Genomic DNA, 60,948 nt, shown 5'->3' with positions numbered 1-60,948 from the left:
GATCAATCCTGTAGAAGGAGTAGCGATTTTTGTAAATTGTGGACAGACGGTGATGAACGGATGACGTGCGATCACATAAGCTCATCTGGCCGTAGGCCAGGATACAGGTAAATCTCTGACAGGATTTCGGGGTAAAATGTAAAAATATGGTTTACTAGCAACATTGTTGTGCCTAACATTTATTTAATAGCGTGACCAAGATTTTATAAAATCAGTGTAATATTAATGAAGTTTTGCCCACAATAAAAGAAAAGCAAGATGCATTTTATTTTTAAATATTGGTCAAGTATTTGTTATAAAACACTGTAAAAATTTAATAATGATAGTCACAAGAAACCCACCACCTTGTCCATCTGGTTCTTTATAAAAACCATAGACCAAATCTTTTTTGTGATTATAACTTTTACAACCTACAACTGCAGACTTTGGATGGGTGCAAATGCATATAAAGGTAAAATAAATACCATGAGTATAAAACATGGACAATTGTCCATCATTTAGTCGGTCATATATAGTTTTGATATTTGAGGGAGCACAGCTCCACAGCACGTCCCAGTTCTTCCAAACTCAAATCAGATCCAGTCTCTGGACGTGCACGGTAGAGAAAAGTTGTCGTCACAGTTGTCATCGTGTTAAAAATTTCCATTATTCCAGTAACAAGGCAGTTTCTTCCTCTTCATGGCTGCTTGTCATCCCACGTCATAGTTGTAAATCTGGGCTTGGCAGACTACATGATGTGCAGGATTATGGATCCACAGGCAGGCAGTGACCTGACACCAACCTAGTATGAGTAACATTACATCTGTTTCTGCTCAAATTTAGACTGTCATCATATCTTTTTTAATCGGGTAGATGTCCCACGCCAGCCCGTCACCATAAGGACTGTGTCCAGAAGGCAGTAAAACCCGGGTTAGCCAGTGACTGTTAAGAAATTAAAACACAATATTACACCACTGAAAGAGCAAAGCTGTTTTATCTGTACTACAGTATTTAACCAAATGAAGAACGGTACAGTACAGTTATGCATTATGACCAAGTTAGCTACAGCGGTCATCAAATCACATTGAGTACATCACATATAATAATAATAATAATAATAATAATAATCTGTTTATAATAAATTCATATATTGACTATTTTTCTGTGAAATTGACCTTGAAAAGCAAACAGTAAATTCCCACAAACAGCATATTATTTTTAGCTCGTCAGAATTACAGGTTTTACTTTGAATTTTGTCTTTACCATGTCTTTACCATGGCCTTTATTTTTAACAGATGTAAGAGAGGAAGGACAAATACACATGTACACATGGCATCTAAAACAAATGAATATCTCTGTTAAGCAGAGTTCAGTATAGAAAGTTGTGGACTTTTCTTCAGGATAAGAAGGATTTTTATACGTTTGTCATAGCCATGCACTGATAGTCTACACACACGCGCGCGCGCGCGCACACACACACACACAGGTGGGCTAACTGTAAATACAGGGCAAACTGTAAATACAAAAAGATGTAAGTGCTAAACTTTTCATATTTAATCCAACACATGACTGAAAAGTGTCAGTAACTGAGGATAAAGTTCCATCATCATGATCATTTATGAGTTTTGAAGCAACTGAAATTCATTAAAAAAAAATTCAACATTTTACACCATTTCTCTAATTCTAGTCATAACCAATGCATAGCTGCTAGCTCACCTGCCACGTGCTTGTACATGTTTATCATCACATCCTCAAACATAATTAACTAAATAATTAACATAATTTTGCCATTTTGTCCAAAATGTATTAAAAAAAAAAAAAGTCCAAACACTTTTCAATTTAGGTAAAAAATATTGTCTGCTTATTGTTGCAGCTCTTATTACAACAGTGATTTGTAAAGTACCCTACCTCCTCTTCTCTATGACAAAAAACACCTTCCAGTTGTTTAGTTTCCCATAGTTGAATGGATTCCTATAAACCTTTCATAAAGAAAAATAATGAAGTTCAGAATACATATGAGATAAATGTAATTTATCATCAAGTTCTCCTCAATACACTCTTAGCAGTATGTAAATACTGTATACAGCGGGGTGTGCATGTCTGAGACCACGTTAAAAATCTGGAATTTTCTTGTTTTAATTTAAAACTGGAAATAAACAGAAGGTTTGAGAATTTTGAAATATTGCAAACAAAGAAAGTAAAATGTTGTTAATATAAATGTATTTAATATTCAGGATTCTGCACTATTTCTAGGTCACTATTTAAGAGTAAACAAAATGTGTGATATTGAGCATGTCAACTGCTTTGTACAAAAGGTCAGATTTTCCTCATGTCTAATCTCTTCTATTGAAGCCTGTGTTCAGACGAATGTACTTTTGGACCCCAATCTGTGTGTGTACACGCACACACACACACACACACAACCATACAGCGGTACTAAGTATTGCTATTAAGTATTTATGCATATTTAATGACTCAAAGAGAATGCTTTCGGTTACTGAGCATTAATGAGTGAATTGCATGGGCTTTTTAAAGTGTGTGTGTGTGTGTGTGTGTGTGTGTGTGTGTGTGTGTGTGTGTGTGTGTGTGGTCTTCGTACTTTTCCCTGCTTGGCCATGCGTCTGGCCTCTTTACTGTTGATGTGTCTCTCAATACTGGTCTCTCCACAGGAGATGAGGACAGCATGCCACAAAGTCAGAGCTCCTAAAGCAACTGCGACTGTGCTAAAGGCCATAAGACACATGCAATTATACTCAAACAATTTCACTTTTCAACAGGAAAAAAAAAAAAAAAAAATCACTGAATAAACAAACATGCTGAAGAAAGAGACTGATCAAACAGCTTACCTAGTAAGCACCCACATGTAGATAACACTCTTATGAAACATCCGGTCCTTAAAGGTTATTGGTACTGAGGTTTGACTCTAATTAACAAGAAAACATGTTAGATTGTATGAAGCAATAATGAACACACTTATAGTACTGGACTTCTACATTATGTGCAGAAAATTATTAGTTTTGTTCACTGAATTAACAACTCAACACCAAAAAAAAAAACTGAAGAGAAGTGTGTATACAATTCTTCTCAAATCACTAAAATCACTTTTTGGACACTGAAAGCTGTATCTCGGGAAAGAAAAAAATCTTAGGAAAGCCGATGTTTTTCATGTGAAATTGTTAGAAAAGCAAATACAAGGTCATTAAGCCTACATCAAGATATTTCAAGTTTATATTGTTCTACTGGCAGATAATTTTGCTTTTTTCCAAAAAGAAATGCTTAAAACAAAACTATCTGGTGAAGAGAACGAGCTTGAAATGAGTAAAAATTTAGAAATTGTTTCATCATAAGCTCACAATGAGAAATGTTACATAAATTCACTCACAATCAACATTTATATTTATTTGTTAACATATGATTTAACTTGGTATAAATTCTAGCTTCGTTTCTATTTACAAAATACAATTAAGTTGGTCAGTATTACGATTGAAAATCTTTTCTTTGTACTTTTGTCAGTTAAATAAAGGTTCACGGGAATTAACAAATCACAGATTTTTGTTTATACTGCATTTTGGAAAATATCCCAAATTTTCTGGAATTGGAGTTAGTGTAATACAGACGTATAAAACACACACACACACACACACACACACACACACACACACAAAATGTACATATGTATATATGAATATGAGCGAGAGAGAGAGGATATTACATGGTTGTGTGAAGATATGAAGTTTATCTTTGAGTGGTGAACGGATATGTGACTGAAGTGAATGAGTGAAAATATTTTCAACACGAGAAGATAAACTTCACATCATTCCGCCACCATGTAATGTTCTTTATATTATATGGACACACCCACAAAAAAAAAAGCCTGCAAATTAATCAAAATTTTAATTTTGAACCAGTCTGCCATTTTGCCAACATACGCCTAGTCAGCGGGAAAACACTGGGAGTGACATCATCAGAGTAAACTCTTGGGAAATGTGTCACTCAGATCCGCGATGTATTTCGTATGAAAAATGCGAGTTCTATTTCGTTTCTACTGACCGCCAGAGGCGGTGCTTTCAGCACATGGATATCCATCACACGAACGTGCAGGTCGAGTAATAGTAACAACAAAGTCACGTGTGACCTGGGTGACGTCACCCCGTGACCCCGGCATAAAAGACCGGTAAACCCAGGAAGTGACCTCTTACATCTTCTCGCGTTTGCAGGTTGCGAGTTGGATTGAAAATTGGACAAAGCGCTGTGGTAGTTTCGTTACCCGTAGGGTTGGGGCTGTGCTTATGCACCCTCCAAGAAACTGCGCTAAGTCCACCAACTCTTTTCTTCTTGTCATTATATTCGTATTGATTTATTACTCCCTAAGCTGAGCGCTCTCGCTCGGTGGAGTTAGCTGATTAGCCCTCCGGGGCGGTGTCCTCACCGCTGGCGGCCGGCTTGTTTTCGCTTCAGGTAAGCGGGTTTCATTTATTTAAATTAAGCGGCGTTCCTCTCGCCGCTGTTTATCAGTTCTGCGGCGCTCGGCGCCTACCCTTGTTAATATTATTAACCACCTTGTTTTGTGTAGCCTCGCCGCCGGCCTGTTCACAGGCCGGCTGTCTTGTGTGTTGTATTCGTATTGATTTATTACTCCGTTAAGCTGAGCACTCTCGCTCGGTGGAGTTAGCTGATTAGCCCTCCGGGGCGGTGTCCTCACCGCTGGAGGCCGGCTTGTCTTCATTCAGGTAAGCGGTTTTCATTTATTTAATTTAAAGCGGTGTTCCTCGCCGCTGTTTATCAGTTCTGTGGCGCACTGCGCCTATCTTTGTTAATATTATTAACCGCCTTATTTTGTGTAGCCTTGTCTCCGGCCTGCTCACAGGCCGGCGGTCTTGTGGGTTGTATTCGTATTGTTACTCCGTTAAGCTGAGCGCTCTCGCTCGGTGGAGTTAGCTGACTAGCCCTCCGGGGCGGTGTCCTCGCCGCTGGAGGCTGGCTTGTTGTCGCCCAGGTAAGCGGTTTTCATTCATCTAAATTAAAACGGTATTTCTCGCCGCTGCTTATCAGTGCTGTGGCGCACGGCGCCTATCCTTGTTAATATTCCCGACCACGGGTGTGTTCGCCCGGTCGTTTTTCATTACCGCCTGATTGTTTATTTTGGGCTGCTTACTTGGGGTATTCTCGCCCTATTTTTTAAGTTCCCTTCTGCCAGCCAGGCGTCATGGACCTCTTCTCTCGCTGCGCCAACTGCCGGTCCCCCTCGAACCGGAGGACGGCCACCGCGAGTGCCCCTCATGCCTGGGTATTGATCACCTGCGGCAGGGGCTGACGGACATGGCCTGCGCAGACTGCATGTGCCTGAGCGTGGCTGCGCGGACCGCCAGGCTGGCTCGGCTGGATTCTCCGTCTGACATCCCCCGGGCCTCGGGGGGACAGGACACGGTGTCGGCTGCAGCAGCGGGGCCCTAGTGACTGCAGGGCCCTGGCGGCAATGCAGGACACCCCTACCTATGGCCTCCTGCAGATGCCCAACATTGAGAAGCAGCTTTCATTCATTTAAATTAAAGCGGTGTTTCTCACCGCTGTTTATCAGTTCTGTGGCGCACAGTGCCTATCCTTGTTAATATTATCAACCGCTTGTTTTGTGTAGCCTTGTCTCCGGCCTGCTCACGGGCCGGCTGTCTTGTGTGTTATATTCGTATTGGTTGTTACTCCGTTAAGCTGAGCGCTCTCGCTCGGTGGAGTTAGCTGACTAGCCCTCCGAGGCGTGTCCTCGCTGCTGGAGGCCGGTCTGTTGTCGCTCAGGTAAGCGGTCTTCATTCATTTAAATTAAAGCGGTGTTTCTCGCCGCTGTTTATCAGTTCTGTAGCGCACGGCACCATCCTTGTTAATATTCCCGACCACGGGTGTGTTCGCCCGGTCGTTTATTTTTTATTTCCGCCTGATAGTTTATTTTGGGCTACTTACTTGGAGCGTTCTCGCCCTATTTAAGTTCCCTTCTGCCAGCCAGGTGTCATGGACCCCCAGACGCTGGAGGGGATGAGCGCGGCATCACGGGAGCTGTGTGACGCGGCTCCAGGCCTTTGCCTACTCGTCGCGGGAACTGGGCCGGCTGATGTCGTATCTCACCCTCGGCCGCCAGCAGATATGGCGGGCACAGTCCCCTCTGGCCGAGCCCGACCGGCGTGTGCTGCACTCTCTCCCTGTTGTCCCCGGGGAGCTGTTTGGCGAAGCCACTCAGCAAGCCCTGGATCGGAGTGCCCAGGTCATCTAGGCGTAACAGCAGTTCGCTGGCCCCCGCCAGGCCCACCACCATGGCAATGCTGCCCAGTCCTTCAGGGGGCCCACACCGACTCTGTCTCGGCCACGCACCCGCCAGGAGACCAGACGGGTTGATGACTTTCGCCGCCCCACCACCTCCCGGACCCGCGGTGCCGCCCCCTACACCCAGTCCACTCCTCGTCGCCCCCATGGTGACCGACGGGGGCGCTCTGGACGGCGCTGACATCAGCGCGCCGGCGGTCGGCCGCTTTTCCAGTGAACAGCTCCAAAGCTGGAGAGCGTTGACCCCTGGGTGCTGGTGACCCTCACCGAGGGTTACCGCATCCAGTTCTGCCGCCGTCCACCACGTTTCATGGGGTCAAACACACCACCGTGAGCCATCCGGGGAAGTCCCTCGTCCCCCGGCAGGAAATCGCCACCCTCCTGGAGAAAGGAGCAGTCTCTCCCGTCGACAGGCAGAGACAGCAAGGTGGGTTCTACTCCAGGTATTTTCTGGTTCCGAAGGACGGCGGTATCCGCCCGATCCTCGACCTGAGGTCCCTCAATTCCCACTTGAGGACCATGAGATTCCGCATGCTGCGTACAGTGGATGTCTTACACCACATCCAGGCGGGCGACTGGTTTGTCACCTTCGACCTGAAAGACGCCTACTTCCATGCTCCCATTGTGCCACACCACAGGCAGTTCCTGCGGTTTGCCTTCGAGGGCCAGGCTTTCGAGTTCAATGTTCTGCCCTTTGGGATATCGCTGGCACCCCGTGTGTTCACCGGGTGTGCGGCATCGGCACTACTTCAGGCAAGGGGTTTGCGTGTCCTGCCTTACCTGGACGACTGGCTTGTCTGTTCACGGTCAGCAGCTCAGGCCCGCACCAACATCGCGACTGTGCTCTCGCATGTCGTAGAGCTGGGGCTCAGGGTGAATTACAAGAAGAGCTCGCTGGTGCCTAGCCAGGAGACGACTTTCTTGGGCATGCACCTGGATTCGAGGTCATTGATGGTAACTCCCTCCCAGACCAGGATCCACAACATCCGCCTACTGCTTGGCCGCTTCGGACGGGGTAGGTCACTCGCCCTGAAGACCTTTCAGCGCCCGCTGGGACTTCTGGACTTACGCCGCTTCAGAGGTGGTTCAACGGTCTCCACCTCCACCCGGTGCTGCACGGGCGCAGCACATCAACGTGCTGGAGCTACGGGCTGTGTTCCTCGGCCTACAGCACTTCCTCCCAGGCCTGACCAGCAGACACGTTCTGGTGCGGACGGACAACGCCACGGTAGTGTACTACATCAACCACCAGGGAGGCACAAAGTCCCTCCAGTGCTTGGAAGTGGCTGGCCAACTTCTGCGGTGGGCCCATCGACATCTCTTGAGCCTGCATGCCATGTACTTGCCAGGCACTGCCAACAGGGCAGCAGATCTGCTGTTCCCGCCAGGACCCCGATCCCGGGGAATGGAGACTCAACCCAGCGGTGGTTCTCGCCATCTGGGAACGTTTTGGCAGGGCAGAGGTGGACCTCTTTGCCTGCCAGGAGTCGACACACTGCCCTCTGTGGTTCAGCCTCCACGGCCCCAGTCCCCTGGGCCAGGATGCGCTGGCGCATGCTTGGCCAAGGCAACTGCTGTATGCCTCCCCCCCTCTGCTGCTGATCGTGCCAACCCTACACAGGGTTGCGATGGACCACCACGGGCTGCTGCTTGTCGCCCCCCCGGTGGCCGGGCCGAGTGTGGTTCCCAAGTTGCTGCAACTTCTGAACAGCAACCCCTGGTGCCTGCCAGTGAGGACTGACCTATCACAGCTGGGAGGGCAGATCTGGCACCCGGATCCAGCCCGTCTGCAGCTCTGGGTATGGCCGCTGAAGGGCCGGACCCCCTGCGAGGTCCTTGTGAGCCGGCAGTGGTCAACACCATTGCAAGCTCTCGGGCACCCCCCACCAATGCCCTCTATGCCAACAGATGGAGGCCTTTCTCCAACTGGTGCTTAACTCGGGGGGAGGAGCCTACATGCTGCCCCCTGCCGACCATTCGACTGTTCCGCCAGTCTCTGCTTTGATAAGGGTCTTACCCCTGCCACCATCAAGGTCTATGCAGCTGCCATCTCTGCTCAGCATGCCAGAGTTGGGGGAAGGACCGTGGGGTCCCACGCCTTGGTGGCACGTTTCTTGAAGGGTGCTCTCCGGTTGAGACCCCCCTGATGGAGCCGGGTACCCACATGGGACCTTCATTGGTGCTGCAGGCTCTCTGCGACGCACCGTTCTGAGCCCCTGCTCACGGCAGACATTTCATGGCTCTCCCTGAAGACTGCTTTTCTTCTGGCCATTACATCGACGAGGCGTCGGGGAACTACACGCGCTGTCAGTCAGTGGGGAGTGCCTGCAGTGGCACTCCGGCGACAGTGGGGTCACCCTGTGGCCTAACCCCTCTTTCCTCCCGAAGACCCTCTCTGCTACCTTCGTCAACCAGCCCCTTAGCCTTGCGGCGTTCGAGGCGGGCCATGGTGAGAGGTCGGAACTTTTGTGCCCAGTTCGCGCCCTCAGGGTGTACGTGTCACGTACAGAGGGCTTCCGTAGGAGTGACGCCCTGTTTTTGTGCCACACAGGACCGACGAGGGGTCTGGCGCTCTCTAAGCAGAGGCTATCCAAGTGGATAGTTGAGGCCATATTACATGCCTACAGGCACAGTGGCTTCCCGATTTCTCCGGCTGTCAGGGCGCACTCTGCACGGGGCGTGGTGGCCTCATGGGCATCACTGAAGGGCGTGCCCCTTTCAGACATATGCAGCGCAGCCTCCTGGGCTTCCAGCTGCACTTTCACCAGGTTTTACCGTCTTAATGTCGTCCCACATAATCCTGTGGCGACGGCTGTCATTCCAGGCCCGTCGCAGCAGCACTGGGTACGGGTAGGCACTCCTCATGACCTGGTTGGTATTAGTCATCCATGTGCTGAAAGCACCGCCTCTGGCGGTCAGTAGAAACGAAATAGAACGAGGGTTATGTATATAACCGCGGTTCTATGAGTTTCGGATGACCGCCAGAGCTTGGCAGTCACTCGGAGTGTACACGAGAAGATTTGCCAAGAGGTCACTTCCTGGGTTTACCGGTCTTTTATGCCGGGGTCACGGGGTGACGTCACCCAGGTCACACGTGACTTTGTTGTTACTATTACTCGACCTGCACGTTCGTGTGATGGATATCCATGTGCTGAAAGCACCGCCTCTGGCGGTCATCCGAAACTCATAGAACCGCGGTTATATACATAACCCTCGTTTTTCAACACGAGAAGATATCTTCAAAAGAACGTGCGATTTTCTTTTTATTATATAGACACATTCACAAACAAAAAGTACCCACTTTCAGCAAAACGTTTCATCAATTTCCCTGCGAGCGACATAGGACATATAGAGATTTGTCACGGGTTTGAATTTCCATGTCCCGGATGTAGCTCGTATGAAAAATACAAGTGGTGTATTTCCCAGTAAAACACTCACGTCTATACATGATGTGTGTACGTATATGTTTCTTCTTTTTGTTCAAGTACTGCAAGGATGTTTCAAGAGGAGAAAATACGAACCGAGAGGAATTATTAGACAGTAATTATTAGACAATAGAATAGTTTGATAAATCATTGTTTGTTTTCACCCTCATTGCAAAGAAGTCAAAAATGAAATACAGCTCTCATAAACATCTTTGCAACTGTCTTAAATGGACCCTTTGATATTCAAGAATTACTTCGATACTTACCTACCTCTTAAGTAAATGGTATTCCAGTTTTAAAAAGTACTACTACAAGTGGGATCGCAGTTGTCAGTAACGTTGAAAGCAAGTGTATGAACGGCATTGAAAAGAAAAAACCCAGAAGAAACAGAGGATACCAGTCAATACTTGAAAGAAATATTTTTTGATGAAAGCTGCACTGTTTTGTAGCTCAGAGTCAGAATTATTCATGACCATTTATCCAGAGAGCATTTACCTTTACTCCAGCAAATGTAATTTAATGAAATTTTTAAGAAGACTTATTGCACTATGCCCTGGGGTTTGTTTTGTAGATATTTTTGTATAAATTAGTACCCTCATGTTACTTCCATTCTTGTGATTCATGAATCCTGCAAGAAAGTCCAGCTGCTGGATTAGGAAGAAATTGAGATGACCTCAAAGCTCAAGTTGACTTCAGAAACACCAAGATGAGCAAAAAAGCCAGAGTGCATAGTCCGATGCAAAACCCTCTACATAATAATACCTTCTCTGTCAGAGATTCTTGAGGAAGGATTCCTATGAGCAGACCTACACCCGTCACCGGAACGCCCTGCTTTTCCATGTCCATGTGCTTGATTTGCTATTGAAGGCATAACAGAGATAGAATTGCCCCCATTTTTTAGTAAAAGAAAGAGAAGAGAAGTGCCAGCAAAGAACCAGCGTCTGATGTACAACCCCGATTCCAAAAAAGTTGGGACAAAGTACAACTTGTAAATAAAAACGGAATGCAATAATTTACAAATCACAAAAACTGATATTGTATTCACAATAGAACATAGACAACATATCAAATGTCGAAAGTGAGATATTTTGAAATTTCATGCCAAATATTGGCTCATTTGAAATTTCATGACAGCAACACATCTCAAAAAAGTTGGGACAGGGGCAATAAGAGGCTGGAAAAGTTAAAGGTACAAAAAAGGAACAGCTGGAGGACCAAATTGCAACTCATTAGGTCAATTAGCAATAGGTCATTAACATGACTGGGTATAAAAAGAGCATCTTGGAGTGGCAGCGGCTCTCAGAAGTAAAGATGGGAAGAGGATCACCAATCCCCCTAATTCTGCGCCGACAAATAGTGGAGCAATATCAGAAAGGAGTTCGACAGTGTAAAATTGCAAAGAGTTTGAACATATCATCATCTACAGTGCACAATATCATCAAAAGATTCAGAGAATCTGGAAGAATCTCTGTGCATAAGGGTCAAGGCCGGAAAACCATACTGGGTGCCAGTGATCTTCGGGCCCTTAGACGGCACTGCATCACATACAGGCATGCTTCTGTATTGGAAATCACAAAATGGGCTCAGGAATATTTCCAGAGAACATTATCTGTGAACACAATTCACCGTGCCATCCGCCGTTGCCAGCTAAAACTCTATAGTTCAAAGAAGAAGCCGTATCTAAACATGATCCAGAAGCGCAGACGTCTTCTCTGGGCCAAGGCTCATTTAAAATGGACTGTGGCAAAGTGGAAAACTGTTCTGTGGTCAGACGGATCAAAATTTGAAGTTCTTTATGGAAATCAGGGACGCCGTGTCATTCGGACTAAAGAGGAGAAGGACGACCCAAGTTGTTATCAGCGCTCAGTTCAGAAGCCTGCATCTCTGATGGTATGGGGTTGCATTAGTGCGTGTGGCATGGGCAGCTTACACATCTGGAAAGACACCATCAGTGCTGAAAGGTATATCCAGGTTCAAGAGCAACATATGCTCCCATCCAGACGACGTCTCTTTCAGGGAAGACCTTGCATTTTCCAACATGACAATGCCAAACCACATACTGCATCAATTACAGCATCATGGCTGCGTAGAAGAAGGGTCCGGGTACTGAACTGGCCAGCCTGCAGTCCAGATCTTTCACCCATAGAAAACATTTGGCGCATCATAATATGGAAGATACGACAAAAAAGACCTAAGACAGTTGAGCAACTAGAATCCTACATTAGACAAGAATGGGTTAACATTCCTATCCCTAAACTTGAGCAACTTGTCTCCTCAGTCCCCAGACGTTTACAGATTGTTGTAAAGAGAAAAGGGGATGTCTCACAGTGGTAAACATGGCCTTGTCCCAACTTTTTTGAGACGTGTTGTTGTCATGAAATGTAAAATCACCTAATTTTTCTCTTTAACCCTTTGGTGACTGACCCCTTGAAAATGGTTCCTCCAGGAACCATGACGTTTCAGTTGTCAAGACAACGGAAAAACTAAAATACAAATAGAAGAGCATTTTGTTTTGTGCACAAGAGCATTGTGACGTATCTTTCTGTTTTTGTATTTTAGTTTTTCCGTTGTCTTGACAACTGAAACGTCATCGTTCCTGGAGGAACCATTTTCAAGGGGTCAGTCACCAAAGGGTTAAATGATACATTTTCTCAGTTTAAACATTTGATATGTCATCTCTGTTCTATTCTGAATAAAATATGGAATTTTGAAACTTCCACATCATTGCATTCCGTTTTTATTTACAATTTGTACTTTGTCCCAACTTTTTTGGAATCGGGGTTGTATAGCACTGTACAAAAGTCTTAGGTACATATAAAGAAACGCTGTAAAAAATGAAAAATGTTTCAACATTTAAAAAAAAAATACTACAAATAGCGTAAGACATAATAAATAAATCAAAGTCAGTATCTGGTGTGAGACGACCCTTTGCTTTAAAAAAAATAAAAAATACGTCTCAGGTACAATTAGTGCAGTTTTATAAGGAAATGAGCTGCAGGTTTTTGTACTGAGCATCTTGCAGAACCAGCCACAGTTCTTCTGGACTGTCAAACTCGCTTCATTATGTTTTCTTTTTTAATCTGAAAAGTACTATGCTGCTCAGATACAAACTTTTTTTTTTCTGTAAAAATTTATTTTTGTGCTGGAAAACGAATGTTTGGACTCTAAGATTTTTTGTACTGACTCGATAATGTAGAAGTCATAAAATACAAATCTATAACAAAGTTATAGTTAGGGTGCCTAATACTTTTGCACAGTACTGTACTTGTGGAATAAAAAGTACAAGCTGTAGGTGTAGCCTTACATCTAAAGCATGATATGCGTCTAGGAAAAGGTTACGGCCGCTGATGCTGCAATATATACAGCCAAGAGTCATATAGAGACAGAAGGAGAAGAAATAACGGTGGTTGAAATGACCGACGCAGTTGTTAAGCCAAGCTAAAAATGGACAGTTAAGGTTCATAGTTGAAAGACAATATCAAAGCAAACGGAAGCTAAATGTCAGGATTTACTTCTATAAAATAGGCAACACTTTCAAGGTGGATAATTTCCTCCCATAATGCAGATCAGCAATTCAGGTCAATATACTTACTGAATGCCACGTGGCTTTGGCTAAAACACTAATATCTAGCTAATGTGACCCTGTCTGATTGTAGTTTACATCATTTTTATTTCAATGCCACAAATTTGTCCTATTTGACATTTTCTTTCTTGCAATATTCTTACTTGTGTATAGCCCTCATTATAACCACGACTTGTAGCTTTCATTTTTACATTCAATTTAAAGTTGAAGTGGCAGTCATGGATATAATAAGCGGCAAAGTTTGTTTGTTTGTCTTAAGCTAACGTCGCCATTTCTCGACAGATTTTCACCAAATTTGGCAAGTAGGTCCGGGGATGACCCGGAATTTTGCAGATATAAGCAAAATTCATTCATATACGGGCCCCAGGGAAGTCCCTGCGGGGGCACAACATCCACCCACCCCTTCCCTCAATGCCTTTCATGTTACATTTATCAACACAAACTCTCGACAGATCTTCACTAAACTTGGCACGTAGGTACAGGAGATGGCCACAAGTTGGCAGAATTCAGAAATTCCATATTTGGGCCCAGGGGGTCCCCGGTGGGCCCTTGGGTGGTGGATGTTTGGATTTTTGTTGGTCTTGGGTTAACATCACCATTTCTCGACAAATCTTCACCAAATTTGACATGGAAGCCTGGGGGCAACCCAGAATTTTGCAAAACCCGGGCAAAGCCGGGTAACCTGCTAGTGTATTAATATGCAAGGTTTAAAACATAAGACCATGCTGTTTTAGCAAAAAAATAATCAAAGACAGAGTGATGCCAATATTACCCCAAGGTTGATTATTTCTCTATATCAGTATGTCTCAAAGTGTTTTATTCGTCTTATAACGCAGTTATTTGCCTTTTTTTTCTTATTAAAAGGACTGCGAGCTGGCCTTGCAGTTAACGTGTCCACCTCTCGACCAGGAGATCGTGAGTTCTACTTGTAGTCAGGCCATACCAAAGACTATCATAAAAATGGCACCTACTACAATCTGGTGAGGCATGCTGCAATCCAGATGTGAGTAGGGAGTCAAATTCTCACAGTTACCAGAGGACCAGCCCCTCACTGTAACCCTAGTTACCTAGTTGTGCGATAGGCAAAAGGCTGAGGGCTATAGAAACAGAGATTGGCGCTGCACCCACGCACCTCAAGAGCTGGTTAGTACCAGGACAGAAGACTGCCTGGGAAGACCAGTTCCTGGTGCCGGAGGGACTTTGAGTTCTGACTTATTAAGGACATACCTTTTTATTCATTTATAGTTACAGGTAATATTATGGAACTGCTGCAAAACAAGTTAGCTCCTGTTATTGTTTACATTCTAGCAGTTCCTTCACTTTCTCTTAATCAGACAAAAAACACAGTTTATATGTTATTGAGAAAGTGCAACATCCACCATCATAAAGCACTGAGACAAGAGATTCCTTCCACAAATAAATATTAAATAATCATCTCATTACCGAAAGCCTCATTGTATTAACAATGATTAGATCCATCCATCCATAACCGCTTATCCTGTGCAGGGTCGCGGTTAAGCTGGAGCCTATACCAGCTGACTATGGGCGAGAGGGGGGGTACACCCTGGACAAGTCGCCAGGTCATCGCAGGGCTGATACATAGAGACGAACAACCATTCACATCCATCCATCCATTATCTGTAGCCACTTATCCTGTCCTACAGGGTCGCAGGCAAGCTGGAGCCTATCCCAGCTGACTATGGGCGAAAGGCGGGGTACACCCTGGACAAGTCGCCAGGTCATCACAGGGCTGACACATAGACACAGGCAACCATTCACACTCACATTCACACCTACGGTCAATTTAGAGTCACCAGTTAACCTAACCTGCATGTCTTTGGACTGTGGGGGAAACCGGAGCAAACCCACACAGACACGGGGAGAACATGCAAACTCCACACAGGAAGGCCCTCGTCGGCCGCTGGGCTCGAACCCAGAACCTTTTTGCTGTGAGGCGACAGTGCTAACCACTACATCACTGTGCCGCCACAATGATTAGATGTTTTTATTAAATTTAAACTTTAAAAAAAATCTGTTTATTAGTAGCCTTGGGTATGTGGATGGTGCACACCTACTACTGTATATTATATTTATATTATATTAACACCTTTTGAGCAATCAGAATTGAGAATTCACCGTGATGTGGTATAATAGTATATATGAAACAAACACAAGGAACCTACAACATGCTGATAAGTTTCAGGTCCAAGTGTAGTTAATATTGAACCATATAGTGATAAATGATTCAGTGAACACGTTTAAAAAAAAAAAAATCAACTAAATGCAAAATCATTAAAGTAGAAAATGCTTTTGCCTTCTAACCCATGTTATTTGGCCCATTTCAGCGAGAAAATTCCCCCAGCCATTTCGTCAAAATGAAGCACATTTCATATCTTGAATACATTCCTATTTCACTTTCGATATACTGTTAGATTAGAGTTTAACCATCTGTATGAACTCTGTACAACATTGCCACTGACTACAGGCTTAAAAACGACAAGTAATGCCTTGTAGGTGCTGATAGAGTAATATTCTCAAACTGATTTGTTACAGGTTAGATTTCTGTCCAGTTTAGCATCACTGCACACCGGATTCAACAGAATAATCCATTCATAAATTAAACCAGGTATGCTGAAGTGTAGAAACACTCAGGGTTCAGTCGCCTGTCAGATTATGCCTGGAGCGGGCTTGATATGGGATTGATACTGATTTTTTTTTTTCCTTAATCTTCCCGAAAAGGATACGACAGTGATGGTCCATTTTCAGTATACACCTGCACAGAAAAGGTACGGTTAATGCCATGCTCCGGATCAAGACCGATTTATTAACATGTAGTTTATGGTGCTTACGTTTTGCAAATGCCACAGTGATGAGTTCTTGCTGGTTTGGGCATTACACACTTTTTGCAGACAGACACGAACGCAATGTCAGCCTTCATCCAAAAATAAATAATAATAATAATAATAATAATAATAATTAAAAAAAGACCAATAGAAAAATAGACAACAGCTGAAATTTCAAGTTAAACTTTAAACATGAACAGGATCATTTCATTAACTTTCTAAAAACAGTACTTGTTTATAAATACTGAACCTTAGGAGGGTATCCAGGAGATGTAGTTGTGGCTTTGTAGTAGTGGAAGACAATCATCACCAAGTTCCAATGTCCGTAGCTTAAGTGCCATACTAACCAGCCAAGAGAATATGTCTTAAGGGCCAAAGGGAGGAGGCTTAAATATGCGACGAGGAGGACGGAGCTGGTGAGAACTATCACTAGAAACACAAAGACCTTGAAGAAGAGGAAAAAGAAAATATTTTACAAATGACAAAAAAAAGTCACATGAACAATTATGAACCAATATGTAATTACCATAAAATAAAAAACCCAAGTGCCGGGCTTACCATCCCGAACCAGCGGGTAATGATATCCACCATCCAGAACACCGGCTCGAAAAGGGAGTCAGTCACGAGATCACAGTTGAGGAGAGAGTTGTAGCAGAGGGAATTCATGATGAGTCTGGTGTAGCTCAGATGCTCCTGCAGTCTCCGAGGCAAGCAGTTGCGACTGTGCCTGGAGCAGCTGCGCAGCCATCGCACCAACAATTTCACGGCACAGGAGCACAGCCGCATTCTGACCTGGGCATACAAAAGGTTTTGTGACTTTCCATGAGCTTCAGGCTCCAAAGCTTGAAGTCTCATGCTACTACCACTGTTAACATCCTTATCCCAGTTATCTCATAGACATAACCGAGAGTCAAGTCTGCCGTAACTCAGTGTCACTAGAATATGGTGAGTGAGAAAAATATCTTAATCTTTTTTTAAAAAAGATCTAACAGCAAACCTGACTGATCACTTACATTTGAGATTGTTTATTTTTTTAATTTCTATAATTAAATGCTATTGTAACTGTGCCAACATTGTCACTCTGTCACATCAACAGATACTAAACACAACATTCTCACAGGAATAGCAAAAATGGACAAAGGTCACTCATTTCAGGACTGCAATGTATGCATTTTTGCCAGGGAAGACCAGTGGTTTGAAAGAGGAGTAAAAGAAACCATCTTTGTCAACCTGGAATGACCATCACTGAACAGAGGAGTTGGTCCGAGACACCACTTATCAGCCACCTACAATGCAGTCCTTAGCACACTTCCGAGAAAACTGAATACACATCCACACCAAGACTCAGCTGATTTTAATGACTCGCATGACGGCAGACAGAGCCAACGACCCACAGACCACCCAAACGACCCTCTAGGCCAGCCTTTCTCAACCGGGGTGCCGTCAAAAAATTATATATTCTAACATTGAAATAAAGAAAATTAATTAAAATTCCAAAAAACGATAGTTACACTAATGCAGATCATCGCCGCCTCATGCATCATCAAAATTTGTCTCACGGCCCCCTTTCCCATGTCACATCGTCACTGCTGGGGTCAGCGTATGGTCAACGTGACTGCGTATATTTTATATGGGGGTGCCTTGAGAATTTGCATACTTCTGAAGGGTGCCGTGACTGAAAAAAGGCTGAGAAACGCTGCTCTAGGCTGCCAACACCGTTCACATCCGGCTTCCGGTGACCCAAACACCTACAGGATGACCGAGAGGGTAAACGACCCATGTGACCTCAACGACTCTCCTTTGGGTTGCTTTTGATCCACCTGGAACTCCTCATTATTTCAGACAGAACTGAAGAGGCCTTTCGGATGAGAGGTGAAACACCTTCAAGAAATTCAAGCAAGTCCAGTTTCATGGTGGAGTTTTCCTTTAAGTTAAAGTTTGCTTTGCTTGTGTTTAGGTGCACAGGTTATTAAAATGAACCTGTTGTTTCTTGTGTTCAGTCGTTCACTATGTGACTGAGAAATACAACTAGCACATTTTTACTTCAAATCAGATTTACCTTATTTCATTTTAAAACTTAGAAAAATTATTTTGTGTAGTACTTGACTCATCATGCTTATCACTCGTCACCAGGTCAGCTCAGGAGCCAGACAGAGTTAAGTGCTGGCACGCGCACGTACGTACACACACACACACACACCAAAGAGACAGATAGGCTAGTCCTGGAATTGGATTTGTTAGTAACAATAATTTTGAACCCTGTAGCCACAATAATCATTTATACAGGAAGGGGCAGAGCAGTAGGGCTGGGCGATATGGAGAAAAAAAAAATCTCGATATACGATATATATCTCGATATCTATGCAGGAAAAACAACCCCCAAAAAACAGACACACCAAATTCAGCAAGGTGTTTTTTTTTTTTTATTGAAGTGCAAACAGGTAGGCAGCCAAGTGCCTAGAGGTAGACAGGTACTAGTAACAAAGTGCTTGTGCACCATTTTTAACATGAATTATCAAACCAAGGAAGTAGTATATTGCCTTATTTTAATTACAAACATAAAACCTGAGGGTAGGCAGTTCTTATAAAGTGCGTCTTAAACGTTTAAGTAACAAAAAAAAAAAAAACTCATTTCATAAATAATAATTTGACTTAGAGAAATAATACATATTGCCTTCCTTTTCCTTAAAAACAAAACTCAAACTCATCTCACCGCATTAACTCTCAGCCTGGCACACTCCTCGTACAAAAGTTTGTGGCGTACCTGTAAATGGTTGAACAGGTTCGTGGTGCTCGATGCTTTGGTTGCCACCAATTTCTTGCATTCCTGGCAGTAAACCTCTTTTTGTTGTTCGTCCGACGGTTTAAAACCAAAATATCTCCATATAATGGAGCCATTTGTCCTTTTTTTTGGTACGAGTTCTGCCGCCTCCGGGCTTTCTGTGGGCGCCGCCATGTTGAATGAGTTAACACGCTGCCTACACGCGAGGGGAGGGGGTACAAACACAAGAAGGAGGCGGGGCGGGCAGTGAAGGAAATTAAGCACAGTGGCGAAATCATATTAATTTAGAGCATTATCTCGACATATACGATATGCCAAAATCTTTTTCGTGTTCATAAAACATATCGATATATCGCAAATCTCGATATATCGCCCACCCCACAGAGCAGGCTATGCTTCCTTAGGAGGCTGTGGTCCTTTAACATCTGCAGGAAACTCCTGTGGATGTTCTATCAGTCTGTGGTCATCAGTGTCCTGTTTTACACCGTGGTGTGCTGGGGGGGGGCAGCACATCCAAGAAGGACACATCCAGGCTGGACAAACTGATCAGGCGGGCCGGCTCTGTGGTCGGCATGAAGCTGGACTCTCTGGTGACGGTGGCAGAGGAGAGGACTATGGACAAACTATTGAACATCATGGACGACGCCAGTCACCTTCTGCACACCGTCATCAGCAACCAGAGGAGCCTGTTCAGTGACAGAATGCTCCTTCCCAAGTGCAGGACGAACAGATTCAAAAACTCCTTTGTCCCTCACGCCATCAGATTGTACAACTCCTCTCTGGGGGGAGGAGGGGTAACAGGAGGACAGAGGACGGGAAGGAGCAGTAGCCTAGCAATAAGCAATACTGGACAATGTGCAATATAACGTGCAATATAATGTGCAATATCTTTCCTGCTGCCTCCTTTTCCTTTTTTCTTTCTTCCCCATATCTTATTCTTTTTATATTTGTAAATGTAAATACTTAATTTATTTTAATTTATCTAGAAGTTTTTCTCTATTTCTTTTCTCTGTTTATCTGTAATGATGCTGCTGGAATCTTAATTTCCCTGAGGGAACCCTCCCAAAGGCATCAATAAAGTTTTATCTAATCTAATAAGACATAAAACAGTAAACACACAAGATGACAGATCACTTGTGCATGCCAAACTGCAACCCTTCACTATTCCATACGTTCAATAAGGTACACTAAAGACGAAACATCCAGCGTAGTAGAAACATCTCATCACAGACAGCAATGAGATCACTGGCCAGAAAATCTTCCTGTGGAACTTGTAAGCCAATTAGTGAGAAGTATTTAGGGATGCAGTGATACTGATGATGGCCTTAAACGCTGAATCAGGATCAAATCGGATTTAAGGTGTTCTGATCAGATCCAGTGACATAATGACGTAAATGTGTATGATGTTAACCAACAACAACCAGCTTCTATTTAAAAAGTGACATAAAATAATTTTAAATGTGCCTCCATCATTGTTGTTTCATATAATTTGACAACAGGAGCTTGCTGAAAGGGGAAAACAACAAAGTGGCTGTGTGACAAGGGACAATTAAATTGAGATGTTCTCAATTTTGTGCAAATTAGGTAAAACGATAAATCCAAACAACTGGTGTGAATGATTTCTCAGATAAATTCTTTGCCACAGGCAGCCCGAAGTTTCTTACTACCTGCATTAACTCCCATTTAAGTGGTTGTTACACCCCACAAGAGGCAAACTAGAAGCAACACAAGCTTGACCTTCTAATGTGAACATGGCATCAGTTTTGATATCAATACTTTTTGAAAAATAAAAAAAAATTAGGATCAATGCAACCCTAGCAATATCTGATTTTAAAATACACACAAAACAAGTTTACCTTGATGACGCTTTGCACACTATTGGCATTATCTTAACCAGCTTCATCAGGTAGTCACCTGGAATGCTTTTCAGTTAACAGGTGTGTCTCGTCAAAAGTTAATTAATAGTAACTACAGTATTAATAGTATAATAATAATAATAATAATAATAATAATATAGTTCATTAAGAGTAACAATATTATTAATAGGCGGCACGGTGGTGTAGTGGTTCGCACTGTTGCCTCACAGCAAGAAGGTTCTGGGTTCGAGCCCAGCGGCCGACAGGGGCGTTTCTGTGTGGAGTTTGCATGTTCTCCCCGTGTCCGTGTGGGTTTCCTCCGGGTGCTCCGGTTTCCCCCACAAATCAAAGACATGCAGGTTAGGCTAATTGGTGGCTCTAAATTGACCGTAGGTGTAAATGTGAGTGTGAATGGTTTTGTCTCTACGTGTCAGCCCTGCGATAACCTGGGGACTTGTCCAGGGTGTACCCTGCCTTTCACCCATAGTCAGCTGGGATAGGCTCCAGCTTGCTCGTGACCTTGCACAGGATAAGCGGTTACGGATAATGGATGGATGGAGTATTATTAATAATAAATAATAGTCCTATTCCATAACTGTAGTCATCCATATTATTATGTCAAGAGCCGCTCAACTAAATAAACAGAAACGACATCCATCATTACTTTAAGACATGAAGTGTCTTTTAATTAACAGAAAATAAAGAAAACACACTGAATTAGAAGGTGAGTCCAAACTTTTGACTGGCACTATATGAAATTAACTAAGTAGATGCTTGTCTAGCAGATCATCAAATCTTATTAATGGTATTTATTTTTAAGAGTAAAATGTGGTTTAGTGTACCCCACTGGTACAGGATAAGTAGTACTGACAGGAGTGCTCACAATCAGAGAAAAATTACATTTCTAGAAGCCTCAAATGCTCTATCCTGCCTCAATTCTAAATCACGCTGGATAAAAGCATCAGCCAGATGAGGTAAATAAATGAAATAAACTTTAATGGTGGCACGATGGTGTAAGTGGATAGCACGGTCACCTCACAGCAAGAAGGTTCTGGGTTCGAGCCCCGTGGCCGGCGAGGGCCTTTCTGTGTGGAGTTTGCATGCTCTCCCCGTGTCTGCGTGGGTTTCCTCCGGGTGCTCCACAGTTCAAAGACATGCAGTTAGGTTAACACGGGGCGGCCTTGGGCTGAGGTGCCCTTAAGCGAGGTACCTAACCCCTGACTGCTCCCCGGGCGCTGTAATATGGCTGCCCACTGCATGTGTGTGTGTGTTCGCTGCTTCAGATGGGTTAAATGCAGAGGATGAATTTAAGTGTGCATGTGACAAATAAAGGTTTCTTCTTCTAATTTTTACTGAACGGGGTATTTTACAAAGCAAATCATATCTGCTCAGGAAAAAAAGGAGGAGGAGGAAAGAAAAGTACTCCCACGGCGTTAATACTTCTTTCTCTGGATTGCCGGGTTTGGACAGATGTTTAATCTGCAAACTGCGCCTCTCCATTCTGTCACGAACTTCAGATTAATACAAAGCCTCATACTGCGCATGCGCTATTCTTATATAGTCTTTCATAAAAGGCAAGTGACGTCATACTGTACTGTGTGCTTTGTGTTGCCTTTACAGTGGTCTTTCTGAGATATTATTATTATTATTATCATCATCATCACACAGCACTCAAATAAAGCCTGACTGGTAAAACGCCAAGTTGTATTTGCACTAAATAACAATATATGGACTAAATAAAAGAAAGCAAATCCTGATATTCTGCATTCCGTACAGGGCGTGAACTGACTTCATTCATTCAGTCCTTCCATAATGAATCCCTAACGTGTTCATCTAACCTGAGCTGTTGGAGTAACTTCTCGTATCAGATATAAAACTGTACACTTCAAGCTCATCTGTTAAAATGAACCAGTGATAATAACAACACATGCACCTGACAACAAACAGCAAGCCCAGGAGCCGGGGTTATTATGATGAAGATGATGTATTTCTCCACTGTCTCACCTGAGTGTGCTCCTCTGGTGAAAGTGTAAAACGCCAAATCAGTTCCTGCTGTTCCTGAGGAAAGGTTTAAGCGCGCGCATGATGAGATGAGAGAGAACGCAGCCAGCTAATCCAGCGCTGCCAGCTTCTTCCCGACTCGGCGAGGCGCGTGCCTGTAGGCTGGAACTGCGGTGCATTGTGGGAATTGTATTGTTGCTCGGGCCATAGGCGTAGAAACATACGTATGTGTCTGTGGTTCGGGCTATGCGCCTGACAGTGTTGGGAGTAACGCGTTACAAAAGTAACGAATTACTGTAATGCATTGCTTTTTGCAGTAACGCGGTAATGTAAGGCATTACAGAAAATCATCTGGTAATATTTTACTCGGTACAAATGTCAGTAACGCGCGTTACAATGCATTTTTAACCTGGAATGAAGTGGTGGGTTTTTTTTTCCTTCATACAAATTCGCCAAAATCACGCGAGATCAGCAGAGGTGAAACTTCCGCGCGAATTGTTTCACTTCCGGCTAGTCAGACACAGTGTTGCCAGATACTGCTGATGTTTTCCAGCCCACAGTGTTGCCAGATTCGGCGTTTTTAGTGCAATTTGGCGGGTTTTGAACATATTTTGGGCTGGAAAACGTCAGCCGTATCTGGCAACACTGCGGCCAAAATGTGTTCAAATGCACTTAAAACCTAGCCTGGCAAGCCAGACTAAATGTGAATATTTAGTCTGGCCTCGATCCGTAGACATTTCTGAAGGGTGTGGGTGGAACAAACCGCTCTCTTTCAAACTGTCTCTGTGCGTATAGGCCAACGCTCTGACCAATCAGCGCAACAGTGACTGTGACGTAGTCAGAGCGACAGAAAGCAGTGGGGGAGGCCTTGAAATAAATAATTTTTCAAAATGCGTATTAATTAATAAACAGGTTCTAGATATTAAGAAGTTTGGAGATAATGACCACAAGTTTGGAGTCTGTACCACATACTTAACATACACTCATTTTTTTTCCAAGTGTTTTTCAAGGGTTTGCTTAAACTGTTTTTGAGAGTTTTTATTTAGTGGTGTTTGGTGAAATAATTTCCCTTAAATTTAAAATAACGGGAAAATAAGAAACAATCAAAAAGTAATGTTTCAAAGCTGTTTATTAATTCTTCGTACTGCACAAACTAGCCCCATCCTTTTGGCTACGAGCGGAGCCAGCTGGTAGATCAGACTTTTGCCATAGCCGGTCAGCAAAACAGCGAAAACGTCCTTCTTGAAAAGGAATGAGCGGAGAGTCTCTTCCTGCTCATGTTTCAACGAAAACTCCAAGTCTAATTCTTCTAAAACTGATTCCAAAGCGGAGTCAAACGCGCGCTGTTCACTAGCCGTAGCCATCTTTCCTGTTGTGCTTTCTCCAGCGTCGCGCAGCTTTGTCGTCACTCCTGCAAAAGCCCGCCCAAAGAATCCAAACAAAAACCTTGTGTTGTGATTGGCGGGCACGATTTGATGCCCGGGGTGTTTTTGTTTATATGGTGCGAGGCTAGACCCATTCGCTAGGCAAAAATATTTTTGGCCGCTAGGCGAGTGGGTCTAGTTTACTAGGCTACTTAAAACCGCCCAATCTGGCAACACTGGAGACAGGAGAGAGAGATGAGTGAACCTGCAGCTGATCGAACGGCGGATTGCACATTCTCCAGATGAACACACGCCCATTACTTTAAGTTTGTGAAAAATAAGGATGTGAAGAACATCGTAGTCAAATGCACTTTGTGTGCTAAACCTAAAGAACTGTCCACTTCCCGAAATAGCACCAGTAATTTAACTAAACATTTCCAGAGGTGCCACAGTAACATGAAGTTAGCAAGGAAGCAAGCGGAGGATGAGAGTGGCGATAAAATCACAAAGCAGCCAAAATGAACGTTCTGCCGCTCTGAGACGCTCCTTCAGCCTCAGGAGGTTCGGGGACTTGTGGCGGAGTATGTTGTTGAAGATATGCTGACAGTTTGTTTACATTTTTGTCCTGTATAACAGTTTTTTTTTTTTTCTGGTCGGCAGTCAGACTAAAGTGATTGAGCTGCCTTTCCTTCGAGGGCTAATATGCCTACCCTAGTAACACAGAACGTTAATGTACCGTTAGCCTATGGTTCTCTAAAGGTTTGTTAGAACGTAACCAACAACTAACATTTAGAGAACGTTTCCTCATGGTTATGCATAAACCTAACGAAACACTTCAATATCATTAAAAGCACTCTGATTTTGTTATTTCTAATTCTGTTTTTCGAAATGTGACTGGGTAGCCTCATATAGCTAATAGTCATTGTCTAGCTGTGATTTAAAAGGCTTGTGGGTTTTTTTCAGGCCAGTTTTATTGTAGGCAACGATTTGCCACAATATGTTCATTTTTGTCAAATTTCTGAAATGGAGTCATATCCCTTAGGGCTAATCTTTTTTTTTATGAAGCATAAACTATGCTTAATGCTGTAAACTTAAACAATAAAGGCATAGAAATGCTAATTTTGTATCGTGTCATATCTTTAGACATTACAATACAATGCAGTTCAATTAATGTTAATATGAATAGGCCTAAAGTTACAGTATTTCTATCACAATTTGCCAGACTTTCACCTTTTGTCTGTTCTTGCGATGATTGTTCCTTGTATTGTGCCATGAGCCATCACTGTGGCTATTATATTCTACTGTTTTTAACCATAAGCCGAGCTCAGTCAGATACCACAGCACCTTCCACTAGATTGCCAAATCCATACTTCCAGTTATTTTGGTGAGAGTAACTTAAAAGTAATGCAATAGTAGTGTAATGCCTTACATTTTAAATACAGTAATATTGTAATGTAACTAATTACTTTAAAATGGCAGTAACAAGTAATAAATAATGCAAAACAGTTTTGAAGTAACTTGCCCAACACTGGTGCCTGATATTGTGACAGGAAAATGTTAGTAACACCGTGATGGTGGTCAAAATAGTATTCACAGTAACGATTACTATGTCATGTGCTGTTTTTTAGACTGTTTTGAAGTGTCTTAGTGTGACATCTTGCGCTAAAATAATTGTAAATAAATAGAAAATAAAAAGGTACCAAAGAGGTAAACGAAAGTAAAAAATTGTTTAACGTGTTTATTAGGGTGTATCAGTCAGGGGCGGATCTAGAAAAATATTTATGGGGTGGCAAGAGGGGGGCAGGAATTTTTGAGGGGTGGCAACGTATTACAGACATATATATACTGAATTTAATCACAGTTATCACAGTTTGATGACAAATAGTATGTACACACTACAAAAGGGCATGGGCTGCCATTGACAAACTCATACAGACAAACTTAATCTCATGCTTTTATTGTTCACGAAGAACACACATTCTCAGATGAGGTCTATACTGTTTCTGGACAGTTTTATACTGTATATGCAAAAGAACAGACACTAAAAAACAACAACAATAACAACACTGCTTCAAGTTCAGCATGATTTAAACCATTTACACCAGTGTCACATTTTATAGTTTTTTTTTTCTCACGCTTTGTAAAGGCTCACCAGTGAGCATAACATGAACTTGTCATGATTCAAAGTAACTTTACAATGTTTTCCTTGACAGACGTTGAATCAATATTAACTTTTGTGGCCGACTTTATACAAAACTAATGTCAGACCTAGCTAACATTACATGTAAAGATAGCTAAATAATGTTCTCCAACCTGATTTTTATCCTCTCAAAATCAGCATCGCAACTATGCTAGCACTGTTCATTCATTATAATTTAATTTCTTGATAGATAGTTAATCAGCTTTTACCTCTTTCCTCCCGTGTCTCCTTTCCTCGCGACTCCTGGCTGCCTCGCTTCGTGCCTCTCAATTTTCCAAAACAACCAATCTCTGGCGTTATCTCGTGCTGCATTCGCCGCAGTTGGACATTAGAAATTTGCGCACGTAAATGTCAAATTGGCTGTAATTTTTCTTTGAATTCGTCGCTGCAAACTGGGGTGGCAGCAGGGGTGGCAAGGCTTTCTTTTAGGGTGGCATTTGCCACCCTATGCCATCCCGGTAGATCTGCCCATGGTATCAGTTGCCCCCTAAAAATGAAAAGTTCCTCCGATCATGATGCATTTTTGTTTTTATGTTCCTTTTGGTAAGAAAACACACTGGGTGAAATATTTTGACAAAATTCAAAAGTTTAATGGTGGCACCAGGAGCTCAAAGTTATGGAAAAAGCTGCTATTTTATGACTTTTATGACAAAATTTCGATCACTTTTCATGAAACATTATGGCACCTTATCGAGTATACCAAATATCTTAGATACACATTTTTAGTACATATTCTAAGTATATTATCAAGCACAGTTTGAGTTTTAGCTGTTCATTGAATCATTGTTCAACTACTTTTAGACAATACAAATGTATTATGAATCACATTAATGCTTCTCAATCCCTTGCGAAGGTTCTTAACATGATCTCTGGGTCGCAAGAAATCAATAAATGGAGTCCAACATTGTGATTCAAACCTTACGCGAAAACATAAAATAAGCGTTTTTTGGCAAAAAAAAAAAAAAATGAACCTCATGGTGCCACCATTAGACTTTTGAATATGGTCAAAACATTTTACAGGATGTCTTTATTGGTGAAAAGGAACACCCAAACAAAAATGCATCAGATTTTATGAAAGTGAGGGCAACTGATGCACCCTAGTGTTTATATTATTATTATTGCTACTACTTCCCTGTCAACTTGTAGGAAAACCGGAAGTTCCGCCGAAAAGCATTATGGTGATTGTAGTTTATTATTACACCGCTACAACGTGTACAAGTAAAACACCCGCTACACGGTTATGGCATTTAGTTTTAATTTCGATATTTCCTCGCAGATGAAACAGTGCTGTAACCAAGACATTCAGAAGGAGAAAGAAGAAAATGGAAATGTAGATACTGCGAAGAACCAGAGTCAGGTGAAGGTAAGTAGCCAGCCAGCTAGCTGCACTTAGAAAAGGGTTGCTTTACAATCAGGGTGCAGATTGTGTCACAGGGGTCCAGAATTCAGATTGATTCATACTGGTTCTTGTACCAGTTTTTAAGTGAAGGACAAGTTAAAGAACAGATTTCAGGTAATTTTTTGACATGTGTGTGTGTGTGGTAGTTTTGTGTAATCTGCTATAAGATAAAGAAGCTTAAGTGTAGCTTTAAGCAGGGCTGGGAGAAACAAATGAAGTGATTCTTGGAGAGGACTTTTTTTTTTTGACAATTCAGAATCCACTGCTTCCATAGTGCTTTTAAATATAAGGCTGTAAGCTTTGTGTTAGTTGTCTCTAATATTTATGTCCCAATATCTTGACCACATTTTAGGATGAAAATAATCATTTTAGATATGTTATTTTATATTGAAAAATTAGCTGTCTCGGAGAGGAGATTTTTTTGACACAATTACATACTAATTTGATCAAAATAGTCTGAAAACTTACTGGCATTCAACATTAAAACTTAACTATGTTTCCAATGATATGGAACCAAATATGTGTTTTATGGTATAAAGAATGATTTAAGTGCATCCCTTTTGGAGCTACCTGTGGTCAAAAAAGCACTTTTTCTAAATGACACGAGTAATTTTGCTAAATATGACATATATTGCCATCTCATCTCATTATCTCTAGCCGCTTTATCCTGTTCTACAGGGTCGCAGGCAAGCTGGAGCCTATCCCAGCTGACTACGGGTGAAAGGCGGGGTACACCCTGGACAAGTCGCCAGGTCATCACAGGGCTGACACATAGACACAGACAACCATTCACACTCACATTCACACCTACGGTCAATTAAGGCTACGTTTACATTAGACCGTATCTGTCTCGTTTTCTTCGCAGATGCACTGTCCGTTTACATTAAACCGCCTGGAAACGCCGGGAAACGGGAATCCGCCAGGGTCCACGTATTCAATCCAGATCGTGTCAGATCCGGTGCTGTGTAAACATTCAGAATACGCGGATACGCTGTGCTGAGCTCTAGCTGGCATCTCATTGGACAATGTCACTGTGACATCCACCTTCCTGATTCGCTGGCGTTGGTCATGTGACGCGACTGCTGAAAAACGGCGCGGAGTTCCGCCTTGTATCACCTTTCATTAAAGAGTATAAAAGTATGAAAATACTGCAAATACTGATGCAAATACTGCCCATTGTGTAGTTATGATTGTCTTTAGGCTTGCCATCCTTCCACTTGCAAGTGGTAAGTGATATGCGCTGGGATCACACACACAGCGGCTCAGTCCCGAAAACACTGCTAGTGTGCTTCACTCGCACGCTCTGTGAGCTGCGCAGGGCCGGAGTGCGCACCCTCCAGAGGGCACTCGCTGTTCAGGGCGGAGTGATTTGGAGCGCAGGATGCCTGCGGAGCCGAGCGTATCCGTGTATTGGTATTGTTGTGTGCATGCAAATCGTGTATTGGTGTTGCTGTGTGCACACTAATCGTTTTAAAAACGTTAATCTGATGATCCGCTGATACGGTCTAATGTAAACATGGGCTTAGAGTCACCAGTTAACCTAACCTGCATGTCTTTGGACTGTGGGGGAAACCGGAGCACCCGGAGGAAACCCACGCGGACACGGGAAGAACATGCAAACTCCGCACAGAAAGGCCCTCGCCGGCCACGGGGCTCTCGCTGGACCTTCTTGCTGTGAGGCAACAGCGCTAACCACTACACCACCGTGCCACCATATATTGCCATACATTCACCAAAAATAACATTATCACCAATTTTTTTTTTGCATGGTAAATAGAGCTATCACAATAAACAACCAAGTTTATTTAGTGAAGCCTTTTGATATTGAAGATAATAAGTGTTAAACGTGATTTTTAGCTTGCGTACCCTGATTGTAAAACAACCCAAAAGCATGTCGCCAGTTACATCCATACTTCGGTGTTGCTTGTTTTCCTTAAGGCGATATAACCCTTGATTTCAACTTTTCTGCACATACAGGAGACCAGTGCACGTAAGAAAGTGAAGGAAGCCCATGAGCATAAACCTGCATCAGATCTTCTCTCCCATATTGAGAACTCAGTCACTGAGACAGTCACTATAGGTACATTATCACCTCTGCTTTTCCTCAATGAGTCTGTATTTGAGCAAACTGCCCCTGAACGAGAGGATGCTGAGAAGGTCCTGTCTCAAACCATCACCCAAAACTCTGATCTTATAACCGGAGTGTACGAAGGAGGTCTTAAAATCTGGGAAGGCACCCATGATCTGCTCGAGTATGTTGATGATGAAGGAGAGATGTTCTCTGGAAAAAGGGTGCTGGACCTGGGCTGTGGAGCTGGGCTTCTTGGCATTCTTGCGTTAAAGAGAGGTGCGAGCAAAGTCCACTTCCAGGATTATAACAGCACTGTGATTGAGCAGCTCACCATTCCAAATGTGTTCCTCAACTGTGAGGAAGAGGGTGGTGATGAGAATAGAGCAAATGAAGACGGCAGCCCGGCAGCTAAACGAAGATCCATGGAGAAAAATCACGCACTCATAGATCGGTGCAGTTTTTTCTCAGGGGATTGGGTTTCATTTCTCTCGCTGATTCAAAGCCAAGACCCCGCACTCAAATATGATCTCGTCTTCACATCAGAAACGATCTACAACACCGATTACTACCCTTCTCTTCACGATGTGTTTCATAAACTGCTTGCTGAGCACGGAGTTGTCTATTTGGCAACCAAGTCTCACTATTTTGGAGTTGGAGGTGGACTGTATTTGTTTGAGAGCTTTGTGGAAGCAAAAAATGTCTTCCAAATTAAATCTCTAAGAGAAATAGATCAGGGACTTAAAAGGCATATTGTTTCTTTGAGATTCAAGAAATCACCCTCATAGTACTGTACTTTCTGTCCTTGTTTGATCACAGTGATGTATGTTTATACAGAGGCTGTCAGTCATTATTACAGCCTTGAAGATTAAACAAAAAGTCCCTTTAAAATGTATTAAATATGTTCATGTTGAAATGCTTGTGATGTGCTTAGCAATTCTGGTGCGAATGTGTTGGCTTGTGTTGTATTTTCACTAGTCCTGTGAGAAATTAACAGTTTTGTGGCACTCTGATGCCAGAGGGAGTTACACTCATGTTTAACAGGAAAGAAAAATAATTCAAACCTAAGGGACAAGTCAGGTTTTGCTGTTCACCCCTAAAACAAAAGGAAAGAACAAGAGCTTTTTCCTTCACTCACCATTTTCAAGCAGACTCCAAAGCAATGCAGCTGTGTGACAGTTGGGACAAGTTGAGAGAGATTTGGCTCAGCTAGTTATAGCTGAAATGACAAGCATGATGGAATTAGGATAAAAGTTGAATCTTTAGAAACTGATCTGTTTAATCAGAATAGACAGGTGAGGTGAGAAATCTGGACAGACTAAAGGACAAAAATGCTGCTGCATCACTTTCTTTAGATAGAGACGCAGCAAGGACCAAGGCTGACTTCAGCTTTCTTTCCAAGTGCTAATTCACATGTTTTAAATACCATTATTTTCAACCCTGGCAAATTTAACATACAGGGGAGGAATATTGATACCTCCATGTTTGTTCAAAACGCGCTAGCCAGCTAACTTTGAGTGCTGTATAAATCATTTAAAGGAACAGTCCACCGTACTTCCATAATGAAATATGCTCTTATCTGAATTGAGACGAGCTGCTCCGTACCTGTCCGAGCTTTGCGCGACCTCCCAGTCAGTCAGACGCGCTGTCACTCCTGTTAGCAATGTAGCTAGGCTCAGTATGGCCAACGGTATTTTTTGGGGCTGTAGTTAGATGCGACCAAACTCTTCCATGTTTTTCCTGTTTACATAGGTTTATATGACCAGTGATATGAAACAAGTTCAGTTACACAAATTGAAACGTAGCGATTTTCTATGCTATGGAAAGTGCGCACTATAATGACAGGCGTACTAACACCTTCTGCGCGCTTCGGCAGCGCATTGATACGGAGCTCAGATATCAATGCGCTGCCGAAGCGTGCAGAAGGTGTTAGTACGCCTGTCATTATAGTGCGGACTTTCCATAGCATAGAAAATCGCTACGTTTCAATTTGTGTAACTGAACTTGTTTCATATCACTGGTCATATAAACCTATGTAAACAGGAAAAACATGGAAGAGTTTGGTCGCATCTAACTACAGCCCCAAAAAATACCATTGGCCATGCTGAGCCTAGCTACATTGCTAACAGGAGTGACAGCGCGTCTGACTGCGTCTGACTGACTGGGAGGTCGCGCAAAGCTCGGAGAGGTACGGAGCAGCTCGTCTCAATTCAGATAAGAGCATATTTCATTATGGAAGTACGGTGGACTGTTCCTTTAAAGGTAAATGCTCGATCCTGATGCTGGGAACAGGCATGTTCTGAAGAAGCCTTTGTCACATGCACACTTAAGCACAGTGAAATTCATCCTCTGCATTTAACCTGTCTGAAGCAGTGAATACACACGCACACACCCAGAGCAGCAGGCAGCCATACTACAGCGCCCAGGGAGCAGTTGGGAGTTAGGTACCTTGCTCAAGGGCACTTCAGCCCAAGGCCGCCCCATGTTAACCTAACCTAACTGCATGTTTTTGAACTGTCGGGGAAACCGGAGCACCCAGAGGATGTTGATTTGACATCAGTCTGTAAACTGTGAAGGAAGGAATTTCATGTTGATGGGCTTTTCCTTTGGCTTTTACTAGTTGAAGGTGGAAAATTACAAGTTTTGACCAAGTTGAAAGCTGCATCATTGCCACTGCTGTCAGTGTCAGCAGGTCATTAAATACATTGGTTAACAGTTTCCTACATTACTGACAAAGTGAAAAGTCAAGTTAGAATTTCATTATAAAATAAATTAGGATAAAAGATTACACACTAATTATGATCAATAGGGCAGCACGGTGGTGTAGTGGTGAGCGCTGTTGCCTCACAGCAAGAAGGTCCGGGTTCGAGCCCCGTGGCCGGCGAGGGCCTTTCTGTGCGGAGTTTGCATGTTCTCCCCGTGTCCGTGTGGGTTTCCTCCGGGTGCTCCGGTTTCCCCCACAGTCCAAAGACATGCAGGTTAGGTTAACTGGTGACTCTAAATTGACCGTAGGTGTGAATGTGAGTGTGAATGGTTGTGTGTCTATGTGTCAGCCCTGTGATGACCTGGCGACTTGTCCAGGGTGTACCCCGCCTTTCGCCCGTAGTCAGCTGGGATAGGCTCCAGCTTGCCTGCGACCCTGTAGAAGGATAAAGCGGCTAGAGATAATGAGATGAGATAATGATCAATATGAAAGTTCTTCATGGTGGATTTTTGCTTCAAACTTTTCTTTGGTTTGAACTTGCCATGTACCTATACTGCAATATTTTACTACATTTTCTCATCTCATTATCTGTAGCCGCTTTATCCTGTTCTACAGGGTCGCAGGCAAGCTGGAGCCTATCCCAGCTGACTACGGGCGAAAGGCGGGGTACACCCTGGACAAGTCGCCAGATCATCACAGGGCTGACACATAGACACAGACAACCATTCACACTCACATTCACACCTACGGTCAATTTAGAGTCACCAGTTAACCTAACCTGCATGTCTTTGGACTGTGGGGGAAACCGGAGCACCCGGAGGAAACCCACGCGGACACGGGGAGAACATGCAAACTCCGCACAGAAAGGCCCTCGCCGGCCACGGGGCTCGAACCCGGACCTTCTTGCTGTGAGGCGACAGCGCTAACCATTACACCACCATGCTGCCCATTTTACTACATTTTTATATTAGAAAACCTCCCCTTGAAGCAAAAGACTTGCCAGACAGCCAGTATTTGTCTAGTATACCTTCCAGGGGCTGACTCACCCTTTCAAGAAACCTCTGCGTCAAGTAGCCATTTTCAAGTCCATGGATATTCCACTGTTTAATAAATAAAAAAAAAAACCACAATCCGATGTCCTGAGCTATAGATCCTAAAGCGCAATGTGAAATTGAAGATATTTTATCAAAGTAATAATATTTAAATTCTTTCGATCACATTTTAAATATCAGAAAAAAAGAATATCAGGTATATTCTATGCAAAACTTCCATATATGATACATAGAAGAAAAAGAAAACGTTCAAGATGGATTTCAACAGGATCACAAACAGGTTTTGCTTCGCAGAAAACTAGCTGTATAGTGGTGACATCATTTCAGAACAAAACCAATGGACTGGATTCTGGGAAGAGTGAGTTGGCCCCTTTAAAAACAAGTTTTCATATATGATGCTGCTTTGAAATGTTACACCAGTGTATATTTAGACAGTTTTACAACAATAGACATGAAACAGACACTCCATCACATTTGATTCACATGTGTATTACACTTTTATTGGTCTACTCCATGTGGTACTGCATAACAATTCACTATACTCGGAAATGGCTGCATTTTTGTCTTTACAATCTGAAACAAGACAAACCTTTGTGAACAAAAGTGCTCAGCATCTGAAGATATCAGACTAATTTAGAAGAACCCATCATGTTAAGTAATGTGGTGGTCCACAATGGTATTTGGTCAATAAATACTTTTCATAAGTAAATCAGTTAGATATATTTAACTACCGATGTGACAACATTAATATGGAAGCTTCCAAACATGCACTGAATCATGGTGTTAAATGAGTTTAGAAGCCATTTCTTTGAATATTTCAGTGCTTTTAAACAACTGGTCTATGGAAGTAAACTACTTTTTGGCTTTGCCCTGTGCTGCCACAGCCTCCATGGCCTTTCGCACAGTCTCCTCATCTCCCAGGAACTGCATTGGCTTGATGGGCTTCAGGTTCTCATCTAGCTCATAAAGTATGGGGATGCCTGTAGGGAGGTTCAGCTCCATAATGGCTTCTTCTGACATACCTGTATGAACAAGGCCCAGTGGATTAGTTCCTACATGTGATCAGTGTACAAGTATATACCTGAATGCTCATTCTAAACAGTTACAAATGGTTTGCAAAAAGCATTTACACAGGTTAGGTATTCATGAAAATGCAATCAAGTTTAAATAGCTCATTTCAATGACGTAGGAATGTAATGTTTGTTGTTCCTTATTAGTGATTTGAAAGAAAACAATCCAAAAGAAATCCATAAATTAAGATATTCAAGTAAACGGGCAGCACGGTGGTGTAGTGGTTAGCGCTGTCGCTTCACAGCAAGAAGGTCTGGGTTCGAGCCCCGTGGCCGACGAGGGCCTTTCTGTGCGGAGTTTGCATGTTCTCCCCGTGTCCGCGTGGGTTTCTTCCGGGTGCTCCGGTTTCCCCCACAGTCCAAAGACATGCAGGTTAGGTTAACTGGTGGCTCTAAATTGACCGTAGGTGTGAATGTGAGTGTGAATGGTTGTCTGTGTCTATGTGTCAGCCCTGTGATGACCTGGCGACTTGTCCAGGGTGTACCCCGCCTTTCGCCTGTAGTCAGCTGGGATAGGCTCCAGCTTGCCTGTGACCCTGTAGAACAGGATAAAGCGGCTAGAGATAATGAGATGAGATTCAAGTAAACAAAGGAACAAGCAAGAAGTAGTAATATGACTGGTAGAGGAAGCACTGCAGTGGCTAAGCTGCATTACTGAAACATTAAGCGCACACCTCTTGGTTGTCATTCTGCCATTTTCAGTTGTCCGAGTTTTGCCTTAATGGAGTTTTCCAACATATATGAAGAATAGAGTATTAAGATTTACTTTTGTAAATTTGGTTTGGCTTACAAAAACATTTATACAAAACTTTGCTAAAAATTTACAATTGAGGCCCCAAATCTATGAGTTTATCAAAGTTGATGTGTTGGAAGCAGGAAAAACGGGCAAACTGCTGAAAATGTTAATGCTGGCACCTTTCTGTTTTAGCCAGCATCAACTTTTTCAGCAGTTTGTGCTACAGTAGCTCTTCTATAGGATTGGGCCATATGGGCTAGCCTTCGTTTCCCATGCGAATCAACAAGCCTTCGACACCCACGACCCTGTCGCCGGTTCACCGGTTGTCCTTCCTTGGACCACTTTTGGTAGGTACTAACTACTGCATACCGGGAACACCCTACAAGATGTGCATTTTGGAGATGCTCAGACCCAGTCATCTAGCCATCACAATTTGGCCCTTGTCAAAGTTGCTCAGATCCTTACGTTTCCTGCTTCCAACACATCAACTTCAAGAACCGACTGTTCTCTTGCTGCCTAATAAATCCCACCTCTTATGGGGTGGATTGCAACAACACAAGCAACGTAATTCACTTTACCCATGAATGGTTTTAACATTATGGCTGATTGGTGTATACATCAAAGGTCACAGTTGAACATAACATTTAATCAGTCTGCAAATATGAATAAAATACAGAAGTCACATTTAATGGTTTGAGGTTACAGAAAGCAAAAGTACCTTCCAGGTGCTTGACTATACCCCTCAGGCTGTTGCCATGGGCAGCAATCAGCACCCTCTTTCCCTGTTGGATTTGAGGGACAATCTCTTCATTCCAGAATGGAAGTGCACGAGCAATAGTGTCCTTCAGGCTCTCACAAGAAGGTAGCTGGTCCTCAGTCAGGTCAGCATAACGCCGGTCCTACAGACAGAGACGGTGTAGAACTTTTTGCCTGCAAGCTCTTAGCTCCAAGTAGTATACTTATAAATTGGCAAGATAGAATTGTACACTTTCCAACGTGCTCAGGTCGGATCTGATCATTATACAATTCAGTACCACAGCACTCACGAACCATACTGCATTGATACACCTGGGCTCACCTTGCTAATAATACTGTAGAAGTCATGATCTGCCTCCATAGGAGGGGGTGGGATATCATACGAGCGCCTCCATATCTTCACCTGCGCCTCTCCATGCTTGGCAGCAGTCTCAGCTTTATTTAAGCCAGTCAGACCACCATAGTGGCGCTCATTAAGACGCCAAGTCCTGTGTACAGGAAGCCACATCTGGTCAATGCCATCCAAAACAAGCCATAAGGTACGGATGGCCCTCTTCAGAACAGAGGTGTAGCAAATGTCAAACTCAAAGCCAGCATCTGAAATGGAAAAGGGAGGTGTTGAATGTACATTGTCTGGTTAATTGTATAAACCAGGCCTTTCACTTACATGAAACCTGCAACGGATAACATCGTAGACGCCCAAATTAAAAAAAGGCGCCCAAAACATGCTACCAAAAGTAAAAAAAAGTTGATTAAATAAACTTGGCTGCATAAATAAAACCTGATGTCTTGACTTTCTTCTTTAAAAACACCGAAATTAGCAAGAGTTAACATGCATTTCTTGTAATTGACGCGAAATCCGCACCATTCCCATGTTGTTCCGGGTTCGTTGAACTAGCTGTGAGCCTCGTGCAGAGCACGAATTCTCCATCAACGGCGATCGGCACACCATGATTTCGTGGAGGAGTGAGACTCGCGTACCAATGACCAGAGTGGGATTTCCACATTAGGTAAATCATCTTCCTTCTTCTTTTATATTGTTTGATGGCGGTTGGCAAACAGCTTTTAGGTGCATTACCACCACCTTCTGGACTGGAGTGCAAACCAGAATGTTTACTACCCTACTGTGCTAAATTCTCCTAATAATTTCTGTATCATTTAAAAACCTAAAAATAGCCCTATATCCCACATTATCTGACCTCAACTGCAATATCTCTCTGATACCTAGTTTCATATGATTTAAACCAGGTAAAAGACAATAAAAAGAGCTATTCGGGACACAACTGTGTGTATTTAAGATACAGCTTGCATCTTAAATACACACAGTTGTGTAAGTGTGGGTGGAATCAGTGACTTGGAGCTTGGTCCTCTTGTTGATGGTCTTAGACGCTGACCTTTCATTTAAACCAAGACCTTTTACCTGACTACATACTGTGAATTGCACTGCCAATTCTTGTGATGTGACTGAAAAACCTTGTCACAGGTCTGCTACAGGTTTGTCTCTTTGATGGCAACAGTGCAGAACTTGCTTTTTCATTCCCAGACTCCTTTCCTCAGGCTCCAACACATCTTTTAAATACTAACTATTCTAATTATTTTTGTCATGTACATCAAGAGGGATTAATGCTGTAGACATTTTACAATAAAAAGGTAAAAATAACATTCATAGATTTCTTTATTTATTCATAACTTTGTAGCTAAAAAAGCAGCAGCAGATTTAAACACCGAGCACTGGGAAAACAGCACTTTGCACGTGCAGAGAAGCCCAAATTACCCTGGATCACGACGGAAAACGCCCAAATTCAGAAATACAGGGTGTAGCCCAAATTATGTAATTGAAAGGCCTGTAAACAGTTTATCATCTGTGATTTGGTATCCTAGATTAATAATATGAGCAGTGTTTTCCTCCCCAAGTTTATTGTTTTGAGTTTTTACATTTTTTATTTTATTATTGGATTTTTATTATTGGATGAGGATGATCACCTGCAGGACCCCTCCCTGTGGCTCTTATTACAGAGCATTTGGTCCTGAACAGTTAAAGGGGTCATATTTAAGTCTTTCGCATTTTAGAACAATTTTTACAATAAAAACTGCACTACTTTTTTTTTTTAACACTTTAAAGTGTGCGCGCGCGCGCGGGGGGGTCCTGTTAGCATACCCGCCAACCCTCCCGATTTCGGTGGAAGGCTCACGATTTTAGCCTCCGTCTCCCGATTGTATTTGTTAAAAACTGGATAATCTCCCGGTTTTGGGAAATCCCTACCGCCAAGTTAAAAATACTCCTGATTATGTCCAACCAGAATCGTATGAGAAACACTGCTGACGTCAACTGATTTTTAACCAATCAACGAACAGAACGACAGTCACTTCCGTAATGTAGGATTCACCCAGCCTGTCCGACATTTTTTTTTTACAAGCAGTCATTCATCATGGCAACTAAACAGCAAAAATATGACTGCAAATACCAGGTTGCATGGGAGAATGAATTTCCATGGAAAAGCAAACGTTCGACCAGCCAGACAAACGCATTTTGCAAGGTAAGCGATTCACTGACTGCATGGGTCAAAGTTTAGAAGTCTGTATGTTTACATCCGGGTCTCGCAAATTTATTTCAGTTGGAAAGTTTTTAACGCTGGGTCGGGTGGCCGTAACTATCGAATTTGTTTGGTGAGTGTATTTGAATAGTGTGGTAGTGTCTTAATGCTATTTTGAATTTATGTTTGAAAGTTTTAAGTGAAAGTTTACAAGTGAATTATCTGGAAAGTGATTGATTTTGATCGAGTTTTGAGGTTTTAAGTGAAAGATTACTAGTGAGTGTATTTTGGTTGTACTAAAATGTTGCATTCGAGTGAATTTCTTTGCGGAGTATATTTTGATAGTATGGTAGTATTTATAGTGCCATTTTTAAATTTTTGTTTGAAAACTTTCAAAGTCTGCAAATGAGCAAATTCCTTTGATGCATTCCGACAGGATTTGGATAGGATTTCTAGTGCTTTTTAAAAATTCTGCTGGAAAGTGTTTAGTGAGAGAGATGCATTTTAGTAGTACTAAGACAGTGTATTTAATTGTTACTATTTTGGTTAAATCTTAATAAAATTTTATTTTAAGGAACAGTCCACCATACTTCCATAATGAAATATGCTCTTATCTGAATTGAGACGAGCTGCTCCGTACCTCTCCGAGCTTTGCGCGACCTCCCAGTCAGTCAGACGCGCTGTCACTCCTGTTAGCAATGTAGCTAGGCTCAGTATGGCCAATGGTATTTTTTGGGGCTGTAGTTAGATGCGACCAAACTCTTCCGCGTTTTTCCTGTTTACATAGGTTTATATGACCAGTGATATGAAACAAGTTCAGTTGCACAAATTGAAACGTGGCGATTTTCTATGCTATGGAAAGTCCGCACTACAATGACAGGCGTACTAACACCTTCTGCGCGCTTCGGCAGCGCATTGATACGGAGCTCAGATATCAATGTGCTGCCGAAGCGCGCAGAAGGTGTTAGTACGCCTGTCAGTATAGTGTGGACTTTCCATAGCATAGAAAATCGCTACGTTTCAATTTGTGTAACTGAACTTGTTTCATATCACTGGTCATATAAACCTATGTAAACAGGAAAAACGCGGAAGAGTTTGGTCGCATCTAACTACAGCCCCAAAAAATACCATTGGCCATGCTGAGCCTAGCTACATTACTAACAGGAGTGACAGCGCGTCTGACTGCGTCTGACTGACTGGGAGGTCGCGCAAAGCTCGGACAGGTACGGAGCAGCTCGTCTCAATTCAGATAAGAGCATATTTCATTATGGAAGTACGGTGGACTGTTCCTTTAATTTATATATGATAGTTCTCTGTATTTTTACATGAGTGTGGCAGCGGGGGCGTGGTCAAGCGCCGGTCTGTGACAGGAGGGTGGAGCCGGGGAAGGTGAGTGGCAGAATCGCGACACCTGAGGATAATTAACCTGTGTTTGTGTGTTTTCCCAGTAACCGCTCCCTATTTAAGGAGGCAGAGAGAGAGGAGAGGGAGCGCAACCCGGGACCAGACAAGTGTGTGCGTGTGAATGAGTGAATGCGATTTTACTGAAAAGTTAAAATAAATCGCCTGCCTGCCTCCAAACGCTGTCCTGCCGTCCTCTGTGCTCCACCCACACTCGATACGCGCTACAGTGGTGCTGAAACCTGGGACAAGGTGGAGCACCAACCCAGCAGCCCCATGGAATCCTCCCCGTCCGCGGACTTGGTCCACGCCCTCGCCACGGCTCAGCAAAGCCAGCACCAGGCACTCGTCACGCTCCGAAAGGAGCAGGAGCGCCGCTTTGAAGCCCTGGTGCTGGCCCAGCAGGAAGATCGAGAGGCGTTCCGGCGTCTCCTCGCGTCGGCGGGGTCCACCAGCGCCCCGGCCGCGGGCCCGTCTCCCCTCACCATGACCAAGATGGGCCCGCAGGACGACCCCGAGGCTTTCATCACATTGTTCGAGCAGGTCGCCGAAGCCTCGGGGTGGCCGATGGAGCAGCGCACCTCCTCCCCCTCCTGACGGGAGAGGCGCAGCTGGCCGCACTACAGCTCCCCGCCGACCGCAGGCTGGCCTACGCCGACCTCCGCCGGGCTGTCCTCCAGCGCGTGGGGCGCACGCCGGAGCAGCAGCGCCAGCGCTTCCGCGCGCTGCGGATGGAGGAAGTCGGCAGCCCGTTCGCGTTCGGCCAGCAGCTCCGGGACGCCTGCTGGCGGTGGCTGAGGGCCGAAGATCGCGACGCCGAGGGAATCATCGACCAGGTGGCGCTGGAACAGTTCATCGCCCGCTTACCAGCTGGAACCGCGGAGTGGGTCCAGTGCCACCGCCCGGCGTCACTGGATCAGGCCGTGGGACTGGCGGAGGATCATCTGGCGGCTGTTCCGGCAGCAGGACAGCGGACGGCAGCATCTTCTTTCTCCTCTCCTCTCTCTCTTTCTGCCCCCCCTCCTCCCGTGTCCCGTCCTCGCCCCATTCCCCCACCGCGGAGGCGGGGGCCGGCTCCACCCCAGCCGGCCTGCCGCACCCGTGGTGCCCTCCCGTTTCTCCCTTCTGTGTCTGTCTCTCCCCCCCTCAGGTGAGTGAGCCCCAGAGCACAGCTGCAGAGGGAAGGCCCGGGCCGGTTTGCTGGCGCTGCGGGGAACCGGGCCACCTGCAGCAACAGTGTGTAGCGATGGAAGTGGGGGCGGTGGTGCGGATCCCCGACGCGCCAGAGGCTGCCCTCGATCGGGCCGGAGCGTATCGCATACCGGTAAGTGTACAAGGGGCTACATATCAGGCGTTGGTGGATTCAGGTTGCAATCAGACCTCAATCCGCCAAAGCCTGGTGCAAGGCGAGGCATTGGGGGGAGCACAAGGGGTGAAGGTGTTGTGTGTGCACGGGGATATTCACAGCTACCCGTTGGTGTCGGTCCACATACATTTCAGAGGGGAGAAATCGATAGTGAAGGCGGTGGTTAATCCTCGCCTTACCCACTCTTTGATTTTGGGGACTGATTGGCCGGGATTTCGGGGTTTAATGCCACGCCTAATAAAGAGTGGGTCCTGCCGGGTAACAGGGGAGGGTCCCGGTGTCGCTTTGGCTGGAGCTGCGGTCGCAGAGCCGTCTACGTCATCTCCGCGACAGAGTGAGGAGCCACCGGCCCCTCCTCTTTCTATTGGGGAATCCCTCGCGGATTTCCCACTGGAACAATCGCGAGACGAGACTCTGCGACACGCATTTGACCAAGTGAGAGTAATCGATGGTCAGACGCTCCCGCCGGGCGCCACCCCGTCCTTCCCCTATTTTTCCATTTTGAAGGATAGGTTATACCGAGTGACACAGGACACTCAGACGAAAGAGCGAGTCACCCAATTGCTAATTCCAAAGAGCCGCCGGGAATTGGTATTTCAGGCGGCTCACTTTAATCCCATGGCTGGACACCTCGGGCAGGATAAGACACTCGCCTGGATAATGGCCCGATTCTATTGGCCGGGGAGTCGCGGCGACGTCCGTAAGTGGTGTACGGCGTGCCGCGAATGCCAGTTAGTAAATCCAGCGGCCATTCCAAAAGCGCCCTTGCGCCCCCTACCATTAATCGAGACCCCGTTCGAAAGAATTGGGATGGATCTCGTCGGGCCATTAGATCGGTCAACACGAGGGTACCGCTTTATATTAGTTCTGGTGGACTATGCAACGCGATACCTGGAAGCGGTGCCTCTTCGCAATATCTCAGCACGCAGTATTGCGGAGGCCCTCTTCCACGTCATCTCCCGGGTTGGAATCCTGAAAGAGATTCTGACTGACCAAGGCACCTCGTTTATGTCACGAACACTGAGCGAACTGTATGGGCTACTGGGTATTAAGCCGATCCGCACCAGCGTTTATCACCCACAGACGGACGGTTTAGTTGAACGGTTCAACCGCACCCTCAAGAATATTATCAAAAAATTCGTAAGTGAGGACGCACATAACTGGGATAATTGGCTCGAACCCTTGTTGTTTGCAGTGCGAGAGGTCCCCCAAGCCTCCACGGGGTTCTCCCCGTTTGAATTATTATATGGGCGTAAGCCGCACGGCATCTTAGATGTACTGCGGGAAAATTGGGAGGAGGGACCTTCACCGAGCAAAAACGAAATTCAGTACGTTATGGATCTGCGTGCAAAACTCCACACGCTCACCCACCTAACTCAGGAGAATTTGCGGCAGGCCCAGGAACGGCAAGCCCGCCTGTACAACAAGGGCACGCGCCTTAGGCTGCTGGGCCATAGAAGGTTCACGCTGCACGCTGCATGCTGCACGCTACACGTTCACGTGAAGAACCGGACCCTGGGCCATTAAACTTCATGCTTGGATGTTCACGTGTTGCGTCTGTTCTACTTTGACCGAGTAATACAACAATAACCAACAATATGGACTCTTCGGATGACGACGATTGCCTCATTCTGCTTTTACTGAGACAGAGGAAGAGAAAAAGGAACAGAATTTGGAGCCGAGAACACTTCCTTCTGAGAGAAACCCGTGGTGAATTTCACCGAACATTCTATAATCTGCTTGACAATCCTGATGAAGAACTATTTTTCAATTATACCATTCAATTATATTTTTTCTGAAGTTTTCCCCTGAAAGCATAGAGTTATCTCCCTAGACCCGTTCTGATTGGCTGGCGCGGCGGTGACCGCATGCATTGACTGGAATTTCCATCTTCACGCCTAGAAAAAAGTGTGCATGTTCATTTCATGCTTCACGCGTGAAGTGTGCAGCGTGCAGCGTGCAACGTGAACGCCGTTCTATGGCCCAGAGCAAGTCATGCTACGTTTGTCCACTTTTCTTTACACGCGTGTAGCGTGTAGTGTGCAGCATGCAGCGTGCAGCGTGAACCTTCTATGGCCCAGCAGCCTTAGAGAGTTCACTCCGGGAGATAAGGTACTCGTCCTGTTGCCCACGTCGAGCTCCAAATTAATCGCCAAGTGGCAAGGACCCTTTGAGGTCACACGGCGAGTCGGGGACGTCGACTATGAGGTTAGGCGAACGGACAGGGAGGGGGCGCTACAGATCTACCACCTCAATCTGCTGAAACTTTGGAACGAGGAGGTCCCCGTGGCGTTGGTGTCGGTAGTTCCGGAGAAGGCGGAGCTGGGGCCGGAGGTCCAAAAAGGGTCATTGGCATCGCGTACCTCTCCGGTCCCCTGTGGAGACCACCTCTCCCCGACCCAACTCACGGAGGTCGCCCAGTTGAAGGCCGAATTTTCGGATGTGTTCTCGCCCCTGCCCGGTCGCACTAACCTCATAGAACACCACATAGAGACGCCCCCGGGGGTGGTAGTGCGGAGCCGTCCTTATAGATTACCCGAACACAAAAAAAAGGTGGTTCGGGAAGAACTTCAGGCCATGCTCGAAATGGGCATCGTCGAGGAGTCCCACAGTGACTGGAGCAGCCCGGTGGTCTTGGTTCCCAAGGCCGACGGCTCGGTCCGGTTCTGTGTGGACTATAGAAAAGTCAACGCGGTGTCTAAATTTGATGCGTACCCAATGCCTCGTATTGATGAGCTGCTCGATCGACTAGGCACGGCTCGCTTTTACTCGACACTGGATTTGACGAAGGGATATTGGCAGATCCCCTTGACTCCATTATCCCGGGAAAAAACGGCCTTTTCCACACCGTTCGGCTTACACCAGTTCGTCACACTTCCTTTTGGGCTGTTTGGGGCGCCCGCTACGTTTCAGCGGCTGATGGACAGGGTCCTCCGGCCCCACGCCACCTATGCCGCCGCTTACCTAGATGATATCATCATTTATAGTAATGATTGGCAGCGGCACCTACAACACCTGAGGGCCGTCCTTAGGTCGCTGAGGCGGGCGGGACTCACTGCCAACCCGAAGAAGTGTGCGATTGGGCGGGTGGAAGTACGGTATCTGGGCTTCCACTTGGGCAACGGGCAGGTGCGTCCCCAAATTAATAAGACGGCAGCGATTGCGGCCTGCCCGAGGCCCAAGACCAAAAAGGGGGTGAGGCAGTTCCTGGGGCTGGCTGGCTACTATCGTAGGTTTATACCTAATTATTCGGACGTCACCAGCCCGCTGACTGACCTCACTAAAAAGGGGGCGCCAGATCCGGTCCAGTGGACGGAGCAGTGCCAGCGGGCTTTCTCTGAGGTAAAGGCTGCACTGTGTGGGGGGCCACTTTTACACTCCCCTGACTTCTCTCTCCCTTTTGTGTTGCAGACCGATGCGTCGGACAGAGGGCTGGGGGCCGTTTTGTCCCAGCAGGTGGAGGGGGAGGACCGCCCGGTCCTGTATATCAGCCGGAAGCTGTCGGTGCGGGAGGGGCGCTACAGCACCATTGAAAAAGAGTGCCTGGCGATTAAGTGGGCGGTCCTCGCCCTCCGTTACTACCTGCTGGGGCGCTCTTTCACTCTCTGTTCGGACCACGCGCCCCTCCAGTGGCTCCACCGCATGAAGGATGCCAACGCGCGGATCACCCGTTGGTATCTGGCACTCCAACCCTTCAACTTCAAGGTGGTCCACAGGCCGGGGGCGCAGATGGTCATGGCGGACTTCCTCTCCCATCAAAGGGGGGGGAGTCGGCTGCGGGCCGGACGAGCGCCCGGCCTGAGTCGGGCGGTGGGGGTATGTGGCAGCGGGGGCGTGGTCAAGCGCCCGTCTGTGACAGGAGGGTGGAGCCGGGGAAGGTGAGTGGCAGAATCGCGACACCTGAGGATAATTAACCTGTGTTTGTGTGTGTGTTTTCCCAGTAACCGCTCCCTATTTAAGGAGGCAGAGAGAGAGGAGAGGGAGCGCAACCCGGGACCAGACAAGTGTGTGCGTGTGAATGAGTGAATGCGATTTTACTGAAAAGTTAAAATAAATCGCCTGCCTGCCTCCAAACGCTGTCCTGTCGTCCTCTGTGCTCCACCCACACTCGATACGCGCTACAATGAGCTTACAGAAGGAAAACACATTTGATGCAATCCAATAATACTTTTCACTGCAACTATTTTAAGAAATTATAAACGTTCTTCTAAAGCATCACTTGTGTTATTTTCTGTGGGTCTCTGTATGTGTACAATATTCAGGCAGGAGATTTTTCAGCTAAAAATCTGATTTAAGACTTCCCTTTCATTGTTATTATATTAAAATTTAAGACAAGAGTATTATTTCAGATTTTTCACTCTGAGCTCTCTCATGCCTGATACATGAATCCCAGAACCCAGGGGCTTTCAAAGTGTGGGAGAGTCAGTGCCCCCCCAGAGAGCAAATAAACAACAGCGCCCCCCACCACAATTTTTGTTGTTGCTACACTTAATGTTCCATTTGTATTTAAAAAAAAATGGTTGTTGTACACATTTTTATTTTTTTCTTTTACACATTTTACACATCTGTGCTTTTTTAAAACATCTTGTTTTACACATTTTAAGCATCTCATAGCATCGTTAGCTAGCACCTCTTGGCAGACAACACACTGTGGCAGTGGAGCATCTTCAGATCCAGTCCATGAAAATCCAAACTTTAAATAATCGTGGTCATACTGCCTTCTTTTTTTGCTTGGCCCAGACTCTGTCTCCTCACTCACTGTAGCTTTACACTACCGTTCAAAAGTTTGGGGTCACCCAGACAATTTTGTGTTTTCCATGAAAAGTCACACTTATTTACCACCATAAGTTGTAAAATGAATAGAAAATATAGTCAAGACATTTTTCTGGCCATTTTGAGCATTTAATCGACCCCACAAATGTGATGCTCCAGAAACTCAATCTGCTCAAAGGAAGGTCAGTTTTATAGCTTCTCTAAAGAACTCAACTGTTTTCAGCTGTGCTAACATGATTGTACAAGGGTTTTCTAATCATCCATTAGCCTTCTGAGGCAATGAGCAAACACATTGTACTATTAGAACACTGGAGTGAGAGTTGCTGGAAATGGGCCTCTATACACCTATGGAGATATCCTCCAGTCACCAGTTCTCGTGCATCATGTGTTCTCGAGCTATCACGTTATTTTCGGAATTTCCGCGAGATTATGACGCGTTTTGACATTAGGGAAGCCCTTTTGTTTTCGTCAGTGGATGAGCTATTTTCTTGCCGAAAATCGCGAAAATGCTACGTATAAAGGTAAATATATACTAACCTAAATAAGTAAAAGCCTTCTGAATCCGATTCTAGCTTAATTCTTTTTACATGGTACAAATAAATTGAAATTAAAGCCTTCAAGTGAGGCCTGTTGTCACGGACGCTGGCTAAAATGTCATTCGTGATCACCTGCTAAAAATAGAACTGAAAGTAAACCGGAAGTGCACTTGATATATTCTGCTACGGTGCCTCTTTGGGACATGCATGTTAAATGTTTATTGATATTTTCATGAAAAATTGCAGTGTATAAAGGTGTGACATGTTTCCTTACTAGAGGTTTTTCTATCTCCATAGCTCTTGAACTCGAGTCATCCTGCCCAGTTAAGATCTTGGCACCATGATGACATGGTCCGAGCTTACCAAAGAGTAAAAGAAGATGGCATCAGCGTTTATAAAGCTGCCAGAATACCGTTGACAATACCGTTGGTTTTTTTTGGCATGTTCTGCATGGGACACCATACGGAATTCCGTGCCCATTTCAGCTGACGTCATATAGCTCGAGAACACGTGACGCGGAATTTCCCACATGTATTTTGAGCAAGGCTTTAGAAGTTTGTTTTTTTTTGCTAGAAAACGTTTTTTCTGGTGAGTTTTTTATGTCATTTATTTCAGAAAAATGTATTAGCGCTAAAATTAACCAACAAAGACTTCATTCAAATGCATATTTGATGCAAGAACTGTCAAAAGCAGCTTAGATTAACGAGAACCGGTGACGCCATGGTATTGCACCAAAAACCAGACATTTGCAGCTAGAAGAGTCATTTACCACATTAGCAATGTATAGAGTGGATTTCTGATTAGTTTAAAGTGATCTTCATTGAAAAGAACAGTGCTTTTCTTTCAAAAATAAGGACATTTCAAAGGGACCCCAAACTTTTGAACGGTAGTGTAGGTACTAAAAATTGATCCATTTTGTCTCTGGTAAAGGCTAGCTGTAGTTCGCTAAATGTCCGCAATAGTAACTTATGGCCCTTTTCCACTACCCTTTTTCAGCTCGCTTCAGCTCACTTCAGCCCGACACGGCTCGCGTTTCGACTACCAAAAACCAGCACGACTCAGCTCGCTTCAGCCCTGCTTAGCCCCTAAAACTCGCACCGTTTTGGAGTGGGGCTGAAGCGAGCCAAAGCGAGCCGAGTGAGGCTGGGGGCGTGAGCAGACACTCCCCTGTGCACTGATTGGTGAGGAGGAGTGTCCTCACATGCCCACACATGCCCCGCGAGCACGCTGGGATCTGTAAACACCGTAAACCCGGAAGGAGAAGAATTACGAGAATTTCTGAAGCCTTATGCGCCTCGCCTCATCTATACGCTCTTGCCAGTATCTGTCCGCGTTGTCGGTGACAACAAGCCACAGCACCAAGACCAGCAACACTAACGACTCCATGTCCTCCATGTTTATTGTTTACTATTCGGGTCGTGAGACTACCGCTTAAAAGCTCACTGATGCCACTGTTTGCGCTGCTTAACGACATCACCTGACGTCCACCCACTTTCGCTAACTCCACCCAATGTGTCCACCCACTTCCAGCCAGCGCGGTTGTAGTCGAAATGCAACTCCAACAGCCCCGCTCAGCCCGACTCAGCCCGGCACGGCTCAGCCCGACTCAGCCGCGTTTGTAGTGGAAAAGCGGCATTATTCTGGTTTATTTTCCCTCACGTTGCGCCCCCCCTGAAGAACTCTGGCGCCCCCTAGGGGAGGCGCGCCCCACACTTTGAAAAGCCCTGCCATAACCTATAGTAATTGACAGAACATCAACAATTCAAAAACTCATTAATTGTATAAATTTCAAATGGTTTGCAATTAATTGGGATCATTTCAACCGCGCATCAGACCCTTGGCCAGCTGAAAATGTCATTCACGCACTTTTCTCCCCCAGGAGAATTTTGAAAAGTTGGCCGGTATGTGTTGGGGGGAGTAGGGGAAACACTGATGAGTATTTAAAGAGAGCGATTCTCTCATTAGGCTTGTGAATGATTGGATTGACAGGACAGGATAAACTATTCGGCACATGAAAGAGAGCGCGTTCAACGGCGCACGTTCACCACCGATCAGATACGCCCCCTTCTCGCTATTGGCTGGCAGTAGACGAGTGGAGGAATCCGATTGGCCCGTACAGAAAGAGACCGTCTGACGAGGTTGAGACGGAAAGACACGAGTCCCGCAATGAATCCGTGACTGATGACTAAAATGTCAAATTTAAAATGAAAAACGTGTTCGCCATTGTCTTGTAATTGCCATCACCTTAACCTGATAGCAAGCGGTCACGAAAACACGAATAATTTACGGAACTAGCGATTACAAACAGCCTACTGAAGGGTGATGTAAGCCATTACACCCTAACCCCATCATTATTAATCACCCCAACATGTTTATTTTAAAAATTAAAAACCCACAAACCTTTTAAGGCCTGTGCGCCTCTTTTTGCCTCCTGAATCCCAGTCTCACTCAGGTCAGCATCGAACCAGCCGCAGAAGCGGTTCTCCTGGTTCCAGCAGCTCTCCCCGTGCCGAATTAGCACTAATTTATGGGAAGCCATTTATATACTTTTCACTCTTTTTAAAGTAATAACCGTAAAGTGTAGGTATTAAAAGCACGCTTCACAGAAGTCCTGCAGGTTGCCGACCTCTGAGTCTGCGAAAGCTCTCTCTGGCTTTGGATTAGATGTTCAGTAAAATTGCGTCACTTTCCGTTCAGGCTTCCACCAATCACAATGAGAAGGCTCCCGGAACTTCCTAGCGTTTCCCCGCCCATCGCTGCAACCCAATTTCTCAACCGCCGAGAAACGAGAAGCCCAAGGTGATGGGCAGTGTAGCAGAGGGAAGTGTTTACAGCACACTGTACTAGAAGCTACTCTATACTATGCTAATCAGAAAAGGCACAAAAAACAATTAACTAAGAATTGTATAATACCGTTATTTTACGGTATAGTAAAATACCATCTTTACACAAATAGCAGGTTACCCGGCATTGCCTGGGTTCTGTAAAATTCTGGGCTGCCCCCAGACTTCCAAGTCAAATTTGGTGAAGATCCGTTGAGAAATGGTGATGTTAACCCAAGACAAACAAAAATCCAAACATCCCCCCCAGGGGCCCACCGGGGACCCCCAGGGGCCCGTATATGAATTTTGTTATCTGCAAAATTCCGAGTCATCCCCAGAGCTACTTGCCGAATTTGGTGAAAATCCGTCAAGAAATGGCGACATTAGCTCAAGACAAACAAACAACCTTTGCTGCTTATTATCTCATCTCATTATCTCTAGCCGCTTTATCCTGTTCTACAGGGTCGCAGGCAAGTTGGAGCCTATCCCAGCTGACTACGGGCGAAAGGCGGGGTACACCCTGGACAAGTCGCCAGGTCATCACAGGGCTGACACATAGACAACCATTCACACTCACATTCACACCTACGGTCAATTTAGAGTCACCAGTTAACCTACTGTAACCTGCATGTCTTTGGACTGTGGGGGAAACCGGAGCACCCGGAGGAAACCCACACGGACACAGAGAGAACATGCAAACTCCGCACAGAAAGGCCCTCGCCGGCCACGGGGCTCGAACCCGGACTTTCTTGCTGTGAGGCGACAGCGCTAACCACTACACCACCGTGCCGCCCGCCGCTTATTATATAGATGAATAAACAAGGGAGAGACTGCATTACCTTACATTCCTGTATAGGTAAAAAAAAAAGGCCCACTGTAATTTATTTTATATTGAAATAAATGCAATTAAGTGTTTTCTTTCCTCTGTTGCCTAATTATTCCTTGCTGGTTTTACTATATCCTAAAAAGTTGGGATATTTTCCAAAATGCAATATAAACAAAAATCTGTCATTATTGAATCTGTCATTCAAGTGAACCTTTATTTAACTGACAAAAGTACAAAGAAAAGATTTTCAATAGTTTTACTGACCAACTTATTTGTATTTTGTAAATTTAACCGAAATTAGAATTTGATGCGGGCAGCACCGTGGTGTAGTGGTTAGCGCTGTCGCCTCACAGCAAGGTCTGGGTTCAAGCCCCTTGGCCGGCGAGGGCCTTTCTGTGCGGAGTTTGCATGTTCTCCCCGTGTCCTCATGGGTTTCCTCCAGGTGCTCCGGTTTCCCCCACAGTCCAAAGACATGCAGGTTAGGTTAACTGGTGACTCTAAATTGACCGTAGGTGTGAATGTGAGTGTGAATGGTTGTCTGTGTCTATGTGTCAGCCCTGTGATGACCTGGCGACTTGTCCAGGGTGTACCCCGCCTTTCACCCATAGTCAGCTGGGATAGGCTCTAGCTTGCCTGCGACCCTGTAGAACAAGATAAAGCAGCTAGAGATAATGAGATGAGATGAGAATTTGATGCCTGCAACACACTCAAAAAATTGTATCAGAGGCATTATTAGCATTGTGTTACATCACCTTTCCTTTTAATAACACTTTTTAATCGTATGGGATCTGAGGATACTAATTGTTGACATTTTGCTATTGGAGTTTTCATCCATTCTTGCTTGATACAAGACTTCAGCTGCTCAACAGTCCGTGTTCGCCGTTGTCCGATTCTCTTCTTCATGATGCACCAAACATTCTCAATAGGAGACAGATGTGGACTGGCAGAAGGCCAGTCAAGCACATGCACTCTGTGTCAACGAAGCCACATTGTTGTAGCCCTTGCAGAATGAGGCCTGGCATTGTCCTGCTGATATAAGCATGGACTTCCCAGGAGGAGATGCTGAGTTGATGAAAATGCCTCTGTAAAATCCCAATATGTACGCCCCAATATATCAATGGTACCTTCACACACATGCAGGTGACACATGCCATTACAGATGCTGGCTTTTGCACTTTTCTCTGAAAATAAACTGGGCGGCCGTGTTCACCTTTGGCACAGAAAATTTGACATTTGGTTTTCCCGAAAACAAGCTGAAATGTGGACTCATCTGACCACAGCACATGTTTCCACTGGCTTTTGGTCTACCTGCGATGAGTTCAGGCCCAGAGAAATCGGCGTAATACAGTTTCAGGTTGCATTTCTGGATGCAGTGGCAGACTCTGTTAAGTGACACCGGTTTTCCAAAGTACTCTCGACCCCCATTATACAAAACACTGCAGCTAAATCTTACCGCTAGAGGTCGCTGTTGATTTACAAACAATTATGCCTACATTTCTATTCTTGATTACACTATTGTATGGAAGAAGATCTAATTATTAGCTCTGTCAACTTTGTTGGAAGAGGTTATGTTTTCGTCTCCCTTTGTTTGTTTGACTGTTCCCAACATAACTCAAAAAGTAGTGAAAGGATTCTGATGAAATTCCGAGGAAAGGTAAGCCATGGGCCAAGAAACAATTAAATAGATTTTGATGCCAATCAGGATATATATACGGATCAAGGATTTTTTTTTGTCTGTTCTCAATGTAACTCAAAAAGTAGTAAACAGATTTTAATGAAATTTGGTGTACAGCTTTACTATTATCCTTGGTTCAAGTGATTTGATTTTGATGTTGGTAATATGTGGCTTGGTGGAGGTATGCACTCTATCGAGGGCCCTTCTAGTTAAAATACTGTATCTACTGTATCTAGGTATTAAAATACCTTATGAGGGGAAAACTGTAGGTATAGTGGATAAGTTTGGTTGTGTTTGGGTTAAAGGTGCTGACTGCAAAGTTGAATTCTGGGCAAAATGTTCTATGGCTATACAGTGCCTTGCAAAAGTATTCATATCCCTTGAACTTTTTCACATTTTTCCACCTTACAACCACGACCTTAAAAGTTTTTTATTGAGATTTTATGTGATAGACCAACACAGAGTAGCACATAATTGTGAAGTGAAGTGAAACGAGAATGATAAATGGTCTTCAAAATTTTAAACAAATAAAAATCTGAAAAATGTGATGTGCATTAGTATTCAGCCCTCTGCGTCAATACTTTGTAGAGCCACCTTTTGCTGCAATTACAGCTGCAAGTCTTTTGTGGTATGTCTCTACCAGCTTTGCACATCTAGACACTGAAATTTTTGCCCATTCTTCTTTGCAAAATAGCTCAAGCTCAGCCAGATTGGATGGAGCGCGTCTGTGAACAGCAATTTTCAAGTCTTGCCACAGATGCTCAATGGGATTTAGGTCTGGACTTTGACTGGGCCATTCTAACACATGAATATTCTTTGATCTAAACCATTCCATTGTAGCTCTGGCTGTACGTTTAGGGTCATTGTCTTACTGGAAGGTGACTCTCCTTCCCAGTCTCAAGTCTTTTGCAGCCTCCAACAGGTTTTCTTCCAGGATTGCCCTGTATTTAGCTCCATCCATCTTCCCATCAACTCTGACCGGCTTCCCTGTCCCTGCTGAAGAAAAGCATCCCCATAGCATGATGCTGCCACCACCATGTTTCACAGTGGGGATGGTGTGTGCAGGGTGATGAGCAGTGTTAGTTTTCTGCCACACGTAGCGCTTTGCATTTAGGCCAAAAAGTTTGACTTTGGTCTCATCTGACCAAAGCACCTTCTTCCACATGTTTGCTGTGTCCCCTACATGGCTTCTTATGCCTGTCTTTCAACAATGGCTTTCTTCTTGCCACTCTTCCAAAAAGGCCAGATTTGTGGAGTGTACAACTTATAGTTGTCCTGTGCACAGATTCTCCCACCTGAGCTGTGGATTTCTGCAGCTCCTCCAGAGTGATCATGGGCCTCTTGGCTGCTTCTCTGACCAGTGCTCTCCTTGCTCGCTCTGTCAGTTTAGGTGGACGGCCATGTCTTGGTAGGTTTGCAGTTGTGCCATACTTTTTCCATTTTTGAATGATGGATTGAACAGTGCTTCTTGAGATGTTCAGAGCTTGGGATATTTTTTTTTATAACCTAACCCTGCTTTAAACTTCTCCAGAACTTTATCCCTGACCTGTCTGGTGAGTTCTTTGGTCTTCATGATGCTGTTTGTTCTTCAATGTTCTCTAACAAACCACTGAGACTTTCACAGAACAAGTGTATTTATGCGGAGAGTAAATTACACACAGTAGGACTCCATTAACTAATTAGATGACCTCTGAAGGCAATTGATTGCACTGGATTGTATTTAGAGGTATCAGAGTACAGGGGGCTGAATACTAATGCACACCACATTTTTCAGATTTTTATTTGTTTAAAATTTTGAAGACCATTTATAATTTTTGTTTCACTTCACAATTATGTGCTCCTCTGTGTTGGTCTATCACATAAAAGCTCAATAAAAAACTTTTAAGTTTGTGGTTGTAAGGTGGAAAAATGTGAAAAAGTTCAAGGGGTATGAATACTTTTGCAAGGCACTGTAACTGTTGGAGTTTCAAGATGTTTCACTGCTGTACACACCGTGGACCCTATGTGTTACTGTTTTGCCAAGATAAAATGTGTCCTACATTTTACGATTCAGAAAATTGTGAAGCAAGCGAGCAGCAGTATCACGTGATCACTGTGGGACGTGTTTGACCTACTTTTAACCAAAACAAGTCAGCGTGGGCAAACATCGGACTCCACTCTCCAAAGAGCTAAAAGCAAGCGGAAAAGAAAAGGAAAGTCTGTCTAGTGAGTGCATCTGCAAGATAGAGTAAGGGTAGATGACGTCATTTTTCTGGACAGATAACTAAATAATTCTAGCTAGCGCTTAGCTATCTTAGCCTTAGAATGCATGGGCTCGACTCCATGGTAGTGAGTATGGAGTTATAGGGGCCTTTCACAGGATGTCATCATAACTGCGGATTTGTTTATCCAGCCAAGCTTCGTGTTTGACAATGACCGGCACAAGTGTACACGAGTGATTGTAAGCCCAATTCAGTACATCTACAGATAAACTTGTAGAAGTTACATCTAAAAGAACAATGCCAGAAACCTATATGCTTTTGGATGTAATAACAGACGTGGAGATAAGTCTGGTTTAACTTTTCACCACTTCCTGGTGAACGCAGAAAGACAAGAAAAATGGCAACCTACAGTTAAATGGGAAGACTGGATGCCAACAAAGCATTCCTGTGTGTGTGGAGAACATTTTATATCAGGTTAGTGTGAAAGCTCTGTGCAACGTGAAAATGTATGTGAGCCTTGGACGTGATATATTTTATTAGACCTAATGCTTGGTGAGACTAGCAGTATGTTTGTTCTGTACTGATAAGGTAGATGAGGCTTAACATAGTAAAATATGGTACAGTTATGCCCTGTCTTGTTTATTACTATTATAAGTCCACGTTTGAGATTACCTTTGTCATAATAAGGTATTTTTCTTTGTTGGGAATTTCCCATAACATTCCAGCACGAAACCTGCCATGAAATATTGGTAGGCATCTGTACTTTTGTCTGCTTTTAACATCTCCAGTATATTTAGAAGTCCCAAATACTAAATAGTTCAGGATGTTGTAGTATCCCAAAACTGGTAGCTGGTTCGCCGAACACTTTTCAAGTGGAGTCAATACATTTGTGGGCAAATTAAGAAGAAGAAGCCTTTATTTTTGTCACATGTACACTCAAGGACAGCAAAATTCCTCCTCTGCATTTAAACCATCTGAAACTGTGAATGCACACACACACACACACACACACACACACGGGGGGGGGGGGGGAGCACACGCAAGAGTGTGTGTGTGTGTGTGTGAGAGAGAGAGAGAGAGAGAGCAGTGAGCAGAACAAATAATAAATAAATACATTTGTGGGTAAATGTGGATCTGTGATACCTGAATGTTTCAGCATTTGGATGTAATGTGATCTGCTGGTATAATTAAATTTTTAATCGGCATGATGTTTTCACGTGTTGCCATCTTGGTGTGACGCAGCTCCTTAAGCTGGGCATACACTGTGCGATTTTTGGCCCGATTTTAACACGATTTTCACTCGTGCGACTATTTTGGAGATCGGGCCGAGTTTTGGCTCAATCGTGTGTCTCGGATCGTGTAGTATACATGGGGTAACGACAAGCGATTAACGCCTCACGACCTCCTCCCGATCGATCGGATGAAAATCAAACCTGTTTGAAATCCTGGTTGCCCATCGTGAGGCTATCGCACTGTTGAAGCAGTGTCACGAGCCGATTTACCTCAACCTGTCACACTACACATGTGCGAACACAGATACGGAAGAGAAAACAGAGACTTCCGGTTTCCTCTTCTTCTTCTTTTTCACGTTGCAGTTCCGGATACAAGAATCCGACGAGTCGTGTATGGAAGTACAGTGTGAGCAGTCAGATCGCATCCGAGCATCGGATCGTATAGTGTGAGAACAGGAATCGTAAGCTGCGTGCTGTTTACCCCTGCGATTCACTCGTACAGTGTGAGCAGCAGCTGAATACCGCGATTGAAAAAATCGCACAGTGTATGCCCAGCTTTAGTTATGCTAATTAGTTAAAGCTCCTTGCATTTGGCTATTTCCATAGGATCATATTGTTTACTTTAAGAGGTCGGAAAATGGTCCCAAAATGGAAAAAGGCGACCCTCAGCACATCAAAATGATCACATCTCATCTGCATGATATTGTTCTTGCAAGATGTAGGAAAATGCTATGCATAATATTTAAAAAAAATTTGAAAATTTCAGATGACTTTGCAGTCTGTACCTTTAACTAAAGCCACCTTGTGTTTCAAAGATAAAAGGATGTCAATATAAGGTTTCTTTTTGGCATCCACAACAGATTATCTTGCCATTAACAAATGTCTTAAAACAAATTATTTTCATGGAAAACCAATACACAGGAATGTATGAAGAAGCAAGTCTGAGGATGATTTCTCTCTAGAAGAGACTGTACTGTAAATTTATGCAGTTTCTCAGTGGCAGTTGTGTCGGATGATCATACAGAGTGAAACGTCTCCTAGATTCTGTGTGAATTTGAGATGATTTCTCAGCTTGTTCACTGACAGAAATCACAGTGAAACATCATTAGCAGTGATTTAGAAGATGCTTGTGGAAGGCAGTGAAGGATGGAATGAGTAGGGGAGGTGGAGCTATCATTCTTTTTCTTTCCACAGAAGGCCTTTAAAGGACAAACTAGAAGTCAGTAGACTAAGTATACATTGTGCAGTCAAAGACAATATAAGAAATTAGACAAAATGACAGACATGGCGGCACAATAAGTTTGTTTGTTTGTCTATTTTTAAGCAAAGGATTATAACTTTTTGTTTACCATGTTTGGTATTCAGAGGCATATTAGAAAAAATAATTAAAACAAGTATTAGACAGGCGGCACGGTGGTGTAGTGGTTAGCGCTGTCGCCTCACAGCAAGAAGGTCCTGGGTTCGAGCCCCGGGGCCGGCGAGGGCCTTTCTGTGCGGAGTTTGCATGTTCTCCCCGTGTCCGTGTGGGTTTCCTCCGGGTGCTCCGGTTTCCCCCACAGTCCAAAGACATGCAGGTTAGGTTAACTGGTGACTCTAAATTGACCGTAGGTGTGAATGTGAGTGTGAATGGTTGCCTGTGTCTATGTGTCAGCCCTGTGATGACCTGGCGACTTGTCCAGGGTGTACCCCGCCTTTCGCCCGTAGTCAGCTGGGATAGGCTCCAGCTTGCCTGCGACCCTGTAGAAGGATAAAGCGGCTAGAGATAATGAGATGAGATGAAGTATTAGACATTACAAGTGCAGCTGCCTATTTGCCTTTAAGTGTGCGTGCGCATGTGAAAAGAACTTTGCGCCACATCATTCATATTATTCCATAGACAGTTGTTCACTGACATTGTTCAACCCTAATAGTTTCAATGTTGAGTTGTTGATTAGATTTTAGCCCTCTAATATAATCTAATATCACAACCAACTGTCTCTAACCAATGTATATTTTCTTCATCTACTTTATATTTAATTTTACATTTAATGTTTATCTATTAGGCAGAAACAAAGCAAAATGATACAATAGCCAAGCCATTTTATTTGATGCATAGACACAAAACCAGCAGTATTTGTGCCGTAGAGGTCTGTCTATAAAGAGACTACAATGCCTGTTACTAAACAGTCATTGCAGACTTGGAGGTAGAGCAGCCCTGTGATTTGTGCTTTACAACAGACCTTCTAGTGTGAAGTGAAGGCTACGAGTATATCCCGTTATCTACTGAAGAATATAACTGATGTAATCAGGATATTATATTTGTTTAACAGGTAAGCCCATGGGCATACAACGTAATCATCCACGTAGCTTCGTACCAAAAACTCTCCTCCTTTCAAACTTCATTTGGTATGTTCCACCTCATACGCATAACAACTTCCACTGAAGAATATGTCTATTTAATAAGAGGCTGTAACAAGACTGGTTTAATTTTGCCCATAGGTGACATCATAACAAAAATACTACTACTAATAATACTATTATTGCTCCTTCTCCAGCACTGTTGCCAGGTCAGGGTCCATGTGGACCCTACGGATCCACATGTCATATTAATTGGAGCATAATTTTATGCCAGATGCCCTTCCTGCTGCAATCCTCCCATTTCCGGGCTTGGGAAACAGCTATTCACACACACACACACACACACACACACACACACACACACACACACACACACACACACACACACACACACACACACACACGGGCAATTCAGAGTAGCCAATTAGCCTAACTGCATGTCTTTGGACTATGGGGGAAACCAGAGCATCTGGAGGGAACCTACGCAGATACGGGGAGAACATGCAAACTCTGCAGAGAAAGATCCCAGTCAGCCACTGGGCTCGAACCCAGAACCTTCTTGCTGTGAGGCGACAGTGCTAACCACTACACCATCATGCTGCCCCTATTATTCCATCCATCCATCCATCCATCCATCCATTATCTGTAGTTGCTTATCCTGTCCTACAGGGTCGCAGGCAAGCTGGAGCCTATCCCAGCTGACTATGGGCAAGTCACCAGGTCATCACAGGGCTGACACATATGGCCCTTTTCCACTACCCTTTTTCAGCTCACTTCAGCTCGCTTCAGCTCACTTCAGCCCGACACGGCTCGCGTTTCGACTATCTCAAAACAGCACGACTCAGCTCGCTTCAGCCTTGCTTAGCACCCAAAACTCGCACGGTTTTGGAGTGGGGCTGAAGCGAGCCAAACCGAGCCGAGTGGGGCTAGGGGCATGAGGAGACACTCCCCTGTGCACTGATTGGTGAGGAGGAGTGTCCTCACATGCCCACACACGCCCCGCGAGCACGCTGGGATCTGTAAACACCGTAAACCCGGAAGAAGAAGAATTACGAATTACGAGAATTTCTGGAGCCTTATGCGCCTCGCCTCATCTATACGCTCTTGCCAGTATCTGTTGGCGTTGTCGGTGACGACAAGCCACAGCACCAAGACCAGCAACACTAACGACTCCATGTCCTCCATGTTTATTGTTTACTATCCGGGTCATGAGACTACCGCTTAAAAGATCACTGATGTCACTGTTTGTGCCGCTTAACGACATCACGTGATGTCCACCCACTTTCACTAACTCCACCCAATGTGTCCACCCACTTCCAGCCAGCACGGTTCAGCGCGGTGGTAGTCGAAATGCAACTCCAACAGCCCCACTCAGCTCGACTCAGCCCGACTCAGCACGGCACGGCTCAGCCCGACTCAGCCGCGTTTGTAGTGGAAAAGCGGCAATAGACACAGACAACCATTCACACTCACATTCATACAGTACTTACGGTCAATTTAGAGCCACCAATTAGCCTAACCTGCATGTCTTTGGACTGTGGGGGAAACCAGAGCACCCGGAGGAAACCCACACAGACACGGGGAGAACATGCAAATTCCACACAGAAAGGCCCTCGTCGGCCGCTGGGCTTGAACCCAGGACCTTCTTGCTGTGAGGTGACAGTGCTAACCACTACACCACCGTGCCGCCCGCCCCATTATTATTATTATGTTAAATAGGCCTGTTGTGTAGAAGGTAGTATTGCTGCTTCACAGCTTCAGGTCCCAAATTTAAATCTGAGTTCAAGTTGCTCTCTGTGTGGAGTTTCACAAGCTCTTCTCATGTCTCTGTGTTGATTTCCTCCAGGTTCTCTGATTTTCCCCCACCTACTAAAAAAAATGCCAGTAGGTGGATTGGTGACTCTAATTTGCCCCTAGATGTGAGCGTGTGTGAATGGACTGTTCCATCCAAGGTTCATCCACCATTCAGTGGTGGGCTCAGGATCCGTTGTGATCCTGACCAGAATCTTCTTCAATAGTTAATAAAGATGAATGAATGATGAATGTTTACTATGTCTTTGAGACAAGGTGGGCACATATCTGGACTGTTCAGTGATATTTAAAGAATTTGATGTCGCATGCAATCATGTATTTTTCTTTTATAAACCTGGATATTCTTTTCTTCATGAAAGGGTTAAACGAAAATGTTAAAGTCATCTTTCTCTTCTTCCTTCCTCCATGTCTGTGGGTGTGACATGAAGAAGAGAAGATGGTTAGGGTTTCAGCCAACCCTCTGCTCTCTGAACCTCCTCCTGTGGCTGCTGGAAGGAAAAGAGGGGGAGGGAGACAAAGTCTTCCAGCTGCCACAGAGGAAACGGAAGGGACGAAACAGAAAACTAATTTCAAAACTTCAAGTCTATGCTCAAGCATCGCTGTCTGAGATCTTCTTCTTCTTCCTCTGAACCTTTTATGGACCTTTTCTGAAAATTCCACCTTTGTTTCTACATTTGTTTCTAATCTCCAGTTGTTTCTGTGGTTGTGGGGGGGAAAAGCCGCCACCCTAAAGAGAAGAAAGACAGCTAATCCACTGCAAGGAGATGTCCCCCCAGCCACAGGTGACAAGGAATTTCCAGGAGTTCCTCAAGAGCTTTTTTGGGATTATACGAATCCTTCAGATTCTCCTGGGAGCTGGTCTTTGGGTCACTGTTGCCACCAGCAAGTATGAGGGCTCCGTTCACTTTGTTCTCTTTGTGGCCGTGTTCTTCTGGCTTCTCACACTCGCCCTCTTCTTTCTCACTCTGCTGAACAAGCAGGACCTGGTACCCATCCTAGGAGGAGAACGGTGGTTGTTAACCAATGTGATACATGACTTTGCTGCTACATTGCTTTATTTGTCTGCAATCGGCATCATGATCTACAAAACATCAAAGAACTCCTACTGCAATTTGCCACAATACAAGCACACATGTCTGTACATCGTCTACCTCACTGGCTCTGTGTTCGCCTGCCTGACTGCCAGCGCCTACCTTCTCTCAGCCATATACGGCTCCTGCAGAAAGTGCCGGGGTGAGCAGACCGTGGTGTAAAAACCCAAGACAGGACACATGAGGGATGGGGGAGGGCCACTTCTCCTTCTTGC

The 60,948-nt window shown here is 44.4% G+C and overlaps 4 protein-coding genes across 5 annotated transcripts in view; 2 read left to right on the top strand and 2 right to left on the bottom strand.

Annotated features, from left to right (window-relative positions):
• Window positions 1–243: 243 nt before the first annotated feature.
• On the bottom strand, window positions 244–23,189 carry zdhhc16a (zinc finger DHHC-type palmitoyltransferase 16a). 2 transcript variants are annotated; one of them, XM_060925907.1, is made up of 11 exons: window positions 22,782–23,189; window positions 16,698–16,931; window positions 16,390–16,584; window positions 16,146–16,228; window positions 16,041–16,069; window positions 13,018–13,151; window positions 10,476–10,571; window positions 2,826–2,902; window positions 2,579–2,702; window positions 1,888–1,958; window positions 244–921 (listed from the first exon to the last, which is right to left on the bottom strand). In XM_060925907.1, the coding sequence occupies exons 2-11, from the start codon at window positions 16,923–16,925 to the stop codon at window positions 819–821; spliced, it is 1,140 nt and encodes a 379-aa protein (XP_060781890.1). In that variant the 5' UTR covers window positions 16,926–16,931; window positions 22,782–23,189; the 3' UTR covers window positions 244–818. The 2 variants fall into 2 exon arrangements, with proteins under 2 accessions (XP_060781890.1, XP_060781891.1); XM_060925908.1 differs by lacking the exon at window positions 10,476–10,571 and having other exon boundaries at window positions 22,782–23,187.
• A 4,346-nt stretch (window positions 23,190–27,535) lies between these two features.
• On the top strand, window positions 27,536–30,725 carry mettl18 (methyltransferase 18, RPL3 N3-histidine). Its single transcript, XM_060925903.1, has 2 exons — window positions 27,536–27,705; window positions 29,719–30,725. Exons 1-2 carry the CDS (start codon window positions 27,583–27,585, stop codon window positions 30,595–30,597), a joined length of 1,002 nt encoding a protein of 333 aa, XP_060781886.1. The 5' UTR covers window positions 27,536–27,582; the 3' UTR covers window positions 30,598–30,725.
• A 3,313-nt stretch (window positions 30,726–34,038) lies between these two features.
• pgam1a (phosphoglycerate mutase 1a) lies at window positions 34,039–49,408 on the bottom strand. The gene is made up of 4 exons (XM_060925904.1): window positions 49,138–49,408; window positions 36,450–36,724; window positions 36,090–36,270; window positions 34,039–34,587 (listed from the first exon to the last, which is right to left on the bottom strand). The coding sequence occupies exons 1-4, from the start codon at window positions 49,274–49,276 to the stop codon at window positions 34,418–34,420; spliced, it is 765 nt and encodes a 254-aa protein (XP_060781887.1). The 5' UTR covers window positions 49,277–49,408; the 3' UTR covers window positions 34,039–34,417.
• Window positions 49,409–60,070: 10,662 nt separating this feature from the next.
• Window positions 60,071–60,948, top strand: part of marveld1 (MARVEL domain containing 1) — a 1,464-nt gene continuing 586 nt past the window's right edge. Inside the window, exon 1 of the mRNA XM_060925905.1 lies at window positions 60,071–60,948. This exon is cut by the window's right edge and continues 586 nt beyond it. Coding sequence (XP_060781888.1) covers window positions 60,407–60,895 — 489 coding nt within the window. The 5' untranslated portion in view covers window positions 60,071–60,406 and the 3' untranslated portion in view covers window positions 60,896–60,948.

Source organism: Neoarius graeffei, chromosome 7, assembly GCF_027579695.1.
Source record: "Neoarius graeffei isolate fNeoGra1 chromosome 7, fNeoGra1.pri, whole genome shotgun sequence".
NCBI classification, from domain to species: Eukaryota; Metazoa; Chordata; class Actinopteri; order Siluriformes; family Ariidae; genus Neoarius; species Neoarius graeffei.
This window is presented reverse-complemented; position numbering and strand designations above follow the sequence as displayed.

Excerpts from the sequence above, each read along its gene's own strand:
- mettl18 (XM_060925903.1), top strand. The coding sequence starts at position 27,583 with ATGGCATTTAGTTTTAATTTCGATATTTCCTCGCAGATGAAACAGTGC. Across the intron at positions 27,706-29,718 it reads AGAACCAGAGTCAGGTGAAG|GAGACCAGTGCACGTAAGAA; the intron begins GTAAGTAGCCAG and ends CTGCACATACAG.
- zdhhc16a (XM_060925907.1), bottom strand. The coding sequence starts at position 16,925 with ATGCGGCTGTGCTCCTGTGCCGTGAAATTGTTGGTGCGATGGCTGCGC. Across the intron at positions 13,152-16,040 it reads GAAAATGGACCATCACTGTC|CTTGGCTTAACAACTGCGTC; the intron begins GTATCCTTTTCG and ends GTCCATTTTTAG. Across the intron at positions 1,959-2,578 it reads GCATGGCCAAGCAGGGAAAA|GTTTATAGGAATCCATTCAA; the intron begins GTACGAAGACCA and ends TCTTTATGAAAG.
- pgam1a (XM_060925904.1), bottom strand. The coding sequence starts at position 49,276 with ATGGCTTCCCATAAATTAGTGCTAATTCGGCACGGGGAGAGCTGCTGG. Across the intron at positions 36,725-49,137 it reads AGGCGCACAGGCCTTAAAAG|ATGCTGGCTTTGAGTTTGAC; the intron begins GTTTGTGGGTTT and ends TTTCCATTTCAG. Across the intron at positions 34,588-36,089 it reads TATAGTCAAGCACCTGGAAG|GTATGTCAGAAGAAGCCATT; the intron begins GTACTTTTGCTT and ends TTGTTCATACAG.